General features: G+C 41.0%; 4 protein-coding genes across 5 annotated transcripts; 2 read left to right on the top strand and 2 right to left on the bottom strand.

Moving 5' to 3' along the window:
• Window positions 1-2,345: 2,345 nt before the first annotated feature.
• On the top strand, window positions 2,346-9,881 carry orc4 (origin recognition complex, subunit 4). Of its 2 annotated transcripts, none has more exons than XM_055165102.1 (14): window positions 2,346-2,502; window positions 3,463-3,526; window positions 3,605-3,681; window positions 4,687-4,777; window positions 4,848-4,923; window positions 5,127-5,212; window positions 5,518-5,566; window positions 5,809-5,960; window positions 6,932-7,105; window positions 7,263-7,349; window positions 7,463-7,571; window positions 7,840-7,935; window positions 9,092-9,159; window positions 9,254-9,881. In XM_055165102.1, exons 2-14 carry the CDS (start codon window positions 3,470-3,472, stop codon window positions 9,434-9,436), a joined length of 1,305 nt encoding a protein of 434 aa, XP_055021077.1. In that variant the 5' UTR covers window positions 2,346-2,502; window positions 3,463-3,469; the 3' UTR covers window positions 9,437-9,881. The 2 variants fall into 2 exon arrangements, with proteins under 2 accessions (XP_055021077.1, XP_020772762.1); XM_020917103.2 differs by having other exon boundaries at window positions 2,346-2,560.
• A 3,539-nt stretch (window positions 9,882-13,420) lies between these two features.
• Window positions 13,421-32,650, bottom strand: LOC110153225 (plakophilin-4-like). Its single transcript, XM_055165077.1, is given in 22 exon segments — window positions 13,421-13,669; window positions 14,660-14,733; window positions 15,069-15,197; window positions 16,071-16,188; window positions 16,283-16,367; window positions 17,763-17,955; window positions 19,718-19,868; window positions 20,164-20,337; window positions 22,093-22,284; window positions 24,138-24,255; window positions 25,612-25,798; window positions 26,742-26,955; window positions 27,018-27,150; window positions 27,225-27,429; window positions 27,517-27,687; window positions 27,770-28,101; window positions 28,103-28,185; window positions 28,295-28,422; window positions 28,535-28,648; window positions 28,765-28,799; window positions 28,973-29,085; window positions 32,516-32,650. Coding segments are annotated over 22 exon segments (3,333 nt in total).
• Window positions 32,651-37,827: 5,177 nt separating this feature from the next.
• Window positions 37,828-45,468, bottom strand: LOC110153226 (oocyte zinc finger protein XlCOF22-like). Its single transcript, XM_055165083.1, has 5 exons — window positions 45,327-45,468; window positions 43,787-43,979; window positions 42,835-43,082; window positions 40,157-40,277; window positions 37,828-40,053 (listed from the first exon to the last, which is right to left on the bottom strand). Exons 1-5 carry the CDS (start codon window positions 45,343-45,345, stop codon window positions 38,622-38,624), a joined length of 2,013 nt encoding a protein of 670 aa, XP_055021058.1. The 5' UTR covers window positions 45,346-45,468; the 3' UTR covers window positions 37,828-38,621.
• Window positions 45,469-50,121: 4,653 nt separating this feature from the next.
• On the top strand, window positions 50,122-62,341 carry LOC110153228 (sulfotransferase 2B1-like). The gene is made up of 6 exons (XM_055165107.1): window positions 50,122-50,260; window positions 53,149-53,360; window positions 56,187-56,313; window positions 58,460-58,554; window positions 59,879-60,038; window positions 61,868-62,341. The coding sequence occupies exons 1-6, from the start codon at window positions 50,122-50,124 to the stop codon at window positions 61,975-61,977; spliced, it is 843 nt and encodes a 280-aa protein (XP_055021082.1). The 3' UTR covers window positions 61,978-62,341.
• Window positions 62,342-62,618: the final 277 nt, after the last annotated feature.

Raw genomic sequence — 62,618 nt, 5'->3', positions numbered from 1 at the left:
AATCTTATGGACAAAACTCTAGCCTTATTAGTCATTTTGCAGCAGAGTCTTTGAGGTGACAGCTGAATGTCTCTGCAGTGCTGTGCACATGACAAATATCCCTCTATATTGTCTATTATTTTACATATATGCTCCAGAAGCAGATGCAGAGAAAGGCCAATTAGCACTCTGAACATTAGCCACACTCATCAACTGTGCCAAGAGCTGCTTTAAAGCCCTTTCAGCGACAGGACACTGTCTCGCACGGTCCTATGTCCAGTAAAGAGCAGACAGTCCCGTGTCCGTCACCTGCGGCCCACACCGTCCCCTGACCGCATCCTCTGTCCAAACAGCGCCTGGCTTTTCTCCCCATGCAGGAGTCACAGCATCAGCCTAGCTGGGGGGTTAGCATGTCCAGCGTCAGCTGTCTAGCTCCCGTTAGTTAGCTGCTTAGCTAGCCTGCTAGCTTGTTGTAATGCCACCGGATTATCCGACAAGTTCGGCTGCGTTAAAAGCGTCGATATTTGTGCGCAACATGTAAGCTCTGTCCAAATACTGTCTGGAGCCGAGGGCACAGTCTGGAGCCGAAAAGGTGGAACTCTAAAGCAGCTCGATCCGCATTAAATGTAAGAGAAGGGGCCAGGCGAGGCCAGGGCCAGGCCGAGCTGCTCAGGGTAGCTCTGAGGTTAGCATTAGCACGAAGCTAGCAGCAGTGCAAGCCCATCTCGTTCGCAGGGAGAGAGCGAAGAGAGACGCTCTACAGCCGAACGCCTCTGTCTGCATCTAATTCAGCCAGAAATGAACCAATACACCGAGGACATTCAATAGATGACACATCAGTGCTTTCCGCGCGATATAAGCGTGTAACAACAAAGGCTGGGACATAAAAATAGGCAAAAGGAGCCTTACCCATTAGTTGACTGCCTCTGCTGGTTCTTCTACACTGGGATATTGAAAATGATGGAGAGCCTCGGTGCGCATGCGCCGGAGTAAGCAGATGGGAGAGGTGATGCACGTTCACAAGCACATACATGATGCTGCACATGCACATTTAAGACAGGCAAATATAAGAGAAATACAAGACACATACTTCACACGCAACGGAAAATGTCCTCTTCATCTGTACTATGGACATGTATATACAAAACCCAAATGTACATGTTTTTTACAAAGAAGGAGTGTAGGCCAAATAACTATTAGGTCTAATATTTGTAACCCAAGTCTAGCAGTGGTTCAAGCTGCAGTGGACAAAGCTTCACATTTTGGGAGGCTACTTGTTGTTGTTGTTGTTTTGTTTGTTTGTTTGTTGTTGTTGTTGTTTGTTTGTTTGTTTTTTGTTTTCAAAATATTTATTGCGCCTGAAGGCTTTGCTCATATATTTGCTCAGATATTCTAAATGTATGGGTTACAGAACACTGACAGAGAATGCTTAGTTAACTGTATGATGCCCTCTTCTGGTAAGTGGACATGTTAAAATGGCTTATTAGCAGCTTTTCTATTAAAAACAAGACGTTTCTCTTATAATTTCCCTGTTATTGCTGATCAGTAGTCTTGTATGGGTTTTACAAACACACATCTCTGTATTGTCTACAAAGAGAGTATTGTGTTCAAACAGTACTTTTGAAACATATATACTATTTTCTTAACCTTACTGTTATAAACTGTAGTAACCCGAGAGGTGAGGAGAAGAGGCATGACACTAGAGCTCTAATGCAGGAGAAGTTTATTTACCATCAGTACGGGATCCAGCACTCGGACACATGAACCCTCAAGACACTGTGATAGTGTTGTCCTCTAGCCTTGTGCAATTCAGTCTGGCTATGCTTCTGTTGTAGGGAGTATTATACCTCTGATTACATAGGCCAAAATAACAAGGACTGAGCCGGTACAGCTCGGCAGTAGTTTCTTTATCACCTACATTACAGATTTGACAGCATCACATGCACACACAAACTGCTTATATGCTGTATAGCTTTATAATTTTAGCCTTATATTTGTGAAATCATGTTTTAAATCCTACATGTGCAGTCTTTAGCTATGTCTTTGGAGTGTTTGAGAGAAGCACTTTTTCACACTTGTGACCTAAACCTCTCACAATAAATCATTACATTTGTTTGTTTATTTATTTGTCTAGACATAATGCCATGATGTCACAGAGAAAAAAAAGTGAAATGTTTTAATGTCATTTGAAACAATTTGTTGTTTATAGATTTTAGCCTGTGATGTGACTCTCTCATGTGCATCCATATTTACTACAGATCTGCAGATGAACACTAAACCCGCCCCCAGCTCGTTTCTGTTGTGACGTTCAACCAATCGCAGCACGGATGGAGCACTTCAACCAATCAGAGTGCAGGAATGGAAGGCAAAGTGCGGAAGTGTTGGAAGTCGCGCGAACACAGAGCTCTCCGGAATAGTTTTCTCCTTTGATTCAGATCTATGGTTTTACATGATTTTTTAACTGTCTGGACATAACCGGTTCGTACATCTGCCTTCAACCCGCATCAGAATCCTCTTTTTCCCGTAAGCGTTTCCCGAGCGGTGGTCCTGCCGGTTCTGCACGTTTTTAGGTTGTCCAAAGGTAGTACATTCAACATGGGGCTACTACTCAGTTACTAACTTGTTGCAGTAATTCTTCCACTATTCTTTTACATATCGTGTATTTTTGCACCGATCTTCAAGAGACAAAAGCTGTTGAATTAAAAGAATATTGTGTTTTTATACTCTTAGTTTAGCAGTTCATATTTACACTACTAAAACACAAGTCTGATGTTACAATGTTTTTGTGACTTTATGCTTATTAATTCTGCTTAAGTAAACGTTTAAAGTAACAGTATATAAAATTTTAGCTACACCTCTACTATGTTTTATTCATTTTAAACGTGCATATTTCTGGATTCATTTCATTTTGCCATCTGCATTTGAGATGTTATTGTTTAGTCAAGAAAGTTTCACAGTATGGCATTATACCAGTCTATTTTGCATTTATTACAGGTACTTAAGGTTACAGGTGTAGAAAACATGAATTCTTGTAGTGAGCAGAGTCATGTCTTCACAGAGCTGACCAGTAACTTGTTTTGTTAAAGTTTCACTTGCTTGTCTTATGTAGATAGTAGTGTTGTCACAATACTAAACTCTCAATTTTGATACTAAAGATTAAACACTATACTCAATTCCAATTCTGATACCACGAAAAAAAAAACACTCTTTCTTTAGATAATAGAATGTGATTTTCAATATTCAATCATAGCGCTCTCTTTTATATTACCATGTGAGCTTTTATCTGTGTAATTCCACAGTCCACTGAGACTCAATAGTGGTCCATGGACATATACTAGTCTATGTGGCCTTATACTCAAATGCATATCTAGCTTCAATTAGTATCCAGTTCTTGATACTTTTGACAACTCTACAATGCCAACAATTCACTTGTCCTTTTCTTATTGTTTTACAAATTGTAATATAGTCTTACGATGTTTTTAGCTTGGTCATGAGTAAGAGGAAAACCAAGCAGACCCATGTTCCAGTCGGAGAATGCGTGGCTCAGGTCTGTTCTGTCTTGTAGGTAAGATTTGTTTTATATTGTTTATTCTTATAGTTAAAGGATCTCTTCTCTCCTCCACAGCTGCAGAAGATGCTGAGGGAGCGTTTGTGCCATGAGGAGCTCCCAGAGACGCCTGAGGGGGTGGCTGCACAGCACAAGTATGTAAAGATTCTAGATTTCAGGTTTATTTGAGGGGAAATCATGCAGATAAAAATATGCAGATTTGTATTTATTATTTTCCTTAAATCCTAATGTTGTTTGCTATTTTCTAAGTTTTTTATTACAGTAAATTTAGTCATGTTGTACATTGTACATTTTATTTTAATTAAATTGAAAATACATGAAAATATTCCAATATCTTTATTTAAACTAGACCAGGGACTAGACCAGGGACTGACGTGTGCAGTGTCTTGCCCGTAGACACACCAATAGAATGCTGTATTTTGTTATCTGTAATCTGTAAATTCCCCTGGCTCTGGATATTCTTACCAACATTTTCAAATGGTATTCCCAACGCAGCTGTAATTTTGAGGCTTGCACTTAGGGAGCAAAGTGAGTTGTGGAGGAGCTGTCAGGGGGCTCAGTGGCGTGCTTTGACCCACTTTAGTGCCACCTGACGGGGCTGTCCCAGTTTGGAGGCTCCCTGTCCTCTCCTCTGAGCCCAGATTCTGCAGCTCTGTTGGGGCTTAGGATTTCTGTGTAATTTAATTTTGAAAATTGATAATGTTTAATAGTAATGAAGTAACATTCTGACAATTTTATATGAGAGACAAAAAATATTTGTGCTTTGAACTGATTTGTTACAAATAAATTACTCTTCGAGCTAATGCTTCAAAAATAAAAATGGCAAAACATTCAAACAGCTACAGTTTGCCATATTGCATGTAAAATTGTTTAAATGTAAATTTTGAAATGAATCACCTCTTGCTCATAAGCCTCCATACAAGATACAAATAATATAACTTTTTTATAAGTAACTTCAAAATTATTGTGAAAAATTTTAGTAATATTTTGGTGGTTACGGTTATGTAGAACATACTGGATGAAGCAGCGGCATCTCCATGGAAACACAAGTATCAGACCATCTGCTAGAAAAGTTACATAGTGAAAATAGTGAAAAAATAAATAAAAAGTAAAAGATGTTGATAGTCTGTCCATTGCAGACACTTACTGGAGCTGCTCCGCCGCACTGCGCTCCATGGTGAGAGTAACTCGGTGCTGATCGTGGGACCTAGAGGAGGGGGCAAAACCATGGTGAGTTCTGCTCTGTACAGCCTCTAGGGGGCGTCAGGACACTGTCTAATGTGTGTGTGCTTGTGTGCAGCTCCTCAAGAGTGTGCTGAAGGAGCTGATGGAGGAGAAAGACATAAACAAGACCCTTATGCAGGTTCATCTCAACGGTAAGTTGAAAAGGGTTTAAACTCCATACATTATCTTATCGTGTGAAAATCGAGCTTTTTACCATATTAGTGTTCCCTCATCTGTCTCTTACTTAGTATGGATTTTTGGATTTTTGTAATCCCGCATTGTTCTGCATTCAAGGCATGAGTGCTCAGAAAATTCCTGTTTTCATCTACCCCTTATCCCCACTTTGTGTTTGCAGGTCTTCTACAGACTGACGACAAAATCGCTCTCAAAGAAATCACCAGACAGCTGCACCTGGAGAATGTTGTGGGCGACAAAGTCTTTGTAAGTCTGTAAACACTACAACTAACTATTATTTTAGTAGTTAAAGTATTATTCTTTTGTACATTGACATTTTTTAACAAAATAAAGGTTGAAAATTTGTGACTGGATGGTTAATTTTTGCCAGTTTGATTTAATAATCTTTTAGACTCTGTTTACTCTAGTTAATGATTACAACATTTTAATAGTCACGATGATTCCGTTGCAGTAATAAAAAGGTGATTACATACAGTTTTAGATTTTACAGCAGTTTTACTTATGGCTGTTGTCAAATTACTGATGAATCTGTATGTTTTTGTTTCCATCAGGGAAGCTTTGCAGAGAATCTTGCCTTTCTATTGGAGGCCTTAAAGAAAGGTGAGTTCAACCTTCCAATTTTTATTTATTTATTTATTTATTTTTTATAAATATGAATTCTTAAAATATTTTTGTACATTTCTCAAAAGCATTATTTCTGCATTTTGGCAACACAACAACATAATAATGACAACTCAGTGCACCATACTACCTAATATCTAAACCTTTGGATTTGAATGCAAAACTTGTCAGAACCTGAAATATTATCATTTCATCTCCTGTGTTCTGTGCTCCGTTCCCAGGTGACCGCAGCAGCTCTCGGCCCGTGCTTTTCCTTCTGGATGAGTTCGATCTGTTTGTGCATCATAAGAACCAGACTCTCCTCTACAACCTGTTCGATGTGTCACAGTCGGCCCAGGCTCCCATCGCTGTGGTGGGCCTAACCTGCCGCCTGGTCAGTCTCCTTACTCCTTTGTAAACTCTGTATTTTGACTTTTCTTTTCAAGATAATTCATGTTAGTTTCAGCTTTCTGATTTAATGATTTATATGGGAGAACAGCAACAATAGCAAGATGTAGTCAGTTAGATTTTGAATCATGCACCAATACAAACATTTTTTCATATTTGCTGGTACAACTGTAGTCTTGTGACTGTGTTGAGCTGAATGGTCAGATACACAAAGATATTTACTGGGTAGCCGCAGGGTCTTAAAAGTCTTAAAAAGGTCTTATTTCATGTTCCTAAATTAAGGCCTTACAATGTCTTAAATTATGTTAGCCCAAGTCTTATTTTTTTCTCAAATTTCTTAAAATTCATTAGCCTATTTTTTGTATACTCAACCAGGCTGCAGTGCAATCTTAAATGGAAAAGAAAAAAAACAACAACAATGTGAATGAACGTCTAATTTAGAGTACGCGCAAACAATACTTTGGTTTCTGGCGCCGGCGGCAATGAGTAAACAATCAGTAGAGTGGAGGAAGACATCGGGTGGATCATGGGGAAGTGAAGGTTTAATCCACAGGGGCTCTTAGATTTTGGATCTAGTACAAGAGTTGGTTGGTCATTATTAGAATTGGATCTGATGTTTTTCACATGATCTGAATTTTCATTTAAGTGGTCTTAAAAAGGTATTTTAAAAGTCTTAAATTTGGAATAGTCAAACATTGGATTATCCTGTATTTAATAGTGTGGAGTGTGTGTCTATCTTGTCCTGCTGCTTAAAAATACCTAATATAGTGACAACATAGATATACCTGCTACTTTTAATCATTGTGCAAAAAAGTGTATATTTGTGATGACAGAGAAGATCTAAGATGTTAAGATATTAACCATAAACTAGGTCAAACTTGAGCATTTTGACTGTTAAACACAAATTCTACGCTCTACTCAATATTAAATTATGTTGCCAACTTCCCTGTGTTGAAGGATGTACTGGAGCTGCTGGAGAAGCGCGTCAAGTCGAGGTTCTCCCACCGTCAGATCCACTTGTTTAGTGACGCCACCTTCCCTGATTACGTGCAGCGCGTCCAGAAGCAGCTGTGGCTCCCAGCGACCTTCCCTGACCAAAGATTTGCAGAAGAGTGGAACAACAGTGTCAAGGTAGGCCTCTGTCTGTTCTCGAGATAGAAGTGTTATGTGGTAATATTATTTAATGATTTTAGCGAATAGAATAGAAGTTTCGCTAAGATAAGATGCCTGATAAATCTTGGAAATCTTGGAAATCTTCTTATCTCGTCCTATGCTATGTCTCGATCAGGCTCTGTGTCAGGACAAATCAGTTGAGGACGTTCTTCGGAGACACTTCAACTCCAGCAAGGACTTCCGCTCCTTACACGCGCTTCTGGTGAGGACAATAGTCAATAATAATCAGTCAATCAATATCGTTATGGGCAGGACATCAGGGCTTTTGTTTGGTCTTCTAACTGTGTGTGGACTTCTCCTGATGTCCTCCTCTAGATGTTCTGCTTGAGCCGAGTCTCTGTAGCCAAACCCTCCATCAAACCCGTGGACGTCCTGGAGGCTAGCCGCATGTGTATTGCTGATGCGAAAGCGAACATGCTGCATGGTATGTTAGTACGTTCAACTACTTTTTCTATGCCTGTGTTTGTACATACTTTTGATAATTAGTATGTATATGTATTTTTTCACCTGCTTGTTGATGGTGATGCCATTGCTTTGACTGGGATATTCCACACTGTGTAAATCTGTAAACTTGTCATTTTTTCTTGCTTCCCATACATTTGATATGCTATGATAAAGAGATAATATGTAACATTGATTTATCATTGCGCTGTGGTTGTAACGTAGAAGTGTGTGGTTGCATGTTCTCACAGGCCTGTCCATCCTGGAGCTATGTCTGATCATCGCCATGAAGCACCTGAACGACCTGTACTACGGAGAGCCCTTCAACCTGCAGATGGTCCACAACGGTACGCCAAAGTTGTTGTTTCCTTTTCAGAAACATATCATGTTTTTCCGAATTCCAATTTATGTCAGGAAGAGCCCCTCCATGTTTTTTAAAGTCTGTATGTGTCCCAGCGCAGTTCTGCCAAACCCAGTACCTAAATCTGTCCCAAAACCCTAACGAAACGCCTAACCTTAACCTGATGGAGAAATAATTATACTATCAAACATTTACTTTTCATTGTGTAGCACCAATGCAAAGTGGCTGTTATTAGACATAAGTGCATTGGGGTAAAAAAGTGCAGTCCCTGTTAGGGGTGTGAAAAAATGTCAAAATATCGATATATATTGTATTGTTTAATGTGATCAAGTGGTCAAGAGTATTTTTTCAGTTCTTTGTTTGTTTAGAGGAATGAAACTCATTTATGAGACACATTTGACATTTTCATTGTTTTGATGATTAAAATGTTTGTGTTTTATATGAACTTTATGCAAGAAGTGGTTTAACAAAGACTTTTAGTATCACAGCCATGATTTAGCCTTTATTTTTTATTGTATCGTATCAACTCAATTTTAAATATTGTATTGAATTGGAAGCTCACTGTATCGAGATGTATATTGTATCGAGATGTATCGTATCGGCAACTTCTTAATGATACCCAGTCCTAGTCCCTGCTGCATCTGTGATTCAATTCTCCTGGTGACCTGCAGAGGGCATCAGACACATAATCCAAAATTTCTCAGTTAAAGGTGAATTATGTAATTCCTTTAACTGAACGTCCACCACTTGCTTGCCTGCATGGAGGTGTTATTTCTTTACCTAGAATGTTCCACGGTATGGCATTAAAATGACCTCAATGGATGAAAGCAGGTGACATCACCTGGTGAAGTTACAGGTCAGATCTGTGGAGAGGTATGCAAGCACAGCAAGAATGTATGTTTTCAAGGAATTTTTGAGTAATGGTCATTTGTAATATTCATTCATTCAGGCAAAGCAGTAACATCTCCATAGAGACCACCAAAAAACTGCATAGTCATGGTGCATTTTCAAAATGCCAAAAATATAAATAATAAATATACTTCCAAACAATATTTTTTAAAGTATCAGAGAGATCAAGTATTTATATTATTGTACTGTATATTGCTCATTATGGATTTTTCCTTCTTTTTATTATTTTCCAGAGTTTAAAAAATTTCTGCAGAGGAAGTCCAGCACCATGTACAACTTTGAGCAGCCCGTGGTGATGAAGGTGGGTGCGCTCTGCTCTCTTCTCCTTTACAACCATGTACAGCACATTTTTTAAACAGTGGAACTAAACCTGTGCCCTGCCTCTGTGGCCCCAGGCGTTTGAGCACCTGCAGCAGATGGAGCTGATTCGGCCCCTGGACAGCTCGGGGGCCCGGACCCAGAGGGAGTTCCAGCTCATGAGGCTCCTGCTGGATAATAGTCAGATCATGGAGGCGCTGCAGAAGTACCCCCAGTGCCCTACAGATGTCAAGCAGTGGGCGCTGTCCGCATTTGGATAAAAAACAAAAACTGAGCTTTTAACAAGAACTGGGCTCAAGGGGAAGAAAATGGACATGTTATAATGTTATCTTCACAAACACTTAAATCTTTAGCCATGTGGTCAATAAAATGTATAATAAAATGTAACATTTCTGCATAAAAAAATACTCTTATATTTATTACAAATTTGTTTGGAAAATGCAGATGTTGAACAAGTATAAAAGCATTAAAAGTATTAAATATTTTTATTGATTGGAAATAGATGTGGAAATCGAGACTAAAGTTAGGGTTTATTTTCTCTAAATTCAAGTGAAAATGTATACTTTAAACTTCATACTGTTGAGTACAAATCATGCAATTTATAGTAATAATTGTAAGTGCCAGATACATTTGTAGATTTCATGTTGATTAGTCAAAACTGTAAATCAAGATTAATACTTAAATAAATAAATTAAGCACTTTTAATTTCTTAAATATTACAGTTTTTACCACTTCGACTCATGATTTATGAAATGACTAAACCAAATCTAAAACAAGTCTCCACCAGTACTCTACTGTGACCTGAGTGTAAAACTGTCCCCCATCAACCCAAAATACGCTATATGCATAGGTACAATCTTCCAACTAATGAGGGATTCATCAGCCGGTTTCACTTCATGGAAACCGTCTGACCTCGCAGCATTAGGATTCATTTGCTCAACGGGAGGCAAGTACTTTTTAAAAAATTTGGTGCTATTTGGTCGTGACATATGTAATGTGCCAAATCTCGTAGGAAGAAGGGTAATAACGTCTTTCCCCTTGATAAAATTCACTAAACATTCTCTTTGTTCCGGCTTTAAATCCTCGATCTCTGGATTTGTTGCCAACACAGAATGTCTGTCTTCGTCTACAGCCATGTCAACCGCTTTGTTTACTGTTGTGCTGTACCACAAAAGGGTCCCAGACAGGTGCTTGAGTTTGACATCATGGCTTCACAGCTCTTCGCTGATTGGCCAGTGCGCAGTCTACAACTTCAAATTGTCTAGTGTAACTTACAAACCATCTAGTGTATTTTGATTGCTGACCTACTCACTGGACAGAAATGAAATTGAACGGAAGCACTAGGTTGCGCCAGCCTGACTAAGTGAGGGATGGGTGAAATGCAGAAAATAAATTACCCTCACAAGTGATTAATAGAGTGTATCTATGTAAACCAAAATGAAAACATATATTTTAAAGTAATCAAAATGAATAAATACTAACTACAGCAGATCCTAAGTATCACAAGAAGGAGCCCAGATTGGCATCATGATATCATCTTTAATCCCTGTGGAACATTGCACACGATCGTTCATTTTCGACAGACAAATGCGTATTTGGTCAGCTCACAGTAATGAATACAAAATAATTCATAAATAATAATAAAAAAAATCTTCTTGTTCACACAGTTACAAATTTGTACTTTGTCGAATACAACGGGACACTGCAACCACTTAAGTCTGTACACGTATTCACATTTGAGTGTTGTTACTGCACTGGCCGACACAGCTTTCCCATACAACCGCTGTGTAAAGGGTTTTTCAATGGTTCTTTTGTGATGACAATGATTTTTAATACAGTCACTGCACATTTTACTGTCGAGTAATGATTCAAGTCCACATCGAACACTTACGAGAAGGGCAGCACCGTCTGACCATTCCTCCTCCAGGGAAAAAAAAAAAAAAGTGCACAATCAATAGTCTTCCCCACAGACATTACATGACACTATAATGTGAGTATTCGCGCCGCTTCGTAAACCGTCCCAGCAGAAAAATAAACTTTCAACGTGGTTCCACAAGTCGGACAATGTTAAAAACAAGAGCACCGTAGAGATTTCCAGTCCAGTGGTTGGCTTTGAGTTTTGAGCTGCCCTCGGAAAGCTGCCCTCCAGTCATTCCAACATGGCGTCAACACGAATGCACTTACATATGTTCACATGCACACACCCAAACCACCCTCTGGCAGTTACTCGGAACCCCGTTAAGTCCTTTCACTCCAGACGCAGGGGTCGCTCTAGTCCACTGGGTAGCGTAGGGTTGTTCCGATAGTTACTGGAATCCGATTTGAAGACAAGTCGTTCTCCGTTTTGAGCATACTGTGCTCCAAATGACTCAAATGTATCCCGCATTGTTTACTGTGCCGTGGCTATTCCTTTACTAATGCCCAACAATTTAAAGAGGAGGTATTTTACTTCTACGTGGTATTAACTGCCAAACTGTAATATATTTAGATCACCATGTTACCTTTTCATTGTTTTCAAATGCTGTATTCGCCCCAAAACAATGTATTAATACGTTTTATGAGTTTCGTTTTCATTTCTGACAATTTTCTCTGATTTTCTCCACCCTTTGCTCTCTGCACTAAGTCACTCTCCCTTCAGAGCGCTACCACAACACAATCAGCGTAAATGAAACTATCACACATCGCATCAGGTTTGTCAAGTTGTACAGTTTTGCAACATGCTTTTGTATATTTATGGAGAATTGTTGATTGTGATATAGGCTTGTGTGCTGAATGTTTGACAAAATCTTACTGCTAACTGTAAGGAGGGCTTGACAAGGGCCTGGGCGAGATTGCTAAATTATCGAAATATGCATGAATGATACATAAAACCTCTTCAGACATGTTTTTGAAGTCATGTTTTTCATGACTTTTCATACGTTCCTTTTACTGTGAATGTGTTCTCGAACATAACAGTTGCAATCAAAATTATTCAACCCCCACTGCAAATTAGGTTTATTGGTAAAATGTACAAACTAGCAGCTCTTTACAAAAAAGAAATCAAATGAGAACTATTTAAGTTGCTCAGCAAAACTAATATTACAAGTGCCAAATTTTTCAACTCAAAAATGCTACTTTTAATGACTACTGCAGTCTCAGCATTACTCAGCCCCTTCATGACAAGCATCTTTAGTACTTAGTATCCTTTTGCTTTTATGACCTGCCGCAAATGTGATGCACAGCCAGACACCAGCTTCTGGCAACATTCCTGAGGCATTCAGTTCACTAATATTCTTGGGTTTGCGTCAAATCCCACCAAAGATTTTCAATGGGGTTCTACTCACGCAACTGAGATGAGCCCTCCAGTATCTTCCAGGACTTCTTCTAAATCCAAAGCCTTAGTGGACTCTGAAGTATGCTTGGGATCATTGTTCTGTTGGAAGGTCCAATGACGCCAAACCTTCAGTTTCCTCACAGATGGCATGACATTTTCTCCCAGGATTTCCTGATACTTGATTGAATCCATCTTGCCCTCCACACGCTGCAGGTTTCCAGTGCCATATTTAGTTAGACATATTTCTAACAGGCAATGAAATGTCACCGTCACCAGTCCAGATATGTGAGGGGTTCTATGTCCAGCACTACCTTATGCAACTAAGTGTTGAGCTACTTATTTTTTGAAAGAGAAATACAGCGACAGTCTTTTTAAATGTTTGCATGGAAATAGAAATAATTTGAATCATCATTTTTGAGACCGCAGTAGCCATTAAAAGTAGCAATTTGTGTTGAATTCGGAGAAACCACTTGTAATATTAATTGTGTTGAGCTACTTAAATAGATCCCATTTTGATTTCTTTTTTGTAAACAGCTGCTAGTTCATACATTTTACCAATAATCCTAATTTGCAGTGGTGGTTGAATGATTTTGATTGCAACTGTATGTAATTATTGATAAATCACAATATATCGTCCTTTGTTTTAGTATCGGGACATATCGTGATACACTGAATCGTCACAGGCATATCGCGATACGTGTCATATCAGATTCATGGCGATACACACCCTTATTCACAGTTAATACCCCATGGAAGTAAAATACCCCTGCAATCACAATGCTCGTCCAAAAAAATCACAATTCGATATTTTTTCCAAATGGTTCAGCCCTAATCAGAACAACGTTAGCATCCCACCTCCAGCAGTGAGTCCAGTCCCGTCCCCGCCGTCCATCCCTCCCCACACATGGTCCTACAGAGGTGGCTCTTTGGATCACACCCAGGAGTCAGGGGAGCCGGTGAACTTGTTGGCGCGGTGTGAAGGCCTCCGCGTGGTGGAGTAGAAGTCCACGTAGTTGGTGTTGGCTTTGAAGGGCAGGGTGCGGTAGTCGGGGGAGGTGCAGGGGCTCAGGGGCACCGGCTCGTCCTCCATGTCCTCGGCGAAGCCCTGAGGAGACGACAGGTACATTCTGTAGCTGTTGTAGTTCTTACGGCCTGGCTCGTCAAAGAACAGCTCCGGGTTCTGCAACATAAGAATCAATTTGTTAATTATTTGGATTAGGACAATGCATATTAGTCAATGTGTCAGCAAGTAAAACATGAATAAGTGCACTATGAAATATAACTTTCTGGAGGAAGAACACCAGCTTGTCTCCATGGAGATTAAAGTTATTGCTGTGCCTAGAATATTCCAAAGTCTAGCATTTAACCATCTCTTATTCTAACTACAATATATCCACCAAGACAAGCAGAAGACACCTCTAGGCAAAGTTAGTTAGATCTAAAAAGCACCAGAAACAAATCTATTATTACGCCAGACTGTTGATGTGAATGTCTGTGCTGATAATAATTTTAGAAGTAAAACCAAAATTGCATTTGAAGAATTTTTGTCTGAGCAGCAGCAGCGAGTTGTACTTCCTGATAGAAAGCTTGGCAGCGGCGGACTGATATATGAGAAAGTAGTCCTTCAACATGCAACGATTCATGTGATGCAAGGTTAGTTTTATTTCAAACATTATTCTACCAACATAGACATTTACGTCGACAATCTGGCGTAATAATAGATTTGTTTCTGGTGTTTTGTGGAGTGGGTAAGACTCCACAAAGTTTTTAGTGGCAGGATAACTATGGCCATAGACATGCACTAGCCTAGAACCAGAGACCTCTGCAAATACAAGGACTGGATGGAATATTTTAAAAAGTGTCTCCACACGTCTCCAACACTCTGGCTCACTAGGAAATGAGGTCCTATGTCAAAAATTCCAGACTGTCCCTTTAAGTCAGAACTTTAATGTCATACTGTGGGATATTCCAGGCACAACAGTAACAGCTACACGGGGACATCCTCCGGAAAAGTTGCATAGTGCTTTGTTAAGTATTCAAGACACCAGTGTTCATTTTGTCGACTATTATATAACTATTTTTGTTTGTTTGTATCAATGTCAATTTTTTTGCTGACAAAAAAATAGTTCCACATTTAAATCTCACAACAAACTATTATGGATGGTGTTACCTGGGAGCGCCGCAGGTCCTCTCCAGACTGAGATGAGTATGTTCCAATGAAGTAAGGGGTTTTCTGCTCAGAACCTGTGCACACACAAAACACAAAGTAGTCTTTAGAGTAGCCTCCAAACCAGGGTGCAGAATATTGTAAATGCAGAATATTCTTAAATACATATGAATCATAAATGATTTTCAAAAACAGAATATCGAGTATATTAATATCAACAATTGCAATGTTATCCTTTTTCTTGACACCGCTACACTACTTATTCTTATTATTTGTTTTCATGTGCTCCAGAATTACTAAACAGGCCAGCAATTACTTTGTTAGCCTGTAGTCCGGCGAGTTCCAGTGGATGGTAATGACATGTACTGCCCCTCCCACGTCAGACATAAGCATTGATTTAGTGCTGGGTTACCTGTGTAGTGGTGCTTGTGCAGGCTGTTGTCTGTATAATAGGAGTCCAGTTGCATAGATTGTGCCCTCTGGTAGTTCGAACTGTGTCTTCTGATCCCGAGCATCGCCGGAGATGATGTGGCACTGCCCCCTGGTGGACATACAGAGTCATGAAAGGATAAATACATGAGAAGTATGAGCTTTTTGTGTGTAATTGTGGTTTATTTCTTTTTTGCACAAGAGTACTGATTTATACTTAAGTAAAAGTAGAGCTACATGGCTAAAAATTTACTGAATTACAAGTACATTTACTGCTTCCAAATGTGTAGTATATAAAAAGTATATAGAAGTATAAAGTAGGCATGGAAAACACAACTACTATAATATTACTCAAAGTACTCATTACGTTTTTAAGCAGTTTAAATTTTATAGTTTTCATACAAAACTTGATTAATTAAACTGTATAAAAAGCACATTGTCTTAGCTATACAAGTACATTTAGAAAAGATAAACTTTATAAAGAAGCATACACAAATACTTTAAACTTTTTTACCAAAATAAAAGACTAAAATAAAATCATGTTTTCCACTATGGATGTGTTTATTGTACTGAAAAATATAGAAAAACATGTGTCCTTACTGAGCGGGCTTGCATCTCCACAAACTTGACTCTTGCTTGTTTCCATGGAAATGTTGGCTCTAATTTTCTAATCTTAAATTTTTTGTTAATATTTTCTTATATAATGTACAGCCTATAAACACATGTTCTAACTTTAACTAAAAAATGGAATTGATTTACAGCTGTACACCTACATTTTTGTCTCCGTGCCGATTTATTTGCTTTGCCCGGAATGTTTCACAGTATTATATTAATCTTAACTATTTCCATGGAAACAAGCAGGAGACGCCAACTGAAGAAAAATAAAATAAGCAACAAAAATGTACTCAATTACAGTAACGTGAGGATTTCTTATTTTCCACACTCGTCTAAATATTCTTAACACTCTAGAAAATAAATTCCTGACCTGATTGGACCACAGGGGTGATGTGCAGGGGGCTTGTGGGCAGGGTGGGCTGTGAGCGGTACCGGTCTCGTTCCAGGGTGGAGATGGGGGTGACGAAGTGGGTGTAGTTCCATCCGTCCTGCGCACACATGGTACATCCAGAGTCAGTATACAGAGAGCTTATGTACAGTGTGTGGTCATGTCGAGTATGGCGGTACGGGACAGAGTCTGACCTGTTTGTAGAGGCCCCGAAGTTCTCTGTACTGCCATAGAGTATTCAGCACCTGCGCCGCCGCCTTCACCACCTTCACTGAATACCTGACCACACCACAGGAGAAAACACAGAGGACACAGTTTTAGTGAAAAATGCACATGTCTTGGCGTAAGTTATGGTTATGATTGCACTTTTTCAAATGCTCAAAACCCTTTCACAGTTTCATGCATCGATTCACTGCATACTGGGGATAAGATACTTGTAGCCACGGCTGCCCTAGGGTGGTCTGATGGAAGAGAGGCAGTCAATCTGCACCATGAGCTTATCTGGCCTCAACTCTCACACCACAGTTATACTAGGCAAAGTGGGTGCCTAGCCTAAGGACGTAACAACGGTTTGCACAATAGAGTCAGTGCTGCTGCAACACCAGGAGACTGACAAGGAGGTTTGGCCACATGAACAGGCACAGAGGTTACTTCTTTGTCGGCACTAAAGTCCAACAGATGTGAATTACATGAATCAGCTGACAGAAGGCGTTTGAAGTCATAAGCAGACATACAATGTGCTGCCATGAGCTCCATGAACCACTAGAGGGCTGTAGAGCTGAATGTTTTGCCGCATTATGCGATGATTAATTTTTATGTAAAAGATTTGTTTGCATCAGTCATAATTATATCCTGGTTGACAAGACCTAAAAAAACAGGTTTTGCATTTTGCTCTTCCTTTTGGGAGATTTCTTTAAAATACTAATGTAACCAGAGGTGGACAGAGCAGCCCAAAAATGTTTAAAGTCGACATAATGTTACTTCAAAATAATATTACTCAAGTAGTGCAATGTAGTGGTCCACGGAATGACTCAGGTAAGAGTAAAAAGTATATGAGAAAAGTACTCCTCAGGTTAGAGTGACATAATAAGTAACAGTTAGGACGTAACATTTGATGTATCATTTAAAGTTAATGTAATTATAATGACATTTAAAAATGCACAAAATCTAATATGTTTAAAAGGAGAGACACAAAAAAGAGACAAAATCATATCTGAAGGAGCAGTGGACAAATGTTCAAATCATTTCATATTGTCAACTTAAAGCTTTTTCATAGACTGTACAAAGAAGTGGACTAAGGGAGTGTGATGTCACCCATAAGTGTTCAGCTCCAGTCAAATGAAGCTCATTGAGGCTTGCAGTTATAGGGGTACATATAGAGCCAGTTCTATATTAGGAAAAGGAATTTATTTATGGACAAAATAGTTAAATGAAAACACCAGGATCATGTAGAGCTGATTAATATGAACATTTTACGAGCAAAATGACGAGGCTCACAGAAAGACAATTTCATTTTAAAGTTAATTGGAGTCAGAGCTGATGGAGCTGGAGCTATACAGTCTTTGAATATTACCAACTTCTGAATGTAATCTATTTCAAACTATGAGCTTTTCAGAACATTATAACTCCAAGAAACCTGCATTTGCTAATAAGTGAGTCATGTGTGGAGCTCACCCTTTGCCTCGGCCCTTGCTGATGTCCACCAGCCTCTCGATGCCTCCGCAGTCGGCCAGGGCTTTGGCATTGTCCACGTTGCGGCTGGTGACCTCGTGCAGCGTGCAGCAGACGGAGGCCAGCGTGTCGTCACACAAAGCAGAGGGTGCGGTGCCAGGGAGCCGATTCACCAGGTCCCGCATGGCGTACTTCCCTGAGGGGGGGCAGATGGGCAGAGGGACAGAGGGACAGAGGTCAAGAGTGAGCCATAGGGGGGTGCTGTACACTTATTGTTCAGGTTCACATGACAAGACTGAACATTGAAACATTTCCACTATCTATTCTATTATGATGTACTTTGAGATGGACAATTACTGTGAAAAAGATCCAAGGAGACAAGCTGGTAACGCCACTAGGCCAAGTTACAGGTCAAATCTATGAAAACTTAAGTAGATTTAACTTAAGTCTACTTAAGGGTCACATCTCATTTCTCTTTCCTTGCTTCTTTTTCCTTGATTCCTCTGAGGAAGTCGCGCCCACAAGGAGACAAAGCAAGGAGAGAGACTATAAACTCCTCACTGAGACCAATAAAGTTTGATTCTTTTCTCTGACGTGTTCTCCGGAAGCCTCCCTCAGGTTTCCTTGCTTCTGTGGTTTTCTTTGGGACAACACTTACTGCGTCACATTTGATAGGCAGCTGAAAAATGGTACCTAGGCTGGCGCCACCTAGTGCCTCCACTCAATTTCATTTCTCTCCAGCCACTAGGACAGGAATTGGAATACACTAGACGGTTTGCAAGAACCCTGGAAGTGCAAGTTCGGGCACCAGCCAATCAGTGAAGAGCAATACATTCTGTGTTGGCAACGATTCCAATCGAGGATTTAAATCCAGAACAAAGAGAATGTTTGGTGAATTTTATCAAGGGGAAAGACGTTATTGCCCTTCTTCCTACGAGATTTGGGAAAAGCTTACTATACAAGTTAACCCCATTAGTGGTGCATTACATACGTGACTACCAAATAGCAGCGATTGGTTACATTAAAAAAGTACCCGTCTACCATCGAGCAAACAAATTCTAATGCTGCAAGGTCAGACAGTTTCTATGAAGTGAAACCAGCTGATGATTCAGGCTAGAAAAATGGAGGAGGAGGATAGAGGAGAGGAAGCAAGGAGCAGGAAGCAAGGAAAGAGAATTGAGAGGCAGCCATAAAATCATAATTGACTTGAGGAAAAACAAACAAACGCATTATCACAATGGCCTCTGCATCAATGGAGACTTCCTCTCCAGGAACTCGAAGTTCCTGGGTGTGCAGAACAGTGAGGACCTGACCTGGAGCCTAAACACCTCCAGCATTATAAAGTGTGCCCAGCAGAGACAGTTTTTTTCTGCAAACACTCCACCGCAATGGGCTCTCCAAGAAGCTGCTGACCAACTTCTACCAGTGTACCATCGAAAGTGTTCTGACGTACTGCTGCACATCACAGTACAAAGCCTGCACAGCTGCTGAAAAGAAGGACCTGCAGCGAGTGGTGAGAACAGCTGAGAAGGCGGTGGGCTCCTCCTTCCCGAACCTCGCCACCGTTTACTTTTCACATCTCTGCACATGGGCCTCCAACAATCTGCAGGACCCCACACACACTGGGAACTGCCTCTTTCATACTCTCACATGGGGAAGACTTCAAACTCCTTTCACACACACATACGGTCTGCGCAAGTCGAAGTTTCGTTGTACAATGACAATAAATCTAAATCTGTTTATAGTTTTCATGTGCAACGTCCCAAGCAAAGAAATAACATCTGCGTGGAGACAACTAGCTGATGGGTCTTCTACCAAAAACTGCACCTTTAATTAAAACTTTGCCATTTTACTCCCACTGGAATCAAAACTAAAAAGGAAAATTACAGCTGCACCTTTTCAGCAATACATCTTTGCTTATGTAAGTCCAGTGAGTGCGGTGCTGTGTTCAGACTGACCGATGAGCTCCTTGTTGCGGGCGTCCAGAGCCATGTTCCTCAGGGCGGTGGCCACAGAGCACACCACGCGGTCGTTGTCCATCCTCAGCAGCTCCACCAGGATGGGCAGCCCCTTTTCCTTACGCACGGCCGCGCGGATGTACGCCGAGAACTGCACGCAAATAAAAACATAGTCACATATACAACTAGGAGGTAGAAAAAGTTAGTGAGTGAATGAGTTTGCTGAAGATATGGTATTTTTTGGAATCTTTCATTTTGAAATCAATTGTTGTTTTTGCAGTTTGGGCAGATGCATAATCGTTTTGAATCATTTTTTAGTCAACAAATCGATTGGCAGCACATGTCCTAACCCTAATCCCCGAACCTTAATCCTCGGTACTTCAAAAGCCGTTGTATGAGGTGGTTATTAATATGAAAAGAGAGCCATTGTGTCAGAGGAGCCATACCTTCCAGTTGCCAGCGGACAGGTTCTGGAGCGCCCCTGCTGCCCCCTCCAGAGTGGCCGGGTTGGAGCTCTCGGCCAGCAGGTTCAGGTAGGGCTTCACCACCAGGGGATGCCACAGCAGCTCAGCCCCCCGCAGAGGCTGAGACAAACCTGGAAGGGGTCCCACGCCATCAAACTGCGCACAACAGGTTCAGAGTTAGTCATTTGTACATTCACTTAGTCTGTTGATGTGCTCCTTAATTTGTCAAACAGGGGGGGATTATGTAAAATCAGCTTTTATGGACCTTTCTCATCAAAAACATGCCTGAAAAGGTTTTATATGTCATCCATGCATGTTTGAGTATCCTTGAGATTTCTCTCGCCGTTCAAACCTTCCTAACTGTTTTTTTTTTTTTTTCCACAAATGTTTTTATTATTGAAATATAAAATGACATTATACAAAAATAAATAAATTAATAAATGCATATTCACTCAGTTTGAATTATGATTTCTATATGTCAAAATTCTTTACAATGTGCAAAAAGGGCAACCAAATGTCTTTAAAGTCTTCAAGTTTTCCTTTAGATATGTAGCTCAACTTCTCCAGTGACAAATTGCTGGACATTAATTTAATCCACTGTTTTACTCTGGGTTTCTCCATTTCCTTCCAGTTGAGAGCAAAAATATGTTTGGTCTGTAATAAACAAAACATTACAAGCTTCTTTCTGTTTAAATTAACACTAAAGCTGTTGGGGAAGATGTATAGTACGCAGAGTTTACAATCCAATGGCTTCTCACATTCAATTAAATCTGAACATATACAAAAACATGCTACAAAACCATACACAAACCTGGTGAGGTGTGCAATAGGTTCAATACCAGGATGTACACTAATTATGTTGTGATTTTTTCTTAGTGAGAGCTGCAGAGAGCAAAGGTAAGGGGGGACCAGTGCATAAAAACAGAACTGAAACCAGTTAGTCATTTGAATATGTTATTTTTGGCAAATATAGCATTTTCAAAACAATAAAAAGTAACATGGAGATCTAAATATGTTAAGTGTTAGCAGCTAATAATCCACAGAAGTGTAATACCTCCTCTTTAAAGTCAAACACTGATACCTGCATCAACTTGAAAGGACAGTTCAGAATTTTGGACATAGGAGCTCATTTCCTAGTGAGCCAGAGTATTGGAGACGTGTGGAGACACTTTTTAAAATATTCCATCCTGTCCTTGTATTTGCAAAGGTCACTGGTGCTAGGCTAGTGTATGTCAATGGCCATAGTTAGCCTGCAGCTAAAAACAGTCTTACCCACTCCACAAAACACCCGAAGCAAATCTATTATTACACCAGACTGTCCATGTAAATGTCTGTGTCGATAGAATAATGTTTGAAATAAAACTAACCTTGCACTGCATGAATTGTTGCATGTTGAGGGACTATTTTCACGTATATCAGTCCGCCGCTGCCAAGCTTTCTATCAGGAAGTACAACTCACTACTGCTGCTGCTCAGACATAAATCCTTCAAATGCAAGGTTGGTTTTACTTCTAAAATTATTCTATCGACAAAGCCATTTACATCGACAGTCTGGTGTAATAATTGTTTTGCTTTGGGTGTTTTGTGGAGTGGGTAAGACTGTTTTTAGTGGCAGGCTAACTATGGCCATTGACATGCACTAGCCTAGCATCAGCGACCTCTGCAAATACAAGGACTGGATGGAATATTTAAAAAAGTGTCTCCACAAATCTCCAACACTCTGGTTCACTAGGAAATGAGGCCCTATGTCCAAAATTCTGAACTGTTTACTCTTTAATATTTTTCTTCACTGTTCACCAGGGGAGTGTGACGATGTTTTCATTTGGACAGCAGTTCTTTTTTCAAGCAGTAGAGGCCGCACGTTCCTTGTATTATATGAAAGGTTCTAGGTGTACAGACAAGAGGGCAGTACCTTATCGTCGGGCCAGCCCCCCCTCTGGCGGCCCCTCCTCCTACGGCCCCAGCACAGGTAGTCCAGCTCTCTGACCGGGGAGAAGCCCAGCAGAGTGTCCAGCTCCGGGCTGCCCATGAGACGTGACGAGGGCATCTCCACCTCCAGACGGTACGACAGGTTTCTCAGGGTGCACACGCTGTTCTCCACGATCTGAACACAGGGGGGCCAGACAACAGGTTAACTATACACATGTCCTTGCATGAAGAACTGCAGGTGCATTCCTATTCATGAATGACAATTTACATATGTTTGTAGATTAGTCTCATTATATAAATGTCTTGACAGCAGACTGCATATACATCCGTGTATCATTCATCAATTTGTTTTTCGATATAAAACCAAAAATAAGAAAATGAAAAAACTCCTAATTTCTTCATTATTTGTCTCCAAAACTAAAATGAAAAAACGGATAACAATTTGTTTTTTCAGTTTTCGATTTTGTGTTTAAATGAATAATGGAAAAAAAACGGATAACAGATGTTTCTTAAATTGCAATGCTGGACTTTTGCGCTGCATACGGACTGAATCAGGACTAAAACTGAACTAAAACAGGACTACAGACCAGGACTGAGACCAGGAGTTAGACTGGACCAGACCAGGACTGAACCTGGGACCAGACGAGAACTGAGACCAGGACTGAGACCGGGAACAGGACCAGGACTGAGAACAGGACTGAGACCGGGACTGAGACCAGGACTGAGACCGAGACCAGACTGGGACAAGACCAGGACTGAAAACAGTTTAGTCCTGGTTCAGTCTGGCATTGCAGTTTAAGTCAGTCTGTTTTTTTCTTTTATTCATTTAAACACAAAATCGAAAACTGAAAAAACAAATCATTATCCGTTTTTTCATTCTGATTTTGGAGACAAATAGTGAAGAAAATAGTTGGTTTTTCGTTTTCTTATTTTTGGTTTTATATTGAGAAATGAATGAAAGAATGATACACAGATTCATACAATTTATCTGCTAATTATTTTTTTCTATTAAAATATTTTTAATCATATATTACTTATGAAGGACCTTCCACCACATATATATATATTAAGGATGTAACGATATCCAAATCTCTCAGTACGATATTATCACGATATGCATCTCACAGTATGATTTTTACTGCGATATTATGGATATTGGCTGATATAATTGTAGATAGGATACTTTTTTGCTTTTAAAATACCCTGAAAAGGTTTTGGTGTGAATTATTACTGTCATAATCCCAAGATTCAAGTAAAAAACACATTACTTCATGTTGTCTGCACTGAAATGAATCATGGGATATGTAGTTCCCGATGTTTATTAGCTATTGCAGCTGTAAAACCATGCATTTAATCAAAGTAACTTATGATTCAATATATTGTGACAGCCCACGATATTACTGCGAGACATTTGATGATACGATATCCCTAATGTACAGGGTTAGGTGGTTCTTTGGTTGCTGTATTTGTTTTTAGTGTGGGGCTTTTTGATTAAAGGTCCTGTCCCTGATTTTCCTCATTAATTTGCCCTTGTACAGGAAATAGGAAACATTTTATTATCCGATAATCAGAAAGTGTACGTTAGCATTCTAGTTGTTGTTCATTTAACCGTTCCCGGAAAACTCCAGTGCTTAGAAACTCATTATGGTGAATAGATCGGCAGTAACGAAAGTAAAAATCCAGTACAGCGCTTTTAACATACATAATTAGTTTTTTCTATTTAAATAATTCATGTAATTCAGATCAATCAATTCAAAATATGATGCTGCCTTTATGGACTGTAAATGGTTCGATGGTTCTTTGGATGTTGTATTTATTTACAATGGGGCTGTTGCTTTGAATTCAACAGTTTCATTATTAAAAATTTGTATCTGTATGTACTAGAGAATTTAGTTTTGGTCACACAAAATCTTTATAGTGTATGTTTTGTTTTCATTCATACATGGAGATAATATTGACTGTGATTATGATTTAAATTCACACTGTAGTCTGAGAGAGAGTATATGTGAGGTGTATGTGTGTGGGCACCTTGCTGTCATAGTCTGTGGTGTTGCTGCAGGCCCGCAGCACCTGCAGCAGGGAGTCCACCAGCCCCTCGCAGCTGCGCAGCTGGCTCCTCGCCTCCTCCCCCGCTGAGCTCAGGTTCCTACACACACGCACACACACACACACACACAAAACATAAACATACAGGTAATGTAAAGAGCACTGCAGTACACACATTGTCCACACGAGGGACCCAATCCTGCCCGGATACAGCACCAGGGGGACCTCCTCCAATCAGAGGCCGGCTGAGCTGACAGCGGTCCTCTGAGCACGTGCATGGTGCAGGAGGAAAGGACCGGGGCGGCTTTGGGCTCGTTCCATCAACTCTCAGATCATGAAAAAGATGTAACAATAACGGATCTATTTGTGTCTGATCTCAAAATAGACACACTTTCTAATCCTTTTAGATGGTATATCTTTGGTGACATTACATGACTTGAAGGTTCTACCAGTTCTGGTGGGGGTTCCTCCATCTGCTTGTCTCTATAGCGATGTTATATCCTTGCCTGGAATGTTCCACAATATGACATTAAACTTATCTAGCTCACATTTAATCAATTAGAGTTGTTTTTATTGCTGAAAAAGTTAGCTCATGATCTGGTATTTTTTGGTATTTATATGAAAAAAGTTATGATTCACAAGTTTATTCTGTCTTTTTATAAATACATTTACTTTTTCTGCATAAATAGCTATTTTTGCATGAACCCTCAAGCAGGTGTAGTCTTCTGCAGTTTGGGTCAGATACACAGAGATATGTAATAGTGTGAGAGCTTTTACTGCGCCCCATTTTTAGTCGACTAATCTATTGGCAGGACATGTCTTTAGTCAGCTAAGGATTTCTTGGTTTTGGAATAAAGATTACTCAAACATGCAACTTCAAGTGTGTAAATGAGAAAGGAAACAATTATAACATGACTAAAAGCTCTGAAAAGTCAATTTTGCAGAATAGGTTGGCTTTAAAATGTAAAAGTTAAAGGTTCAATGTTACGCAAAATTCACTCTTGTGAGCTTTAAGCTATGTTAGAATGTTGTACCCTCCTCAAAAACACACCTGGAGTTGTGTTTTGTTTCAGTCAGACATTTCATTAACCTTTTATTATTAGTTAAGTTGTTGTTATTAAATGCTCTGATCTCTCTTGCATGTAGTGGTAGTTTTCAAATTTAAGGCTCCCTTTTACCTTTTGTTCAGTAGAGATTGGCAAAACCAGGCCTAAAATGATAAACCAAATATTCTAGTGAGGGTGTATGTAGTTTAAACACACAGTGGAGCACACATGACATCACAAGGTGGAATAGAATGTTTTCAGTCTGGATATGCATAGAGAGTTTGTGCATTAAACATGTGTGAATGTAACAAAACACAACTCTAAATGTGTTTTTGATGAGAAAACATTCATAGAAGAGAAAATAGCGTAGTATGAGCTCTTTACAGTGTACTCCAGGTGCGTTCGCTGACCTGAGGCAGCCGGTGGTGTTGCGCAGCAGCAGGGAGGACTGGAAGCGGCCCCTGGTCTGCTGGTCCCGGTGGGCGGAGCTGCTCCAGCCCGAGTGAGGGATGACCACCGTGTTGGTCAGAGTGGACAGAGCATCTCGGATGATGGTCATCTTCACCGCGTCACAGGAGGACAGGTTCCAAAGGACACCTGGTGCACAGGAGAATTCTAAGGTGAGCGCAGACTACACCCAGACCACTGCATATCCCGAAGAAACTTTAAAAATATTAACTGTATAATGGGGTTCAGCATCATTTTGTACTTAAATAATTGAATATATGTAGTCATGTGATCCACAATATCACTACACAATCTATTCTCTTACAAACCCAGAGCAGAGACCTGAAGTAACACAAGAGGGCAGCAGTGAGAGGGCACACAGTGGTACAGCCTGGTACAGCTGTATGTCCCACTCACAGTACACTGTCTGATGCCCAGAGCGACTTGCTCACAGATAAATGGTGTTTGATTTTATTTTACATTAATGGACCTGTACCTTATTTCTTCATGTAATAAAGTTTGGTTTTGGCAAGTACATTGTTAAAGCAGCTCTTCAGGTCAAAGTGAGACAGCTGTGTCTGCACAGAGCATTCCCAGACCAGCCGAGAGACATAGTCTCTCTAGTGTGTCCTGGGTCTTCTCCCAGGGTCTACTTCCAGTGGGACACGCCCTGTACACCTCTCCAGGGAGGTGTCCAGGAGGCATCCTGAACAGCTGCCCAAGTCACTACATATGGCTCCTCTTAATGTCCTCACCCTGTCTCTAAGTGAGGGCCCAATCACCCTACAGAGGAAACTCATCACTGTCACGACATTCTGGTTTCTCAAAGTGAAAAGTGCTTATAACCTCATCTTGGTGAATAATTAGGACATCACATGTGCCTTAGGACAGTGGTGAATAACTTTAGAGGCTGCAAACTATTAAAATGAACTAGTTCTGTTGTTTACATTTTCACAGTAAAAACTAGGTACACCTTTATCTTGCATTTAATTGCTCAAGAAATTGTATCTTTCCAGTCCCAGTCCTAACACTTGCTTAGTGCGGTAACCATGGTGATGAGTAAGTTGAATATAGAATGCTGTGTGAGTGGCACCTGTGACGAGCTCGCGGACTTCGTTGTCTGTGGTCTTCCTGAGCAGGCGCAGCAGAGCGGGGACCCCCCCACAGTTTCTTAGGGCCACCTTGTTGTTGTCTGTGGCCTTCCCATACACCAGGTTCCTGAGGGCCCCACACGCGCTCTTCTGCACTTCCGATACCTTATGATCCAGCAGGTCCACCAGGTGCTGAATACCCCCCAAGTGACAAACCTGAGGACACAAAACACAGCTAAAGCATGTGCTCCTCTGTGATGTGTGTAGGGGGCGCTCACCTCCATCTTGACGCGGTTGTCCCCGTAGCACAGGTGCTGGAGGTAGGCTGCAGCGTTGGCCTGTACTGAGGGGAAGTGGTGCTGCAGCATGTGGATGACCTCAGGGAGCTCCGGGTCTCTCCACGCCAGCTCCCTGGACAAAAGAGAAAAGAACATTAGATTCGTGTGGGACATGCCCTGTACTGCTGTGGCCAAACGCAGTGTTACCGGGGGTCCTTGTGGATGCTCTCAATGCTGGGAGTGCGAGTGGCTCCTCGGTCCAGCCCTGACAGTCTCTGTGAGTATGGCTCTCTGAATGTGTCCACGTAAACTCCCCCAGAACTCAGGCCATAGCTACTGCCCCTGTAGGGCAGGGTCCCACTGTGGGGGAGGGTCCCAGCATGGCTGCTGGCCCTGGGGAGGGTCTCCAGACCTGAGGGCCAGAAGCCATATGCTTCAGTCTTCACAAGAGCACAACCTAAATACATCATAATCTATTTTAATGAAGAGGCTGCAGTACCTGTGTTGTTCCTGTAGAGGGAGCCCTGTGGGTCATGGCCTGGGCTGTGGTACAGGGGGCTCTGGAAGGCTCTCTCGTCAAACACTGGGGTCATGGGACAGTCAGGGGACAGAGCGGCCCTCAGCTCTGGGTCCATCTGAGCAGTGTGGGCCCCATAGGAGCTGTGGAGGCCTGCACACAAGAGGAGGAGTCACACACCTGGTTATGAACATGTACCATAGCACACAAGTGTGTCCTGGGGGATTGTACTGACCAATGAGGCTGTCGGGCCGGGGAAGAGCGTGGTGCTGGTACAGTCCGTAGGGGTCAGCTCCGTAGGCCAGAGACTGGCTCTGTCGGGGGAGAGTGGACGTGTAGTGCTGGGGCACTGCCGTCATCCCGGAGCGCAGAGGGGACCCCAGCCTGCCCTCCACCAGAGACAAAGTAGAGCCCAGCCGGGCCCCTGAGCCCAGGACAGGGTCTCCGGGGGAGGGGGGTGAGGGACAAGAGGGGGGCATGGTGGTCCCCGGGAACACTGCAGACAGAGGTTTGGGCTCAGACAGGATGGGTGAGTCGTAGGTGCTGCCCTGGGAGGTCCGCAGAGACACGGGACGGAGACACAGGACCACAGCCCGGAGACTGGCCCCTGGACGGGACTGAGGACATCCTCCTGAGGACACGTCCAGAACCCTGGGACAGGGGAACAGACAAGGACACAGGGGCAATGGGACATTACATGTCTTGATATTGTTTTGTTTTGTATTAGGACACAGTTTCATTGGAGCAGAGCAGAGCAGACCTGTGCAGAGGCCTGTCCCTCGGCTCGGGGGCTGCGGGACACAGAGCGCACCACAGTCTGGCTGTAGAAGCTGTCCTGGTACCCACTGTCTGAGTATGAGGTCATGTGGGCCGAGTGTCCCCCGGAGCCTGAGGGCAGAAGGCAGAGGTCAGGGGTCAGTCTCCTCTCCTACAGTGTACAGTACACACTGTGCAGGAGTGAACAGAAATATATGTGTAAATGTGAGTGTGGAGCCCTGACCATCACTGTCATGCAGAGAGCCGCGGTCTGGATCAGGCAGGAACAGAGCCTCCTCTGGCTCTGCAGCTGCTCCTGGGCTCCCCAGGGCCTCCATGGGCCCCTGGGACTGGCCTCCTGCACAACATAGCATTATGAACACACTGTCATGAGCTTTATACATTTATAACACAGTGAAGAAAATGTGCTTAAAAGTACGTGTGGACACATAAATATAAATACAATCATTTTACCTGCTGTCCTCCATGCAAATGACTTCTCTGAGGAGCTTCAGACAGACAAGAGAAAGGACAATTCTAAAACATGTGCAGAACATTGAAACTTTCACTATGTATTATTATGATTATCATGATCTAAAGCTAAGATGTCTGGACTTCCTTGAACATACACATGTTATCTTCTTATACATTAATCCCCTACATTATAAGTACATGTATGTACCTGCTGCTGTCTGCAGCGGGGGACTCTGCTCCCAGCATGCACCTCTCCAGCTGACTGGCCACCATCTGCCTCTCCTCCTCCAGCTCTCGGGTCAGCCGCTCAAACTGCAGCTCCTGGTCAGAGATGAGACACAGACACAGTAACAGTGAGCAGGATCAGTCAGACATATTCAGTTTCATAAACGCATTAGAAACATCCTAGTGTCAAGTGCAAGTCTAAAATAAAATCTCACTAATAGGATTCAAACGGTTGCCTATTTGGTTTGCGATTGTGGAGTTGGTGTCTCTACATAAAAGCTTATTGTATTTGGGTCAGAGCTGGTCATATGATGAGGAAAGCCTGGGTTATCTCCTCACTGAAAGAATCCACTCTAACTCTATATAGGCCATAGAATCACTCAAAAGCACATTCAAACACCACCACTCCTCATTTCATAAAACAAAACAATATCACAAATATCATAAAGCAATACTAACTTATAAATCATGATAAATAATAGACATTCAGGATTTAGGGACCAGTGTTGCTGTTATGGAAACTGTCCACTAGCTCAGGTATTCTGCTTGGACTGTTGCTCCCTGAGGGCTGTTCTGGTCGATCTGGTCTTGGACGGGCTGGTGTGAGCTTCAGTGTGGATGTAAAAATGAAGAGGGCCTATTATGTGATCCACTTGACAAATTTCTTTTCATTTTGATAGAACTGAATTACTGGACTCATGTTTTTCAAATCGTGGAGTGGCTCAGTGTTGATGAAATACAAAAATCAAACATAATTTTATTAGATCACAGTTTTAGGAGTGTTTTTAGACATATCCTGGTTAGGTTCTAGACTGAGCTTGGTTTAGTTTAGCTGTAGATCTGGTTTTGGTCTTGTTCTGCTCTGATTTAGTCCCAGTTGAACCGCAAAACCGTCCAATTGTAGCTTTAAAAGGAAATGTTTTCACTTAGGAATTTCCCGCAGTATGGCATTAAACATTAAATTATGGCATTAAATTAATCTATTTTGCATTTATTCAATTATAAGTGTTTTTATTGTTCAAAAATACATAGAAAAACATGTATTCTTACTTATTAGTCACTTCCCAACAGATCTGACCTGTAAACTGCCCTTGTAGCATCTGCTGGTCTCAATCGACATAGAGAAGATTAATGCCACACTGCGGGGCATTGCAGGCAAAGCAACAGTAGCTCAGTTGGTAGAGTGTTTGTCCACTGATCAGAAAGTTGGAGGTTCGAATCCAAGCTCTAGAAATAAAACATCTATTGGCCCCAGCATTGGCAGTGTCATTCCAGCTCCCCCAGGTGAATAGTATCGTTGTGTTTTTGGCAGTGTGGGGAGTTTTTAAGTTGGGGTTCGTGGTTTGTGACGTCATCCCCCCAATAGCACGATGCAGAATCATGTTATTAACATTAACATCATTCATAATCACCAAAGGAACATAAAGCATAGACTACAACACATGAACCAGGACTGAACCAGGACTAAAACAGGACTGAACAGGACTAAAACAGGAATAAACCAGGACTAAAACAGGACTGAACAGGACTATAACAGGAATAAACCAGGACTAAAATAGGACTGAACCAGGACTAAATCAGGTCTAAACCAGGACTAAACCTGGACTAAACCAGGACTGAACCAGAACTGAACCAGGACTGAAACAGAACTACACTAGGAATAAACCAGGTCAAAACCAGGTCTAAAACAGGTCTAAACCAGGACGAAACCAGGTCTAAACCGGGACGAAACCAGGTCTAAACCAGGACTGAACCAGGTCTAAACCAGGACTAAAACAGGACTGAACCAGGACTAAACCAGGTCTAAACCAGGACTAAACCGGGACTGAACCAAGACTAAACCAGAACTGAACCAGGACTGAACCAGGACTAAAACAGGCCTAAAACAGGATTGAACCAGGACTAAAAAAAATGACTGAAGCAGGACTGAACCAGGTCTAAACCAGGTCTAAACCAGGACTACACCAGGACTAAACCAAGACTAAACCAGGACTATTCTTGGAGTTAGGGGAGAGAGAAAGAGAACTCTGAGCCCGTGGAGCAGGTGTCCACAAAGCGCAGTCGGGCGATGGCTGTGCTTAACCCCATTGGGCATGGAGCTCTGCGCTGGTCCTTACTCCTGAGGTCACCCAATGGTCTACATGGGCGCACTTCCGGTCCTCCAGTCCTGGTTCAGTCCTGGTTCCTCATGTCTCAGGTCACTATAGAAGAGTCCTGCAGACATCATGAGTCTGTGCAGTTTGTTTTCACCATTTCCACTAGCTCTGGATTGACATTTAAGGGGTAGTTATTTTATATTTGTTATTTTTTTATATCCAACATTGGGAGAAGTGGGTGGACGGCGTACTCCCACGTTCCACGCCCACTACACCCCTGTTTTTAACCCACCTCGGCTCCAGTGTCTGCGTACACTGGTGTATGAACGTGTGTGTGAATGTGTGAGTGGTTCCTTGATGTAAAGCGTTTTGAATGCCTTGAAGATAGAAAAGCACCTTTGAGATGTCTGTGAAATTATAAGAACAACTGTCTGCTATTCACACCTCTCTGTGATTGGTTGAATCCACCTGTCACTCACTTACAACACGACAGAGGCAGACCAGTAGGAGAAGAGCTAGAGCTGGATTCAACACAAAACCACTCCATTACAGTTCAACGATTCCTCGAAATGTTATATTTTTCTATTCTCCACTCCAAGACGTGTCACTCACCACGTATTTTGAGTCATATTTTATACAAACGTCTGTGTCATCCACCTCCACACCGTCAAATGAAAGACTCATCCGTGCTCCCATCTGCTACTGTCTACATTACTGTCTGACTGTCCTAACTTGTTCAAAAAGCAGAAGTTACTTTTCAAAAAGCTGTGGTGCAGTTGGTCGAGTCTTTTGCCCAGCCACCAGAGGTTAATCTATGTCAAACCCACTCAAGATCAATTTTCTGATATTTTCTGATCTTAGACTTCTGATCTTGCACTAGTATGTACGTTTTCTGCTCCTCTCCATGAAGATGTTATTGCAATGCCCAAAATATTTTCTGCAGTACGGCATTTTTATCTCCATGGAGACAGGAAAATTCCAGGCAAACCTACTGTTGACTCCACTGGTCGGGAGTAGCTGGAGGTGGAGGATTATAGTGTATATGGCTGATGGAGCAAACAGGAGCAGCACCCAGGCCCAGGAACAAATGACACAGTCTGTGGACAGATGGGTCAGGGTTGGACTCAGGGTTGGAGAGGATGTTTTTCTGTTGTCTCTGAGTAGGTGTTACAGTAGTGAGAGTAGTTCAGGTGTGTGTCTATCAAGCGTTATAAATGCACATTTTCCGCTGCAGTGCTGCCAACATACTGTCCTTCTCTAACACAAATGGAGTTATGCTGTGGCTTTCTACACCAAGTCTAAATGAGATCAGTCACCTACCTTCAATAAAAAGATAATAATAATACAGTCATAATAATAACGTAGACTATTCCAGTCAGTCCAGTCTGTGCAGAAGTTTGCATGTGTCGGACTGCGCGTGAGGAGAGTACCTGCTCTTTGACGGACGCCAGCAGGTTGGTGGTGGTGGTCACGGTGGCAGTGCTCGGGGCAGACTGGAGGCTGGGACCGCTTGGCCCCTCCCTCGGCGCCATGGGCCCCTCCCCCTCGGAGTCCCCCTCCTCCATGTCTTCCCTGTCGCGGCTGTAAGGTCCGGAGCCGGCCGGCCGCTCTGACCTGAGCACGGAGCACAGTGTGAGGATGTGGACATGACAATAGCGGTTCAGGCCGCGCACACAGGGGCCATGTTGTGTGCGCTAGGAGCGCTGCTACTGTAGCCTGTAATCACATGATGTTACATTGTGCCATTTTCCAATCTGAGCTCCGTGCACAGTGCGTGGTCACGGCGGAGCGCTGGCCTATCGCCTCCACCCGCTCCTGTTCACGCGCACAGGCTTCGGCGCGGGGCTAAAGACAGTGGGCAGTGTTTGCCATCTTTAATCCTGTGCACAGTGCGCGTGCAGCAGCCGTGTTGTGTGCAGCAGAGCGCGCTGTGGACGCAGCGCACAGCGCACCTGCAGGTGCATGCAGCACGGCTCCATTATCACCGTGTCACGTTCTGTCATTGGCCCTGGCACCTCGCGCCAATAAAGAGTGGGCGCCGGTCAAACGTCCAGAGGCGCGTGCACGGTCCGGCGGAGGACCCCCGGAACACTCACCAGATGTTTGCAGAAGCAGGCCACAGCTGGATCCACGGTTACGCCTTCATCCCCCCTGGGTGCACGAGCTCACCGCGGCTACATCGTCCACGCGCCGCGCGGCCAAACACAACAAACGTCTCCGCGCTCCTCGTGCAATATTCGTGATTTATTCCCTGTCTGTCACTACGCGCATGCACGTCTGCTCCTGGCGCTCACAGCATCCGCCCAGCCAGTCAGCGATCAGCGCCGTGACGTCACCATGCGGCTATGGATTCAATTGTCGGTAGATAATCGATGGGCTCCTATGGCTCCGATTCAGCGGGGCGCGTTCACTTGGAGGGCGCGAGAGAAGCCTCCAGGACGGAGGAGTGCGCATCTCACGAGCCGGTCATGTGCGCAGTGACGCCGGATCACCTGCCGCTAAGAAAACCTGCTCGTGCCACTCAGCAACATGGAAACAGTCACACACAAGTCCATGTGGCCCTGAAGACTCCGGAGTCACTTACGCCCATTAACTGAGCCATAGGTGAAGAAACATTCACCTGAACCTGAAATGATCCGTGCGTCATGACGCATGTGATGTATTATTAGATCCTATAGTTTATTCTTCTCATTCTTTGGCAGACTGTTGGGGCTGCAGCCAATCCCAGCCTCTAGGGCCCAACACAAGTGTTTGCAAACAGGAGGAGAGATAATAAAAAGCCTTTTAAGTTTATTTCCATTGGTACCTTCCTGGTTTACCTTTTTTTCCCCTTTTTTTAAATGAAGTTCTAGTGTGCCCTGTACATATATTATAAATAGATATAGATATTAAACACCTGGGTTTTTATTCATATAGCTCTGCTGAGTCTGGAGCTTAGTGGCAAAACTTTCAACTTGTAATCAAAGGGTCTGTGGTTTGATTGTGGGAGATTTTGGCCTTTAAAAAAAAAAAAAAAGCAGAATACTGTAGGGCCAGACACTAGGGGCAGACGATAAGGCCAGACAATGAAGCCAGACTCCACCGGCGAAACCTTTTGTGACATTGTTTTTTAGTTTGTTCTGCTGCCATAGAAACTGGCAGGCTGTACTTTCTCTGAAAGGCAGAGTCCTATAACATAAACGTCTGTCCATCTGTGACTCAGAAGAAAGCCCTAAACAATCCCGTCCATCCTGGATAACCCTGTACTCTGTGCACAGCATCAACATCAGACAGAGAAGCATCCTGTCTGCTCCACAGGATTTAGGTAAGTAATGTGTAACTTTCACCTCCATTGCCATGGTAATAACATGTGTGTCACTTCAGAACTGAATTTTGACCCTTTTTTTCTCACTAATTTCAATTTATATAGTAATAAAAGAGCAATTTAGATGAAAATGTTGTCCACTGTGTGTAAATATTGATTTAGTGGTGTCTGCTGTGGAACTTTCATGTCTGTTGCCATATGAAGACTGTTCAGCTCTACACCACTGTCAACAAATGAACCACAACCCCCCAACCAACAACCCAAACAGGACACAACCCAATACTGGACACACTTGTGACTTTTTTTTCTTTTGTCTGTACTGATACTGTTGTGGAAATATATTTATATTATCTTGAAGAATAAATAATGAATCCATTTGCAAAGCCCGGTGAGTTATTGTACAGAGAAAGGTTTATTCTGTTACAAAAGACATGGACAGGGCCTGGACCTGCTCTGGCCACAGACCCACAGCCTCTCGGCGTTTTCCTCCAGTCTCCTCTCGTGTCCCTGTCTCCAAGTGTCCTCTCAGTCTCCTCCAGAGCCTCTGACCTCTGATCATGTGCACCAGAATGACAGAGATAAACACACTGAAGCAGAGGGACTTTAGTTTCACAGACATGTGCCTCAACTTTTACACCAGAAACACAGAGAGCTTCCTGAAGTCTGGACAAGTGTCTGCTGACCGTTTGCACATGTGACTGATGCTCTGGTCTCAGGCAGAAATCACATTTATTTACACAAATATCCATTTCCATCACTGTACTTTGCAGTGACATCGCACTGGGGATTACTACATGTATCTGTATGGCGAAATGTTCATCACTGTGTTCACTGTTACCACGGTGACAGAGTGCACACATTAGCAAACATATAAATTGGATTTAAAGAGCACATTGTCAGGAGTCTGTGATCAACACGACTGTACATGGTCCTGTTGAGGAGTTTGATTTTCAACCAAAAGGTGAGAGAGAAACTGTTGGCCAAAGCACAAACCATCACCTGTTGTAGTTTCAACAAAATCAGCTCTTTGTGTTCAGATTGTGTTCAACAAAACAGATTCAAGTCTAACTTGAGTAACAGAGCTTCAGACAGAGCAGTGTCTACATCATGACATCAGCTGCAAACTATCACTAAATAAAGTGAAATAATTCAATGAATAAAACGATCAAAGTGATTCAAGGAGTTAGCATCACGTGTTTGTTTTGCTGCTGGAGTGAGGAGAGCGCCTCCCACAGGACATCAGGCTGAATGTCTCTTTTAAAACGGGACCCTGTGCTCCATGTGGTCCTTGTGCACCTGCCAGCTCCATAAAGAGCTGAGGTGTGCACCTGTCATCTCTGAGCATGTTTTGACTCTGTTGTTTAGGTTCTTTGTGTCTTTGACAAACCAAGAAGCCAAACACAAAGCTTCAGTGTGACTCTGCCTGAGCCGCATGAGCTGCACCGGTGCATCTCTAATCATGAAAGAAAACACTTTGTGCTTTTGTCTGTATGTAGTTATAAGCTCTGACACCTGTGGCTCTTTATGTTCTCATTTAGACATTTTAAAGCCACACTATGTCACTTTATAGCCAAAAATTTAACTTTTCATTGTGTTTTTTTTTTTATTTCACTGAAATACAAATCACTCCAAATACAGTTTCAGCAGGTCAGTGAGAAGAGGAACTTTAATAACCTACTGAAACGCTTTGAAAAGTCCATTTTGCAGAACAGACACACCTCACATAATGACAGTACAGTGTCAGCCTCTGTCGCCCTCTTCTGGACACATGGCACACGCACAGTTCATCCTTAGTTTTTCCTTGTTTTATTTGGATCATCTGCTCTGCGTAAAGTGAATCAAACAGAGGAGGTAGAGGCCTTATGTTACTTATTGTTTGCAGTAGATTTGCTTTGTTTCAGAATAAATACTGACTCACATCAGTTTGCAGTGTTTCTGTGAGCCGTGGACAGGTCCGAATCCTCACGTGGACTTTTCTGTGTCACTGTCACATTTTGTTGACCTGGTTTATGGTTTATGTCTCTGTAATTACTTCCACTATCCACACGAAACAAAAACTCACACAAAGTCCAATGTCTATAACCAGTGTATGGATGAAAGGTGAATCTCCCATGTTCTGACTTTTCTGTTTCTTTTATTTATTTATTTTTTAATATTATCATTTTGTAAAGAAGTGTGTTTTGTTTCAAGCACATGTTTAACACACAAACCCCGCAGATTTAGTAGTGGGAAGTTGCTCAGTTAGGGTCAAAAAACACACAGAAAACATGTCACGTTCGATTAACTCCGATCTAATGAAAACTTTACTTCAAATATATGTTGTAATAAGGGGGTTATGTACCACTGGGTCAAATACTATTTTTTGATTTTAAAGTTATAAAACACATTTCTATAAAGGTTCAACACGCATCAGACCAACTCTTGGCCTATTCAGTGATGATACCACCAGTGTGAAACCTCATCATCAGGTGACTGAAGTAAGAAACAATGCCAAAGGTTGCGTCTCATTTACTTTCCTCGCTTCCTTCTCCTTGAATCCTCTCCTTGATGCTGGAGGAAATGGGTGAGGAAGTCCCGCCCACACAGGAAACACAGGGAGGAAAGAGGACATAAACTCCACACTGAGACCAATAAAGTTTGATTCTTTTCTCTGACGTCTGCTCCTGAAGCCTCCCTCCTGTTTACTCCTTCCTTCCGAGGTTTTCTTTAGGACGACGCTTAATATGACCCATGATTGACAGTTGAAAATGGAGGATCGAGAGGAGGAATCAAGGAGAAGAAAGCGAGGAAAGAGAAATGAGACATGGCCCAACTGTCTTACCTTTCCCTCCTTATTGTGTGATTCGAATCAGTCTTGGAACCAAAACTGTGCAAAACTGAGCATGGGTCCCATTGACTTTTCTGATCTTTGGCACATAAGAGAATTATCTATTATTATAATTTTCACTACTTAATGTCAAAGTAATTTTTTTCTAGCCATTGTAAACTTCATGCAGTCCTCCAGGGGGCGCTCTGGCATAGATCATTGTGTTTGACATATGAATGTAATGAGTGGCAGTCAGAGTTTATGTGATTCAAATTTCAGCACAGTCAGTTTAAGTATGTTGTTGTCGTCATTGTTTTAGGAGTCCTCACGCTCCTGTTGGCAACCGTGAAGAAGGCTTCATATCTATAATATAATTTTTTGTATCTTGTCACATTTACATTTTGATCCCAAAGTTTTGTACAAATCATGTTGACATATCATGTTTGTGGCATTCCCCAGCATGATGTCATAATCTCCAACCTGAAAGTCAAATCTGAAATCTGCCAAAAAACTGTCATTTTGATGATGTCATAATTTCAGATGAACTTTTATTTTTGCCAGAAAGGATCCAACTGTATGATACAGTAATTAACCACACACAAGGTCCATGCATTTTTATCTTTATCAGTTTATCAGTTATTATTCTTCTTTTACACAATCGACTCTTGACATTGTAACGTGACATGAAACAGTCTGTGGGTGTTTCTCAATTCCCAGGATCCTTCCTCCAAAGACCAGTCTGGAGCTCTCCTCCAGTCGGCTCCTCTGAAGCAGAGCCGAGTGTCCTGCACTGGAACAGGCTCAGAGGGAGCGACTGCGCCATGTCACGTGAACAAATCAAACACAATAAAACACAGAGTTTTGATGATAAACATGAATGCTTCTACAAATGTCAAGTGTTCAGAGGTGCTTTTGTGTGTCACATGCAGTAAAACATGTGAATAACAAAGGCTGAATGAATCATCTGTTACTGAGTTGTTTAGGCTGATCATTAATCTACAGAAATAAATGCACAGGCTGACACATTTTCAGGTGATAGGCTAAATGTATTCCCGATCCCTTTCTTTAAGAGATTCTGCTGCATTTGTCCTGATTTGATTTGATCTGATAATAGTATGATCTGTAGCAAAGTGGCTAAAATAGCAACATATTTACTTCTTTTTTGTATGTAATGAGTTTGATTTCATTAAAATGCATTTTACTGCTTAAATAAAGTTTCTAAAAAAGAAGCTGCAGTGCATTGTGGGCAATTTCAAGTGCTCCGATATGGCCAAGGGTCCACCCGTGCATCCTTAGTAAAAGAGCCAAACAGAGGAGTCGAGCGAGGAGGACGTGAGGCTGGGAGGAAACTGGAACACCACTTGGAGCTCTGATGATGTGGATCTGTCCGAAGGTTCAGAAGCCGAGGATCCTGGCGACTGGGAAACTATGTCTCTCCTGTGTGATTTCTCATGTGTCTGTTGAGATTGGAGCGCTGTGTAAAGCGTGTATTACAGACTGAACAGCTGTAAGGTTTCTCTCCGGTATGACTTCTCATATGAATATTCAGATACGAGCTCGAGGTAAACTGTGTGTCACAGACTGAACAGCTGTAAGGTTTTTCTCCTATGTGTCTTCTCTGATGATATTTGAGGCCAGAGGAATGAGTGAAATCTTTTTTACAGATGGAACAGCTGTAAGGTTTGTCTCCTGTGTGTGTTCTCATGTGACATTTGAGGCTAGAGGAATGAGCAAAGTCTTTCTTACAGATGGAACAGGTGCAGGGTTTGTCACCCGTGTGTGTCCTCACATGTTTGACAAGATTACTCTTTTGAATAAATGTTTTCTCACAGATCGAACAGCTGTAAGGTTTCTCGCCTGTGTGCGTTCTCATGTGATACTTGAGGCCAGAGGAATGAGAAAAGTCTTTGTTACAGATTGAACAGCTGTACAGTCGTTCACCTGTGTGTGTTCTCATGTGTTCTTCAAGGTAACCCTTCACAGTGAAGGTTTTCTCACAGACTGAACAGGCGAATGGTTTGTGACCTGTGTGCGTTCTCATGTGTACCGTGAGATGACTCTTCTGGGTAAATGTTTTCTCACAGATAGAACAGCTGAAAGGTTTCTCTCCAGTATGTGTTCCTTTATGATATATGAGGCTGGAAGAATTTTTGAAGTCTTTCTTACAGATTGAACAGCTGAATGGTTTCTCTCCTGTGTGTGTTCTTATGTGACATTTGAGGCTGGAGGAATTTGTAAAATCTTTTTGACAAATAGAACAGCTGAATGGTTTATCACCTGTATGTGTTCCCTTATGATATTTGAGGCTGGAGGGATTTGTAAAGTCTTTCTTACAGATTGAACAGCTGTAAGGTTTCTCTCCTGTGTGTGCTCTCATGTGGATTGCAAGATTACTGTTTTGAGTAAAGGTTTTCTCACAGAACGGGCAGCTGAATGGTTTCTCTCCAGTGTGAACTCTAACATGTCTTTGTAAATCATATTTAGACCCAAATCTCTTTTGACAAAAAGAGCACTGGTGCTTCTTCCCCTCAGCTCCTTCAGCTGTTCCATTGTCCACAGAGGTTCTGGTCTCTGGAGCACGCTTGGATTTGGGGGATTGACCTGAGTTTTGTGCAGTGGTTCTGATCTGGACTCTGTTGTGGTGAACTCCATCAGTCTCTGTCTCCATCTGTGCAGATGAACAGCTGAATGGCGCTGTCCTGTCTCCATCATTGTCAGAGGAGTGTTCAGTGTCTCCCTCAGTCTCTGAGTGGACATGTGTCTCTGAGCTCATGTCTTTTCCCTGTGTGTCCTCCCTTTGTTGACGCAGTGAGGATTCTTCAGTCTTCACACACACAGCACTGGACTCAGGGACACACCTGAAAAGAAATCAAATACACACACACAAAGATAAGTTCTACTAGTGTAATTGTGATCACACCAACATTTGTAGTTAGATGTGTTAAAGTGTTGGAGCCTCACACTTGCAGCTGCTCTTCGTCCTGTGTGACGCCCTCTTCCTCCGGTTCCTCTTTAATCTGTGGAGTCTCTGGGACTTCCTGGTTCAGACCAGGACCAGGACTTGGAGAAGGCTTCAGGACACCTGCAGGAGACAATGGGGGAGTAAAGGGGAGAACTCCTTTTTCTGTGAAATGAATGTTTTGTGAATTTGTCTATACTGGAGGATTAGAGGTTTTTATCCATTAACATGAAAAGTGTATGTATTAGTCCTAAAAGAAAATAAAAACATTTGATTCTCTGTTACTGTTAAACAAATACAAACAGTGATGTGGTTGCAGTCGTCCATCATCAGACCTCCAGCTCTCTCTCTGTTGAGCTCAAAGACACACAGGGGCCATGACCAAATGTTTTTCATCTGTACGTGATCTCACATGGAAATGTCCCATATTTGTTTTTAATACAGTTTGTCTCTGTAACCAGCCAGGAAATTTACTCCTTATTTTGATCCCTAGCTGCTTTCAAGTCCATCTTAAAAACATTCAGTGAGAATGTAGTGCCTGATTTTCAGAGGGTGATTTTGAAATGCTCTTTTAATGATAATTAAAAAGATAAAATAGAAATCTAGGTTTAACTGCAACAGTTACACTGCACTTCTCTGTCACCTTTGTATCTCAGTGCAGTTTAACAGGAGGACTGGTCAGGTAGGGTCAGCACATCCTGTGGAAGAGCAGTCTGAGGAGACTAACAGCCCTCTGGACAAAAGTGTCCCAGGTGAACACAACAGGAAATCCTCCTTTAAGACACACTGGTGATGAGATGGAACATTCCCTCCAGGTGTTTCTTCTGGAATGTTCTCTGTCATATTTGACGTAAAATCTCTGTAGCAAAGGGTCCTTTAAACTGCACATGCTGCACTTCATGGTTGGTTAAAATCCTAGTTAAAAACTGAGCTCCAAGCCCAAAGCATTTCCAAAATTGCTAGTGCACCTTTGGCAATTCATTTGGAAAGTACAGATTCCCAGAATAATCTGAAGATCTACCTTGTGACTACTTCTGATGTGAAGCACTTTTAGAGAACTTTTGCCATTTCTAAAATGATCCTCTGTCTTGGAGGACAGCTACCAGGGCTTCAACACCTTCAGTACGTTTTTGTTTCAAGAGTTATGAACCATAAACCAGGTCAAAAAAATTTGCTATCTGACTTAAACTGCAGGGATTCCAGACCCTTGTGATGTTATGCCTTTTGTTTGACTTCTCCATCGTCTCCAGGAAGGTTCTTTAGTGAATACTACGCTCTGTTTTTCTATATGATATATAGAGTATTTGCAGAGAGCTGTGAACTAGTGTTGTCCCAGTACTAACATTTCAAACTTGATTTCACTGCAAAGAAAGACTTCATACTAAATGCTGATTCTGATACCACAAGGATAATTACACTTTTAGACAACATTAAATTTTAGTACTTTTTCTATTCCCATGTGGCCTAGTCTATATGCTCTTATACTTGTTCTGATACAGCTCAAGATCATTCTAAAGCCATTCAGGAAAGCTTCATTTTTGTCCTGTCAATAGGACTCAATACCTGCGAAAAATGAGTATCTAGAATCAATACACATTTTAGTATCACTAGTATCTGATTTTCTACTACCTCGGTCATTTGTGCAGACAGAGAAGATTTTGGGTTTTACTGGTTTGGTTCCAAGTGGAAAATCTGAGTAATTACAGAGATATTAAACACAAGGCAGGTCCATGGAGTTTTAATCTTTACCATTTTGTTCTATGACAGAATTCCATCTCCATTGAAAACAACAACGTAACATCACATGAACACAGCTGAAAACCTTCTGTCTGGATCTGTCCGGCCTACGTCTCTCCTATGTGGTTTCTCAAATGTCTGTTCAAGTGAGAGCGCTGGGTGAACTGTGTGTTACAAACTGCACAGCTGTAAGGTTTCTCTCCTGTGTGATTTCTCATGTGTCTGTTCAGGTTCGAGCTCTGGGTAAAGCGAGCGTTACAGACAGAACAGCCGTAAGGTTTCTCCCCTGAGTGACTCCTCGTGTGTCTGTTCAGAGAAGATATCGAATTAAACTGGGTGCTGCAAACAGAACAGCTGTACTTCTCTCCTGTGTGATTTCTCATGTGGATTTTCAGGTAGGAGCTTGAGGTAAAGTGTGTGTTACAGACAGAACAGCTGTAAGGTTTCTCGCTTGTGTGTGTTCTCTGATGTACTGCGAGATTACTCTTTTGGGTGAAGGTTTTCTTACAGACTGAACAGCTGTAAGGTTTCTCTCCTGTGTGTGTTCTCTCGTGGTTTTTGAGGCTAAAGGGATGGGTAAACTCTTTCTTACAGGTAGAACAGCTGAAGCGTTTTTCAGCTCTGTGTGTTCTCATGTGGAGTTCCAGATAAAAACTTCGGGCAAATGTTTTGTGACAGTTTGAACAGCTGAATGGTTTGTCTCGTGTGTGTGTCCTCACGTGCACCGAGAGACTACCCTCCACCGTAAAGGTTTTATTACAGATTGAACAGCTGAAAGGTTTCTCTCCTGTGTGAACTCTAATGTGATTTTGTAAATTCTTGTTTCTGGTAAATCTCTTTTGACAAAAAGAGCACTGGTGTTTCCTGCTCTCAGCTCCTTCAGCTGTTCCATTGTCCACAGTGGCTCTGGTCTCTGGTGCACACTTGTATTTGGGGGATAGACCTGAGTTTTGTGCAGTGACGCTTCTGGCTCTGATCTGGACTCGGTTGCCGCCGTGGTCTTCATCATCTGAATAGCTGAATGGAGCTCTCCAGTCTTCATCATTGTCAGAGGAGTGTTCAGTGTCTTCCTCAGTCTCTGAGTGGACATGTGTCTCTGAGCTCATGTCCTCTCCCTGTGTGTCCTCTCTTTGTTGAAGCGGTGAGGACTCTTCTGTCTTCACACAAACAGCACTGGACTCAGGGACACACCTGAAAAGATCAAATTCAAATTACAATGTGACAGCCACAGGAAAATCCCATCCAAAAATATGAATCTCATTTCAATATATGTAAAAACAGAAGTAAACACTGTGCACAAGCTGAAGCCCCAGTGATCGTTTCAAAGGCGTATGGTGTATCTGCTGACACACCGACACACAAGAGTCTGGACTGTTGGAGCCAATAGTTTTGAAGTTGGTTTCCCTTTTCACTAAATTAAGTTTACGTCACGTTGCGAAGAACATGGCATGCTGGGTAAAAAGGTCTAGTGTCTTGAAACTTTACCATCGGCACGGGGAGAACACTTAACTTAGACATATAAATAAAGCCTAGGAACATTTTGTCTACATCTGCTTTTGTTTTTTGCTACAGGGTGGTTAAGTGTGAGTTCACTTCTGGGTCAAAGGAGCATCAGACGATTGAAAACAGTTTTCCTTTTTTGTAACAGCAGCACACACCATCTTCAAAAGTGTGATGTCCTCAATTTGAAACTGTCCATAATAGAACTTCCTGTAATTTTCAACATGTTTTTCAGCTTTTCTTCACAAATTGCTTCTTGATTAGTGTAAAGCTGTAATTTATATTTACAACAGGTATTATGACACCACATGAGGTCAAAATGAGAGAATCATCAGAACGTGTCTCCTGTAATCAGCGCAGTGTGAGGAGACCTGAAATCAGACACAGACACTCACACTTCCTCTGCTTCCTCTTTGACTCTTTCCTCCTCTTCCTCTTCTTCTTCTTCTTCTTCTTCTTCCTGTTTTATGCTCTCTTCTTCTGGCTCAGATTTGACGCTCTGTTCTTCCGGCTCCTCTTTAATCTGGGGAGTTTCTGGGATTTCCTGCTTCGGTACAGGACCGGGCTTCAGGGAGGGCATCTGGACACCTGCGGGACACAATGAGGGAGTAAAGGGGTGATTTGTGTTCCAGCTTTTACCTAGCCTGTTTCTTGGGGATGAGACACAATTTCCACAGGACAAGACGAGACCTGAGATTGGGTCCACGAGAACGAGACAAGACAAGACGAGATTTAAAAATAATTCCAAATATATAAATTTCACAATTAATTTACCAATTTTGGCCTCATTCTCTTTTATTAATTTGATTTCATATTTTGTTTCCATTCAAGCTGCTAGATGTTTTAATAATTTTTCAGTTGATAAAGTTTTAGAAATAGATTTTAAATAATATTTAAATATTATTTTTTTCAAAAGTCTATGACAAAAATGAAATTTAGTTTTGGAGCCTGGGGGTGGGTGGTCACTGTTGAGCTCCATTACACAAAATGAATTCTTGTCAGCTTTAAGACACATTAGAACATTGTTTCCCAAAGACTGGGTCGTGACCAAGAGATTTTTTTTTGGGGGTTGCCTTGTCACGATCTGCATGAAGGTCTGCAATATACAGTTCTGACACTGAAATGTGTGTAACGCTCTACACACTACAAAAACGCAGACATGTTTTGTATAATTTCTAATCTTTTAGTAATTATTTTATTGACTATTTTGTTCCAGTATTGCTGGTTTAATTGAATGTTGAAAAGAAAAAGAAATGGGCTACATTTAATGTCCAAATAGGCGACTTGTGGATCCTTTTATTGCTGCTTCAATGACAACAATAAAATATCCTCATTAATGTTCAATAATGCTCAAGTCAGATTGGTCAAAAATTTTAATAATCCTGTTTTAGTCCTGGTTTAGACCTGGTGTAGATCAAATTTCTTGTATAAAACTGTGACAAATTAGTGGGTTTTGAATAAATCTGCTGGGACAGGGGACACAGAGTTCAAAACTGGGACTGTTCTGAGTAAATAGGGACGTCTGCTCACCTTACACATGACATCACAAGTTGGAACAGAGTGTTTCCAGTTTAAGAACTCAGAACTCAGACTAAATATGCAGATTTTGTGTGTTAAATGTGTGAATGAAACAAAACACAACTCCAGGTGTGTTTATGATGAGAAAACAACATTAGAACACAGATCAGAGAGTAGTGAAGCACAGGCCTTCATGTCTGTGGACAGCTCTGTCGCTCACTCTTCCGCTGACCCAAGACGCGTCTCGGACTTTGGATAAACACTGTGCGTAAAAGCGGTAAGAAGACGCGGAGGAGAAACGGCACAGCGACCCATTTCTGCACGAACATCCCAGAATGCTAACGGTACCGCCTGGCTACATGCTACCACGACGCCGGCGCTGCGTTTTTTGCGTCAACAACCGAGCGACCCGCGTACCTGTCCGGGATCCCGCCATGTGCGCGACGTCCCTCCGGCCGCTCTCTGCAGCAAACGGACCGATGTCTGTGGCGCACGGAGCCAGACGAGACTGCGGCGCTGACGCTAACTACAATGCGCTGTTGTTGGGGTGTTGCGCTTCTTTCTCTTCTTGTGGATTTCCGACAGAGCGCAGACACACGGTGCGTAATGCTGCCAGACGCTGGTGATAAAAAGTTACTACACTGTGTTACGCGAAGATGATGTAGGTTATTACTATGTTTTAAATGCAGTAACGAAGTATAAAAGTAAAAGTACAAAGTTAAGTGCACATTTCAGGTACTTAAAGGTGCATTGTGGATCTTTTTTGGTGGAAAGTTGACATTAAATACGTCTATCTTGCATTTATTTATTACGAATGTTTCAATTACTCAAAAATACAATCATACATGCAGTAACGAAGCATAAAAGTAAAAGTACAATAGTTAAGTACACATTTTAGGTATCTGTACTTTATGCAAAGGTCCATTGCGTAACTTTTTTTTGGTGGAAAGTTGACATTAAACATCTATATAGCATTTATTTACTACAGATGCTTCAAATACTCAAAAATACAATCATACATGCAGTAACGAAGCATAAAAGTAAAAGTACAACAGTTAAGTACACATTTGAGGTACTTAAAGGTGCATTGTGGAACTTTTTTGGTGGAAAGTTGACATTAAACACGTCTATTTAGCATTTATGTATTACTGGTGTTTCTGTTGCTCAAAAATTCAATCATATAAGCAGTAACGAAGCATAAAAGTAAAAGTACTACAGTTAAGTACACATTTTAGGTATCTGTACTTTACGTAAAGGTGCATTGTGGAACTTTTTCTGGTGGAAAGTTGACATTAAACATGTCTATATACACATTATTTATTATGGATGTTTCAGTTGCTCAAAAATACAATTCTAGATGCAGTAACGAAGCATAAAAGTAAAAGTACAATAGTTAAGTACACATTTGAAGTATCTGTACTTTACTTTAAAGGTGCAAACTTGACTTAAACACGTTTATTTAGCGTTTATGCATGACTGATGTTTCTGTTGCTCAAAAATACAATCATTCTCTCTGTGAATAGCGTCGCCTCTCCACAGATCTGGCATGTAATGTAGCTGTAGTTGTCTCCCTTGAGAAAGATAGGGTTAAGCTCTACCATGGAACATTCTAGACAAAGCAATAACTTTTCCATAGAGACAATCAGATGACGGACCATCCATCAGAAAAGTTGCGCAATGCACCTTTAAGTAAGTTTTACAGTGGATACTTTTTACTTTTACTTCACTACATGTATCTGTACTTTCTACTCCACTACATTTTAGATCTGGCCCAAAAAGTAAAAGTACTTTGAAATGGCGGAGACTTTTTTTCTGTCCCAACTTTGAACAAAGGAATCAATGGGATCACTTAAAATCAGCTAAAATTGTTTTCAGAATCACTTCATTTTCATCCTTTAATTGTAAAAAAAAATCTCTGCAAAATACTTTTCACTCTTTAAGTTCATTTTTACTTACAGGTGCTTAAATACTCCTACTTATTTAGATGTTTTCACGTGATACTTTTAGTTTTACTTGAGTAACTTTTCACCCCTGTATCTATACTTTTACTTAAGTATCAACACTGAGTACTTCATCCACTGCTGTTCAGATGACATCATGGGCCTGGTTTAGTCCTGGTTTAGTCCTGGTTTAGTCCTGGTTTTAGTCCTGGTTTAGACCTGGTTTAGTCCTGGTTTAGTGTCCGGCAATGAGTGGAGTTACCGAAAAAAAAAAAAAAAAGAAAAAAAAAGAAAGGGAATAGCCCAAAATGTGAAAACAGGAAAATACCATAGTGTAATCCATTTATTTCAACAAAGTAACTGTAATCCAATTACCACTCATAGAAACTGTAACTGTAACTGAATACAGTTACTCATAATTTGTACTCTGATTACATAACTCCAGTACATGTAATCTGTTACTCCCCAACACTATTCATAAATGACACCAGTAAAACAACATAGTACATAAAAATGTCAATACCAAATGCATGTTTAAATAAGAACCTGTAACTCCAGACTGTTGTTACATTGTTTTTGATTTCATATTGTTTTTGTATGTTTTGAAATGTTACTTAAAACCAATAAAAATAGAGTTATAAAAAATTGTTTTTAAAAAACTGGCTCTGGCCGCCTTGTGGTGGTGTGACGGTATTGCATTCTAGAATCAGGTGCTTTCTAAGAATGTGAAAAGATCTGGTGCCGCGAAATCCCACGAGCCAAAACAGCACCAGTGCTATCACTCCTGCCAGTCTGGGACACTGGTTTGATTTAGGACTAAAGTTTACCACTAACCACAGCGTCATGACAGGTTTATTACCACTGAATTATGGTAACACAAGACTGGACAGGACACTACATCATTATACACCAGAATAAACACGTGTAAATGTTGTAAGAATTAACCACAGCTATTGATTTTACAAGACTATGTCACTGATTAGTCCCAACTCCACTCCACTGTCCCAGAAACTGTGATATGTTTTTGTCTAATTATGTGAAATAACAGCGATCATTCATTTCTTCCTTTCCGTACATCTTGTCACGGTCTGTAGAGCTTCTGCACCCACGTATCTTAAAACAAATCATATTAAACATGAGTGACCCTTACCTGGCATGGCTGTGATTTCAAAGACAATAGATCGTGTAGATTTTGCCTTAATTCTGCAATATCTGGACACCTTCTTATATCATCAGAAAATGTCCTTGGAGATGTTTGTGGTAAAATATCTTTATTATAAACCCTTGTACATAAAACATTTACTGATGCTGACAGTTTACATGAGGTGAAACTGACAGAATAGTGAAAATACAGTGTGCCCTGACTAATGTGCAGATGTTGTAGCTACATAGAAGCTAAATCACTCATTTAAATGGGATCGACGAAAATCACAAAAATCGTTGATTCAACTTTGGTTTGTGATTTTATTTTCTACAATCCACATTAAGACACTATTTAAAGTTAATCAACAAAACTATAGTCTCATAATGATTCAAAAACTGTATATATGTATTTATATATTTTTCGTTTTTAGTTTTTATGGGAGTTCTCTTCTGTCACTCAGAGGTTTGGAGGTGCATGCTGGGACAGTGTGACGACAACTGCAAGAGCTCTAATCCTCCTGTTTTGATGGACATTCTAAAGTTTATTTTGTTCATGCTCAGTGCGCTGTGGAAACTTGTTTAGATCAAAAAGTCTGTGTTGGGCCAGATTGAAACTGGTTTGTTTTCACATCACAAGAGATTTGCACTGGAGTTCACTTGGAACTGTACCGAGATCACCTCCAGAGGGTCGTTTGTTAGTCTGCACCAAATGAAACTGGTGCTTTCACTGGTGTCAAGTCCACTTGAAGAGGAACTAATGCGGGTGTGACAGCCTCCTAATACCAGCAAAGATTTAGTCAGTTAGTGCACTCTACACCACACCCTAATGTCATACAACAATTCATGGAATTATTAAAGCTGAAACTATAATCAAAATAATAAGCCATCACTTTTTACGTCATAAAATGGATAATTATATCTCCTTTTCAAGAAGCCTGCCCGATCAACCTAAACCAGTTCTTCATAAGAGTTTTCATCTGATAATTATGTGTGTGTTAGGCCTATAGCCTGATTGTGGTGTCCAGTTTGTACTTGTTGACAGAAAACACATGCCTGAAGCACCTAACAAATATTCACCTGAAAGAAGACACGATTTTGCCTGGAGTTGTATTTTGTTTCATTCACACACATTTCACACACAAACCCTGCATATTTAGGCTGAGTTCTCTTAAAAAGGAAACACAGGAAGTGCTCCACTGTGTTTTTAAACTCCATAGACCTTCACTATAATCATTTGGATGATTTCTGATCTGGAACTGAACCTTTCTACTGAACTGAAGATAAGTGGTAGCTGAAAACAACAGCTTCATAACATCACAAGGTGAAACAGAACATAATCCAATCTGCCCCTATAGATGTTTTATTATTTAATTCAATCAACATCCATAGATTTTTATGGGGCACTGTAACTTCAATTTGTTTTCTCAAAATGCATTTTACATTTTTACATGTTTAGTGGTGAGGCGGGAAATCTAACTGAAAATCAATTTTTTGAGAAACAAAGTCACAATTTTATTTCTAGGCAAAATCGACCAGACCTAGCGCAAACCTAGTGTACATTTGCAGATTTCTGTTCAAAAGTATACAATGATGTCACGTAGTACTATGGAACATCACACAGGACTGCCCTCATGTTTTTATGTGTTTGTAATTACCTTGACTGCAGGGGTGGAGCGTGATATGTTGATATTTGTTAGACCAATCACACTGTTCCTCAAACCTCCAGACCTCACCCCTCCTCCCCCTTCACTATCCCTTTTAGTCCTCCAGACCCCGCCCCTCCTCCCGCCTCACTGTCCCCTTTAGTCTTCCAGACACCACCTCCACACTCTCCCCTTTGGTCCTCCACACCCCGCCCCTCCTCCCTCCCTCGCCTGCCCCTTTAGTCCTCCAGACCCCGCCCTTCCTCCCTCCTCACTCTCGCCTTTATCTCTCCAGACCCGCTGCTTTCCCCTTTAGACCTTGTCCACCCGCCCCCCACACTCTCCCCTTTAGCGCGCTTTAATTTGGACATTTTTTGCATCCACAGCTTTACGCTCGATGCTTGACGATCCGGTTTGACAACTTTTCAAAGATCATAAAAAGGATAAACCCGAAGATGAAATACACTGTGGTGCTCGATGTCCAACATGGTCGATCCCAATTTCTACACCTTGTACCAGGGAATGCACGTCCCCAGTTTCTTCTTCACTCCGGAGTCTCTGAAGTACTGGGAGGACTTCACGTTTCGCCCGGATGATGTTATTGTAGCAACGTACCCTAAATCAGGTATGTTATATACATTGTGTAGTACTTCTGTTGCCTATTTGCAGTTACTTTTACTCAAATATTTATTTTATTTATATAGTGAAAGCATCCAGAGGGGGGTAGAGTAGCCCAAATGTGTACTCAAGTAATGCTACTTCAAGACAGTATTATAGAAGTAGAAGTACAAAGAGGTGGTCATTACTTTATAATTTGAAGTTTATGTAATTTGAAAGGACAAAACATGGAACAATGTGAGGTGGTTTTATGGGAGTTAGAGTACTGCAACTTCACTACAGAATATTTGTCAAGTACTCTTACTTCACTAAAGAATATTTGGCAGGTAGTCAATGGCGTAGATTTGCATAGGGATGGTAGTGAATATTTGGGGAAGACAAAATAGTCCCTACCAATATTTGCCATTTTATTTTAGCAAACAAAAATATGAATTTATTCTGATATTTTTGCAAACTCAGTAGTTTTAATTGAACAAGTTTGAGTTCACCCTTTGTTTATTAGACATTCTGAGATGTATTCAGTGACATGACAACAGGGTTACTCATGCCGCTATTTCATTGGCTGCAACAGAGTGATGTCATTAATAATAATAATAATAATAATAATAATAATAATAATAATAATAATACATCGGACTTATATAGAGCTTTTTTGAACACTCAATGACGCTTCACTAACAAATAAAGTGACAATGTAGAAAACGGTGGAATCATGGAGAGTTTTTAGAAGTGATCTGGAGTGCTGCAGTCAGTCCAAGTTCCTGATGGATTGTGGGAGTGAGTTCCAGAGGGAGGGAGCGGTGGCGGCAGTGGCGAAGGCTCGGTCCCCAAAGGTCTGGTGCTTTGTCCTGATGAGGGGAATGAGGAGGTTGGTGTGGGCTGATCTGATGCGGCGAGTGGGACAGTGCCAACAGAGGAGGTCAGTGAGATCGGGAGGGGCCAGGTTATGGAGGAACTTGTAGGTGATGAGGAGGACCTTGTATTGGATGCGGTGGAGCCAGTGGAGTTGCTTAAGGACAGGAGTGGTGTGGTCTCTGGAGTGGGTGTGGGTGAGGAGGCGGGCGGCAGAGTTTTGGATGTATTGCAGTTTTTGGAGGCGGGTGGAGTGGAGACTGTACAGTCAGCTGTTGCAATAGTTGAGATCATTAGTGTCATTAGTAATGAGTCGTCGCAGAAAAAGAACAACTATAGCCACATGTGCACCTCCCAAACGGAGCTATAGTCGTGTAGCCAGGCTGGCCCACCTAGTGCCTCCGCTCAATTTCATTTCTCTCCAGAGACTAGGTCATTAGGTCAGGAATTGGAATACACTAGACGGTTTGCAAAAACCTGAGAAGTGCAAGTTCAGGCACCAGCCAATCAGCAAAGAGCCATACATTCAGTGTTGTCAACGATTCCCGAGATTGAGGATTTAAAGTCGGAATAAAGAGAAAGTTTGGTGAACTTCATCAAGAGGAAAGACGTTATTGTCCTTCTTCCTACGGGATTTGGGAAAAGCTTAATATACCAGCCCCATTAGCGGCGCATTACATACATCACGACCAAATTAGGTTAAATTATAAAAAGTACCCGCCTACCATCAAGCGAACGACTTCTAACACTGCGAGGTCAGATGGTTTCCATGAAGTGATGCTGGCTGATGAATCAGGCTACTACTCGTGCGCTGTTAGCAGCCCAACTCTACTGACAATATTCCATGGAAAAATGTCTGGACATTACCTCACAAATATCTCATCACCAACAAGCAAAGGGAAATCTGCTACAAACTTCTATTCGCATCTGGATTGTTTTTGCTTTTAAATGTAAATATTGTGTAGAGATTGAATTATTTATCTGGAGTGGAAGAAATTATTTTTTTGTTCTTATCTGGAATGTTTTTGCTGTTCAGTGCACAAGACCCCAATAATGCAGTGGTTGTATTATTTATTTTGAGAGCAAGAATTTTATAGGCTTATGTTATTTGTTATCTGGAATGTTTTCTGTTGCACAAGAGCCCAAAATGTTCTTAAAATTTTAAAAAAGGAAAAAGTAAAGTATTGAACTATTCAGCACAGGTATTCGGGGGAGGGGGGTGCTTGCAGGTAGGTGTAGACGTATGCTGTTAGAAAAGTACTCTGAAAAGCCCAATATTTTGTAAGGGTCCATTTACGCTCTTTTCTGATCTACGTTATAATATAGTTTTGTCATCATAAACAGACCTGGAGTTGTGTTTTGTTTCATTACAGTTTAACATACAAACCCTGCAGATTTAGGCTTCTCTCAAATGGAAAACACACTGTTCCACCTTGTGATGTCATGTTGTGATACAAAAATGCTTTGCTATGTTTTTAAACTCCATACACCTTTATTAGAATCATTTAGATGATTTCAGCCCTGGAATTGCTGATCTCTACTGAACAGAAGGTAAAAGAAGCTGTTAACATCTACTACATGACATCACAAAGTGGAATCGAGCAATTTGGATTTAAAACTGTACTATGTACCTTTTCGATTTGGGGTCCGTCACCTGCTTGTTTCTATGGATATGTCATGACATTAAACAGCTCTACCTTACATTTATTCAATTACAGGTGGTTTTATAATGCAAAATGCCTAACAAAACAGTTTTGGTTTCCATGAAGATAGAAAGGTTTAATACCATACTGTGAAACATTCCAGACAAAGCAATTACCTTCACCAGAAAAGTTACAGAACGCACCTTGAAGAGACGGAGACAGACTCATAATATTAGGTTTACTCAGACATGTGTGAATGAAACAAAACACAAATCCAAGTCTGTTTTTGAGGAAGTAACAACATTCTAATATGCCTTAAATCTCCAGAGTCCATTTTGTGTAATATTGGACCTGCAACAACCAGAATAAAGTATAACACTTCTTCTCCAAATGCTTTTAGGTACAAACTGGGCGATGGAGATGGTGCCACTGGTTCTGTCTGGAGGGGACTCCAGTCTGGTGGACTCGGTGGCCGCATGGGAGCGCAGTGCCGGGATCGGACATGTGTACGCCCTCGGCAGAGACCTGGAGAACAAGCCCTCCCCACGATTCTTTGCTACGCACTACCACTACCATGCCCTGCCCAAGTCCTTCTACCAAGTCAAACCCAAGGTATGTACCAAAACTGGTATTGAAACTGGATAGATAGATACTAAAATTAGCATCCAAACTACATACTTACCTGTGGAGGTATCAGTACTAAACCTAGCATCAAAACTAGATATTTATTTGAGCAGGTATCGATACTAAACTAAAGCTATTGATACTACTACTACTAATAATAATGCCTGTTTTATGTAGCACTTTTCTGGACACTCAAAGACGCTTTACAGATCATTGTTCCTTCACTCCATTCTTGATGGTGGTAAACTACTATTGCTGCTATTGTAGCCAAAGCTGCCCTGGGGCAGACTGATGGAAGCGAGGCTGCCAATCTGCATAATCCACCACCATCACTCATGCACACACCACTTTCATACTAGGCAATGTGGGTGAAGTGCCTTGCCTAAGGACACAATGACAGTGCCCCACTGTGACTCCTGATTTTCCCAAAGATCTTCCATCCAAGTTCTAACCAGGCCCTGCCTTGTTTGGCTTCTGAGATCTGACGGGATCAGACTCTGACAAGCCGGTATAGACGTATAGACTAAATACTAAAACTAGCATTGAAACTAGATACTCATTTGAGCAGGTATTGATACTAAAAGTCCCATTCACAGGACAGAAATGAACCTTTCCTGAATACTTTTAGAATGACCAGAAACACTTGGCTGTAATTAGGGCAGTCTTGTGTGATGTCACGTAGTACTTAAAATTGCACTCAAAAAGGACTGGGAATAGAAGACAATGAACGCCATTTAAGTTATATAAGAACATATAGCATGGTGCCTAACACTATACCAGGGGTCATTAAACTAAGGCCTGAGGGCCAACTCTGGCCCACCACACCCTTTTGACCGGCCCCCCAGTCCCTCTGTCCCCCACCACTTGAACTGGCCCTATGAGGCAATCCTCTAAAGTTGTTATGGTCTATTTTTTTAAATTGCTTTTTGGCAAATAACAACACGTCTGCCTCTTGTATATTTTGTACATTTTTTTCAATAAAAAAATATATTTATATGAAGTATTTATATCTATATTTAAATAATTATGAAATATTTACTTTTGCCGCAGAATTTTTATCACCTGACAAGCTCGAGATTAAACAGTTACAGTCAATGCAATGTCGCTCATCACAGTCAGGAGCGATAATGTGACACCCAGATAAAAAAGTTTGGTGACTCCTGCGCTATATTTTGAGACTGGACCCTAGGAAGTAGAGCCTGACCGATATATTGGTTGGCCGATATTATCGGCCGATATGGGCACCTGGAAACATATCGGCTATTGGCCGATATGCTTGCTGATATGTGCCGATATTTCACGTGGGCATGTGATACGTCGTTATAAATCTTAGACTCTCTACATTATGTTCATTTAATCAAATTTACCGACAGATAAATGTCCTCATATGTGTCTCCGCATCAGTATTTATCTGTGGAATCATTTGTCTGTGTGTGTCCGTACTGTCCCTGAACACAGTCACGTCACGTCACTCACGTGTGTTTGTTTACACTCGCAGACATAGATACAAACACTGATATTATATTCTTTTTACGGACAATCCAGTTTTAGTTTGGATTAAAAGGACATTTATTAGTACAGACTTGTGATGTGAGGAGGAGCCTGTGTGAACGGTGAGTGTTGGAAATATGTTGAGCTGCTGTAGCTCCCACACATAAACAGACTGTTTTCTCTTCTATTGGTCTATTGTAAAGTGACTTTATTGGCCGTATATTTGTTACTGGACCTGCATTGATATGTAAATGAGCTGTGAATAGACGTGTGAATGACATTTGCGCATATAATTAATTACCGCTCTGCGCACGCATTAACGGCTAAAGGCTAATAGCGGTAGTTTCTTTACTAGCTAGTGGTGATGAGTCGGTCGCGAACGAATCGGCTCTTAGAGTCGGCTCTTTGGAGTGAACGACGGGAGCCTGATCCTTATTGGGAGCCGTGTTTTCTCTTTTTCTCACTTTTTTCTCTTCACGCTGCGTGCAGACTCGTGGTAGTTTGACAGCAGCAGCGGCTGAAAACGAAACTTTGAGAAATCTGCGTTTGCATAGGATAAAAAAATGTGCATGCTTGGCTGTAGTTCAGCATAAAATAAATAAACCAGGACTAATCTTGGGCTCGAGAGAAGGAGAGATAGAGACCGAGTCCCGACACTCAGTCCTGGTTCAGTTTTGTTCTAGTCCTGTTTTACACTTGGTTTAGATCTGTTTTAGTCCTAGTTTAGTCCTTTTTCAGTCCTGGTTTAGACCTGGTTCAGTCCTGGTTCACTCCAGCTTTAGAAGTGCTTTAGACCTGCTTGCAACAAAACTGAACTGGAATACCCATCACTAGTAGCTAGGATGTGATGCAAAAATGCCATTAGGTCAATCTACTGTCTGTAAATATGATGTAAAGAGGCAGAATAACAATAAATGTTGCCTAAATAAACCCAATTTAAAATCCACCAGAGCCAAACCTAAGTTTTTTAAACAATTCAAGATTTACAGTGAATTTTTACATCACTAAATATATCGGCGATTATATCAGCTATCGGCAGCTCCAACTCCCATTTTATCGGTTTCATATCGGCCACAACAAAATCCATATCAGTCGGGCTCTACTAGGAAGAGCAGTCATCTTACTTGCAGAGACAAATAGACAATCCATAAATAAACAAATAGACAAAATACATCTCTACTACAGTACATACATACATGCAGTACATCCATATTGTTATACAGACACACACATACACTCACATACATATAAGTATACATACACATACACAGGTACTTTGTATATTCTGACAACACTAGTGAGTATTCCTACCATGTCTTGCAGGTGATCAACGTCATGAGGAATCCCAAAGATGTGCTGATATCTGCTTTTCACTTCTACAACAGTGTGGAGTTTCACTCTAATCCAGGCACGCTCACTGAATTCTTCCACAATTTCCTCCAAGGCAATGGTAAGAAAGAGTACAGGCTATGAAGTAACCACAAGTAATTAATTTCATTACTTGAAGTTGCATTATGTAATTTTTCTGGTGGAGGGTGCGGCAAATGCTTTTCTCCATGAATGGTCACATTTTTCTATAGCGCTTTTCCACCTTCAAGGCACTCAAAGCGCTACAGGTAAAGTTACAGGTCAGATCTGTGGAGAGGCGATCCTGCTCACAGTCAGAATGCCTGTTTTTGTTTATTTATTTAAGTATTTTTGAGCTATAAAAGCACTTGTAATTCAAAAAATGAAAAGTAGAGCTGTTTAAAGTCATACTGTGGAACATTCCAGGCAGAGCAATGACATATCCATAGAAACAAGCAGGTGACAGACCCACAAACAAAAAGTTACATAGTGCAAAAAAAATCCTCAAGTAAAAGTATCACATGAAAAAAATCTACTGAAGTTAAAGTGTGAAAGTACCTGTTTAAAATGTACTTCAAGAGTAAGAAGTATTTTATGCAGAGATCTAAGAAAGCTTCAACTGTAGTGACTTTGATACATATTCGTACTGAATTTTGTTCAACAGAAACAAATTTTTAAATTTTTTAATCTGTTTTTATTTTTATTTGCTCAAATTATAAACGTGTTACTGATGAACCCTCAGCCTTTTCAGCAGCTCTCACATACTTTTACTTTTCAGTCCTGTTCAAAAATGCAGTGGAGTAGAAAGCAGAGATACCTGCTCTCAAATGTAGTGAAGTAAAAGTAAAAAAAAAATTTAAATGTACTTAAGTAAAGTACAGATACCTAATATGTATACTTAAATGTATACTTATATTACGCAAAATGGACTCCTGTCAGCTTTAAGCCATGTTAGAATGCTGTTAGCTCCTCAAAAACATACTGTTAAATGTGTACTTAAGTATTGCACTTTTACTTTTGTACTTCCTTACCTTCCACCACTGGGACCCTGTGATCAGTGTGAGCGTTCTTGTTTCTGTTTAAGAGTTTTCAACAAAAAGGTGAGAGTGACTAACTGAAAAACTTTAACAGACTTTTTTTTACAGCACAAATCAGCTCACATGTTGTAGTTCCAGCTAAGTCCATTCTTTCTGTTCCAGGAAAAGATCAGATTAAAGTCTAACAAAGCCTCGCTCAGACAGAGCAGTGCCTACATTTGCATCGAGGACCCAGGGAATATTGATAGTAGCTACTGCAAAGTATCAGTAGTGCAAGAGGATATTCCCACCTGTGCATCTTTGTGAAACATGTGAAAGTAGTTATTAAATATGTCCTGATTACATCAATCATCTGATTATTAAAAGTACAAGAACTATACACTAGTGTGTACAAACAGAATCTGACCACACCCATTTACATACACTCAGGTCATATCAGGATCCTGTTCAAAGCTATGGGCAGGATCAAGTAAGGTCATAACCTGTGGTTAGGGTGAGCAGACGTCACTATTTATCCAGGACAGTCCCACTTTTGAGCCCTGTGTCCCCTGTCCCAGCAGATTTATCCAAAACCACTGATTTGTCACAGTTTTATACAAGGAAATGTTTCAGATGTCCCTATTTTTGACAAATGTGATCCGTGCCAACAGTAAAGAGAGGCATGCATACTGACTCGTCTGTGCCAATTGCATAACAATTTTTCTCTATGCTACTTAGATTACACACTCACTTCACAATGTTATCTTTACCAACGAATCCAAACCGGGTATGTCCCAGTTTTTGATTTTGAAAATCTGGTCGCCCTACCTGTAGTGGAAGGTAATGAAGTAAAAGCTGTAAAACTGTACTTAAAGGCCCATAGGTCTATTTTCTGATCTCTGTTCTAATGTTTCCTCATCACAAACAGACCTGGAGTTGTGTTTGTTTCATTCACACATGTTATGGATTATGTTATATGATGTACAGTATATGTTGTTTTATATATTGTGTTGTGTGGACATCACTTTTGGCTCAGTGGGCAGAAAGGTTTATTTGGGAGTGACACACAGAGAGAACCATGACCTGACGAAGATCCACTGATCCAAACATTGTCACTGAGTAAATGCAGTTTGGGAGAAAGTGTGCAGGATTTGTCTCACTTTTCTGGTGTGTGTGTACACCTTAAACTTGAAAAAAATAATGTGTCTTCTTTAAATTTCTTTTGTGTCACAGTTGCGTTCAATTCCTGGTTCGAGCACGTGAAGGGCTGGCTAAATGCGGAGGACAAGTCTCATATTTTGTACCTGACCTTTGAGGAGATGCTGCAGGTGGGACTCTGTCACTCACAGAAACATTTGGAGCTATAGGAAAACCATGGACATGCAGATGGGGTGCACAGCAGAACTTTTTAGTTGGGGGTCCGTCACTTGCTTTTTTCTATGGATATGCCATTGCTCTGCCTGGAATGTTCCACAGTGTGACATTAAACAGCTCTACTTTACATTTATTCAAATACAGGTGGTTTTATAACTCAGAAAAACAGACCTATGTGAAGTTGGCCCCCCATCAAATGCAAATCTACACAAAAACTATGTAAATCGTTTGTGCTGTTTTGTGCAGCAAAAAGTTTGACTTGTGCTGCTTTAGTTTTTTTAGATATTAACAATTCTTTTATAGGTCAAAGAAGCTTAAAAATGCTCTGTAACAGCCCAAAATGGTGTCAATAATCTGTGCTTCATTTGTGCTGTAAAAAGTTTAATTTGTGCTATTATGGGTCTTAAGATATTAGCTCTTATGGATCTTAGCAAAAATGTTAAAACGTGCAAAATTTTTTAAAAATATATTACATCAGTTCTGTCTGTTTTGTTTGTGCTGTTATGTGGCATTAATATTTTTTAAGTTATTATTTACTTATTTTGCTGATTACATTATGTTTCCAGGCAGAAATGACGTAATGTAATCAGTGAAATAAGTAAACGTATAGTTTTTGTGTAGGTTTGCATCTGATGGGGGGGCCAACTTCATTTATTGCGATATTTAAAGGAGGAAAATTTTAAGAACAAAACTGTGAATACTCTACTTTTTCCTTTTAAAAGCCTTGACAAGACTTAACTGAAAAACCAAAGATGTAAAAGTGCTTAAAAGAGTTATTTCTTCATGTAGTCTGCACTGAAACGAAGCAAAGGATCATGGTCCATGTAGTTCCCTCTGTTTTTTTAGCTATTGCTGCACCATAACTCTTAATTTAAGCAAAAAGACTTGTAACTCGATATATTGTGACGGTCCACGATATTATTGCAAAATCTTTAACGATACAATATCACGATAATTCGATTATTGTTATATCCTTAGTAAACGTAGCAAATTTTTAGGCATTCTGACTGAGAGCGGGGTTGCCTCTCCACAGATCTGACCTGTAACTTTGTCTTGGTCCATGAATATAGAAAGGTTTAATACCATACTGTGAAACATCTCCATGGAGAAAAGCATTTGACGGACCTTCCAGAAGAAAAGTTACAAAATGCACCTTTAAATTTCTCAGTTAGGGCTCCCCAAACTGCACTTGGGAGCCCTCAAAACTAGAACCTGCTCACTATAACTGTCATACTTTGTGTTGAGTTGTAATCGTGGTGTGTCTCTGTGAGGTTCCAGGATCTGCCGCAGGTGGTGAGAAGGACGGCTGAGTTCCTGGAGAAGCCCCTGGACGAGGAGCAGGTAGACAGGATCGCAGACAGGTGCTTGTTTAAGAACATGAAGAAACACAACCACAAAGTAACCGCCGGCCTCGACCACTCCAAGTTCTACAGGAAAGGTACAATTTGCACTTTCAGTCATGTAAGTAGATGTTTAGTGCAGAGGTCGTGTAACGCCGTCTGGTCCTTCATTCTTCACTGTGATTGGTCGAATCCACCTGTCACTCATGCGCTCGAGTATCCCGGCTATGATCCTCGTCCTGGTTATGGCGGAATTCTGGATATGACGTTTACATGCGCCCAGAGAAACCAGGATAGTGTTCTGGATAATTAGAGTGGTTGCTATGGTAACTACGGCACAGACATTGCAAGAAGCTAAACATTAGAGATGTAACAATATGCAAAACACTCAGTACGATATTTTCACGATATGCATCTCACGGTACGATGTTTATTGCGATATTTTAAGGAAGCTAACAAAACTGTGAATATGCTACTTTTTCCTTTTAAAAACCTTGACAAGACTTTACTGAAAAAACTAAAATGTAAAAGTGCATAAAAAGTTATTTCTTCATATAGTCTGCACTGAAACAGAGCAAAGGATCATGGTTCATGTAGTTCCCTCTGTTTTTTTTTTTAGCTATTGTTGCACCATAACTATTAATTTAATTAAAAAGAGTTGTTATTGGATATATTGTGATGGTCTACGATATTATTGTCAGATCTTTAACGATACAATATCATGATATTTCGATTATTGTTACATCCCTATCAACATGTTGCACATTTTCTAACATTTAACAGGTTTCAAACAACATAAAATACTTACATTCATGTAATAATGTGAGACTGTGGAGCTCAGTCACAGCTAAGGATGTAACCATATCCAAATCGCTCAATACGATATTTTCACAATATGCATCTCAAGGTACGATATTTATTGCCATATTTTGTATAACGGAAGTGTGAATATGTTGCTTTTCTATGTAAAATCCCTCAGTCGTCCAGGTACAACGCATGGCAAAGGAGAAATTCTATTTGTCATCTGGACAAATAAACAAAAAAAAAACAACAACTCCACAACAAAAAAACAAAACAAAAACTACTTTTGTCCTGTTGACAAATTAAACTACTCCTTTGCCATGCTACTTTTCTGTTAAGATTCAAAAGTGTTTAATAACAGTTATTTCATGATGTAGTAGATTGGACTGAAACAGAGCAAAGGATCATGGTCTATGTAGTTCCCTCTGGTTTTTAACTATTGCTGCACCATAACTATTTATTTAAGCGAAGAGACTGTGGAGGACTGTCACAGCTTCAATAAAAGGGTTTTTAACACAAATGCAGGATGACACACATTGTCAGTGTAGTCCAAAAGCAACACAACGACACAGACGTGAGCCTGGTGTTAAAAGATGACTGTATTAACCAGGACACTGTTTTCTTTTGTATTATTATATAATGACTTAAGAAGTTCTGGTAAAAATTTGAGTCACTGTGGGAAAGTAACTAAGGCAGATTGTGTATTTTGAATTGCAGTAGTTCCAAAAAGCACTGCGAGAATGACAACAAAAATATTCTATGAAGTAAATGCAAATTCTGAAGCCAACTTTGGGAACTAAATCGGACTATTTACATCTTAGAAATGATGTGAAAATCTCGTCTTGTCTCGTTCCCGTGGACCCGATCTCGTGTCATGTCGAGAGTCTTGCAGTTTTTCAAGTATACTGCCTTCTCCAGGATACTGACATCAGGATACTGCGTTTTCATGGACACTTAGAAAACCAGGACACTCCAAAAAACCAGATCAGAACCAGGAGTAGACGGCGTGTATGTTAGTTTGAGCTACAGAATCACCCTGAATCACCGTAGATAGACCCGACTCATAATCTGATATTGGTCATTTTTGAAAACTTTATAATTTTTTTGATTGGAATTTGTGTTTCAGGAATTGCTGGTGACTGGAAGAACCATCTGTCAGAGGAGGAGGTGCAGCACTTTGACTCTGTATACAAAGAGAAAATGAAAGATGTTGATTTTAAGTTCCCGTGGGATTAAAACGTTTTGTTCTCCAAAACCTTTCACTTTTAATTTCTTTTTTTTTTTTTTTTTTGGGTGGCACTTTTTAATGCACATCAATTACAAATCAACTCTAAAATAGTTTCTTCTTGAAGGTGCTTACAGTGCACTTCCTGACCTCAATATGACCTCCTTATCCAATATATCTGAGCAAGAACAACTAGCATGCTAACAGTGATACACCAGCCGCTCATTGACTTTTATTTATTTCACATTTTTCTCCGATCAAAGTGCATGTTACAACCCGACAGAGCCTCGTCAAGAATATCAATTCGAAATAATGACACAGGTTTGACACGAAACAAGCAAAGAAAGCGGCTCATCTGTACAGTTCGATCTGCAGCGGCATCTTCAGAGGAAAACAAAAGAGAAAGATAGAGAGAAATCCACTGTACGCAAAAGAAGGACAATTTTTGACCCAGGTTTAGTCCAGACTTGGTCCAGGTTCAGTCCTGGGCGATAGTGCACTTCCATAGGGCTGGACAGTTCGTGGTCCAAATGCCAAAGAGAGAAAGCTGATGTTTCAGCGACGTGGATCTATGGCAGAGAAAAAGAAAAAAACAGATTATAAATTGACAGAGGTGGGAGCAAGTCATTGTTTGACAAGTCTCAAGTCTTTG

The sequence above is a fragment of the Boleophthalmus pectinirostris genome, unplaced genomic scaffold (genome assembly GCF_026225935.1).
Source record: "Boleophthalmus pectinirostris isolate CB_2022bp ecotype Guang Dong unplaced genomic scaffold, ASM2622593v1 HiC_scaffold_11, whole genome shotgun sequence".
In the NCBI taxonomy this organism is placed as follows: Eukaryota; Metazoa; Chordata; class Actinopteri; order Gobiiformes; family Gobiidae; genus Boleophthalmus; species Boleophthalmus pectinirostris.
This window is presented reverse-complemented; position numbering and strand designations above follow the sequence as displayed.

Excerpts from the sequence above, each read along its gene's own strand:
- orc4 (XM_055165102.1), top strand. The coding sequence starts at position 3,470 with ATGAGTAAGAGGAAAACCAAGCAGACCCATGTTCCAGTCGGAGAATGC. Across the intron at positions 4,778-4,847 it reads GAGGAGGGGGCAAAACCATG|CTCCTCAAGAGTGTGCTGAA; the intron begins GTGAGTTCTGCT and ends GCTTGTGTGCAG. Across the intron at positions 4,924-5,126 it reads TATGCAGGTTCATCTCAACG|GTCTTCTACAGACTGACGAC; the intron begins GTAAGTTGAAAA and ends TTGTGTTTGCAG.
- LOC110153226 (XM_055165083.1), bottom strand. Across the intron at positions 40,278-42,834 it reads CGTCACTGCACAAAACTCAG|GTGTCCTGAAGCCTTCTCCA; the intron begins GTCTATCCCCCA and ends TGTCTCCTGCAG. Across the intron at positions 40,054-40,156 it reads GACGAAGAGCAGCTGCAAGT|GTGTGTCCCTGAGTCCAGTG; the intron begins GTGAGGCTCCAA and ends ATTTCTTTTCAG.
- LOC110153228 (XM_055165107.1), top strand. The coding sequence starts at position 50,122 with ATGGTCGATCCCAATTTCTACACCTTGTACCAGGGAATGCACGTCCCC. Across the intron at positions 50,261-53,148 it reads AGCAACGTACCCTAAATCAG|GTACAAACTGGGCGATGGAG; the intron begins GTATGTTATATA and ends AAATGCTTTTAG. Across the intron at positions 56,314-58,459 it reads CAATTTCCTCCAAGGCAATG|TTGCGTTCAATTCCTGGTTC; the intron begins GTAAGAAAGAGT and ends TTTGTGTCACAG.